Source organism: Chenopodium album, chromosome 18 (genome assembly GCF_948465745.1).
Source record: "Chenopodium album chromosome 18, dcCheAlbu1.1, whole genome shotgun sequence".
NCBI classification, from domain to species: Eukaryota; Viridiplantae; Streptophyta; class Magnoliopsida; order Caryophyllales; family Amaranthaceae; genus Chenopodium; species Chenopodium album.
Genome location: NC_137851.1, coordinates 20,873,592 through 20,945,680, shown reverse-complemented (window position 1 = coordinate 20,945,680; position 72,089 = coordinate 20,873,592). Strand labels below are relative to the sequence as shown.

The window sequence follows — 72,089 nt, the reverse complement described above, 5'->3', positions numbered from 1 at the left end:
ATTATTTGCTTGTGCATACTTAAATGTGATTTAACTAACCGTTTGGTTTGACTTGTAATTATAAATATGATTAAATAAATAACCAAGGACTAAAAGACTTTGCTTAATTAATTAGTTAATTAATTTGGCTAACAAATATGTCTAAAATCGAGTCATAGTTCCTTTGAGTCAACCCGGATTTTTATTCCCGTATACTACACAAGCGTCAACTTGTTTTGGTCATAGCCGGAGTTCTAGGAAGAACTACGAGTCTTACAACCTATGGATCTATAGCCCCGAGTTTTATCTTTAATTTGGCGTTGGTTTTGTCCCAATCAGAGTCACAGATCAAAAGTTATGACTAAAATACTACAGCCTGTCCAGTTTAATGCATATATGTGAAGTCTTAACTTAGTCTTTGCTTGAATCTAGTCACATAGTCTAGCCACATGGTCATGGCACAAGTCTTAACATGTCACCTACACTCACTAGTATTAGCACACATCTTACATAGTCACCATGACCATGTCTTAGGTTCATGCATGAGTCGGTTTTTTCCGTCATTTTGATGTTTGTTTTTGTTGACTATGTTTTTAAATATGTTCCATAATTTTAATTGGATTGATTTATGCAAAAAAGAGTTTTGTGTATGATCATCAATTTAATTTTAAGAGTTAGAATTAAATTGGGATTAATTTTATGATGAACCCTAATTTAAAAATTGAATGGAGATTTAATTTTAAATTTTAGACTGATTTAATTTAATTTTGATAAATGTTATTTTAATTAAATTAAAAACCAAAAAAAATAATTTAAAAAAGGTGGCCGACAGCCACGGTGGCTGCCGACCAGGTGGTGGTCAAAGAGAGAGGGAAGGGAGGGCAGGTGGTCTGGTGGGTGTGGAGCACATGGCGTGCAATGCCACGTGTGCTGCACATGGCGTGCTGCCATGTGCGCTGCCACGTGGATCGCTTCCCTAGCCTTCGCGTGGCTAGGATTTTTACTTGTTACTTGAAGCATTTTCCCGTCTCGCCAATTCCTAAATTTTGGCTCGACTTTTAAGATTCGGTTCCGACGCTCTAAGCTCGGAATCCGACTTCTTTGTTCACAATACTCGAGTGACTTATTAATTCCTTTCGGATTAATTCATTGCGTCGGATCGTTAATTGCTTGAGTGTGACCCGAAGGGTTCAGTCAAGATTAAGCTGTAATATTAATTACTCATTAATATTACTAATTGGAAGCGGCCTCCACCTAAGCATTCTGATCACTTGACCTCACTGAATAATTAGCTTTCTAATAATTCCTAACCCTCTATCGGAATAATAGACTTGTTCGAAGGACACCATTCCTATCAATCTCCCACTTGTCCTTCCGGACAAGTGTGCTTTTAGTGTATAGCCTTTTTCCTATGTCACTTAATGTCTATTCATGAACTATAAAGTAAGATTTATTCATCATCCTTATTACGTCTAGAAGTGTTTCTCGATATTCGAGTCCGACTGTCAATAAACAGATGATTTCTAAAATCCATCTGAGCACGGCCATGCATTTTCATAATCTCGCTCTTCGAGAGGCCTAGTAAACAACAAAGACATCTTCCCTATTTTTATTAGGGGGACATTCCCAGTCTTATAATGTAGCTTCTCTTACTGAGAGGACCTAGCCGCCCAAGTGTTGCCGTTATAATCCCCTTTTACGGCAGACGTTTGACTAACATCAAAGCAGACTAGTAATCAAACAAGAGAGCTCACAATACTCATGGTCGAGGAAATAGGTTCCAATAGCCATAATGAGAAGTATACTTATGACGATTTTTAATTCTCTTAAAGTATTGTCATAGGTCGATCCAGTATGGTTCCAAACCAATACCCGTGCAAATGATTTATGACGATCATGTCCTTGTAGCACAAGAAACGGTGCTATAAATCAAACTACACACTAATCTCAAGTGGTCATTAACCATCCATCGTTTAAATGACCTCGATTAGGGATAATTTTCGATTATAATATTCAATGTTCACTTAATAGGTGTTTCCTTATCAAGATTGGTCTTGATACCCTGTTTTGAATATTCTCATAATCGAATGGACTCATTATTTAATCCTAAACCACAATTAAATAGCAAACGGAGTGATAAAATTGCATGAAATTTAAATTACTCCAAAACCTGAATGGTTCATCTTATGATAAATGATTTTTCCGAATGTTGTAAGAGTAACACTCTTTATAAAACATTTATAGAAATCACACCCATATCTAATATGCTTGATTTCTTTCGTGCAATTGTGAATGTTGTCGTTCACTTATTGCATAGGTTTAGTTATAATTACTTTGCTAATCTTATCATCTTCATTACCGATCACTTTCATAATAAGAAGATAAAATTTGAGAGTGTCATGGATTATATGTGATTTAAGATTTATTGTCCAAGTGATGGCTCCCACTCATTTTCATGATTAGATCTTCAACTTGACAACCTATAATAATTAACGTTCAACAACGAACTTTCTATAAAACATCTTCCTTATTATTGCCTTTAAGGCAACTATATTCTCAACATATATTTTAGTAGACTTCCCGATGATGCTTTGATCAGGTTTCAATTTAAGCGGCTCACAATGATTTTGGGATACCCTAATCACTTGTGATCGTGGAAATTCACCTTAAGTTTCAGCACATTACACATGGATGCACATCCATGTTACCATTCTCAAGCCACGACGCTTCTTAACTCATGCTTATAAATGGCATCCTTGTTAAGGATCTGATCCTTGTTAAGGTTTGTGCTTGCAACATCAATACTCAAATCATATTTATTTCCATGCATCAAGAACTTATCCTCATACTTATCCAAGTACTTTGGATGTTCTTGGCCTAATCTAATGATCTATTACATAGATTCAGGTTGATTGGTACTGTATACATACTTCACATGCTCTAAACAAGCAAGTCGTGTGACGATTCCATATTTTAGCGTACATGATGGATTTAATTGTAGAATGATTCTTAACATTTTCCATCCACGTTACATTTTAGCTCATCCAGTTTCACTAAGTCTTGCTAAACTGTTTGCTATGTGATACGTTTGAAAGTCTCTACTAGATTCTTTCTTGTTTGACTTAGTATTTAGCCTGGCTCGTACTTAGTTCAAACAATTACTTAGTTTTATACATACAGGTCGAAAGCCTTTTAAAGTCCTTCAATTCATATTTAACAAGGTAAATTTCTTTACTTGTTTAAACATTTTATTAAGTCTATACAATAGATTTTAATTCCCAATATGCACTAAGTATCGTCATTAGCTTGGTCCATTGTCGAAAATACTTTCAAATCTAAGCATTTAGCATTTGATAGTTAATTTACAACAGAGTTCGTAAACTTCTTGTTGGACCTTACAATATTGACTCTTGCTCCCACTAAACTTGTTATTCATAAAAATTTCTATGTTTCTTCATAAGCCAGTCCTTTTATTAACTTTATGAGAAAACACGTTCTAATTTCTTTATGTAATGCTTCCTTCAATCCCATAATGGATTTCTCGAGCTTGCTTTCAAATCTAGCATTATTTAGATTTTCAAAACCCTTAGACTATTTTCATAGTCACTTCCAAAATCCTATTTTAGAAAGGCGGTTTTGGTATCTATTTTGCCATATTTCATATGTGAAATTTTGCTAGAATAACCACGAAAAGACTTGAGCATTCCGATTGGTGAATAGGTTTTTATTAAAATCAACTCCGTGAATTTAATTATATCCTTTTCAACCAATCTATCTATGCATGCATATACATTTCCACATTTGTTAGTTTTCTCCTTAAAAACTTATTTGCGATCAATGGATCTTTCACCCTTCATGCAAATTAATCAAGTTTTAAACATGATTTTCAAACATGGAGTCTATTTCGGATTTTATGGCCTCTAACCATTATTCGGAATTTGGATTTGTCGTACCTATCTTACAAGGCATTATTCCTTTACTATCTAATAGTAAATAGTATGCTTGTAAGCCTTAGGTTTATTTCTAACTTAATAGAAAATTTATAGGATTCAATCCAAAACTTTGGTGAATTCTATACCTATACGAGGTTATTGCATCAAACATTGAGTTTCAAGGCGCTTCCAAAGCCCTTTCATTATGTTGATCTTACTCCAACTTATCAGTAGTTTTGTGAGTAATGAATTCTCTTTTTGTAAAGTCCTTTTGAGTATTCTTGATCAATCATTCTCATGAAGCCCTTTTAAGATTCTCAATTCTAGTTTGTTGCTAAGCTCGATGGTCATCGACTTCATTTTCCTCCCACTTGTCGTTTTGGAAATGTGTTACTTTCCAAAAAAACACCACTTAGAGCAACAAACATTATGTTCTCATTTAGGTTGTGAAGGAAATTCCGGTATTCTCACTTGAATGCTTACAAAGAGACATGTATATTGTTTTTGGGAAAAAGTTCGTTGTGAAACAAACAATTAGCTCCTACTTGAGCTATCTTAGCCTTTAATGAGCCATTAAACTCCCAGTGAGCCACCAAGCTCTTACTAAGCTGGTGAGCTCCCACTAAGTCACTTAGCTCCCTCTGAGCTAGTGAGCTCCCATAGAGGCTAAGAGTTTTAGACATATACTTGAAAAGACGTTTAGAAGTTAATTCTATCCATACTGAATACGGCGTCCTTTCTTAGCTCCGACATTTTGTTTAGTGTAACATTAGTCATTTGTGCAAATCTTTAAGAACTTTATAGGAAGGGATGTGATGCATCATTGTTCGAGTCATTTTTAAATGGCATCGAGGTCTCCGTGAAGACACACTATGCTCTTTGTGGAGATATTTATGAAAATTTCAATTTCATAACTTTGTGATGGTCACGCTTGGCTCAACAAACATCGCTTGATCTAATGTAGACGTTTTGATATCTTGCCAAGTTGATTTTGTACTTCATTGAACTCTTGAGCTATTCAAAGTCAAGTTTGTTCACATTTGATGAATATAGCCATATTCTTTCAAATTTTTCTTGAAACGTTGAAGTAATTGAATAGCTTTCAGAGTCAATTGTCTATACCAAGAACAATAACTCTTTACTTTGTCGGTTTTTAACAAGTAAGACTTGCTTGTTTTAGAACGATTCCGAATCGATCAACTGTCAAGAGCCTATATAGCATTGAGTACGTTCTTGTTAATGTGACATTGCTAAAGATGTTCGGAACACAAATCATGCATATGATTTGATCTTTATGAGTTTTCATGTTAGGGAAATGTTTATTTATAATCAAGCATTCTTGACTCATGGTTTAAACAACCATGCCATTCAAATAAATTTGCAACTATTGCTCTTTACTTTGAATGTGAGTCTTTCCGTGTGTTAACGGATTGTTTGCTGATTATGGAACACAATAACCATTTATTTGTTCCGGCCTTAGCTTAAAAGATCTTTAAACAAAGCATACGACCTTACAAATGATGTAACTCTTCTTGCTTCATTCTAAGCTTGTAAGTCAATAACTTAGCTTATCTTCAATAGTTTGAGGTCACTTTCAAAGTGTAACACTCAAGCAGTATCTAATACTTGTGAAGATAATTACTTGCTAAGTTAACATGAACTCTTTAGTAGAAATGAGTTGTGCTCACTGCCATATAAAGCGAAAAGATATGTTGGTTGTCAAGCATTGACAATTTTTGAGTTTCCAACTAAATACTTCATGTTTATCAAAATTACCTAGTATTTAGAATATATGATGTCCAACCGTCCTTTCGGACTTATAATAGTCATTTATGAGAATTGTATTTCAAAAATGTCTTTCCTTTCTTTGAGAACTATTCTCAAAGATTTCCTTTACCAATCACGGAAAACAATATAGTTTGATTTGGAATTCTACAAATATAAGTGCAAAGTATAACCATTTATCAAGAAAATAACATAATAAGTTTGAAATTTAAAAGCATTCATGCAAATTTTCAATCTTATTAAGCGTCTTATCCACGCATTAAATTTTTCCCCATTTGGCGAGAATAAGGCAATTTCAAGATCCAAAGAAACAATGAGTGGTTAAGCATGCTTTGGCTTGTCTTAACACTCAATCTTCTAAGGTAAGCAACTCTTTGCTAATGGCTCCGAGCCACTCTTGGTTGGATAAATCGTCGCATCTAATGTTCTCTCAACAACTTATCCACTTTGCCATGACATGTTAGGACTCCATCACTCATAACGTTGAGTGTAACCAAAATCAACTTGCATACCCAGTATGCCTTACGTATCCTAAGGAGTAATACTGATGCCTCGCTTTGGCGTAGCCCATCACTACTCTCGTCGATAAGTGTTATTTTGGAATGGCAAGTTTTACTCAATATTTTAGGGACATAGGGTTTCTATGTTGGTTGATTTAAGTGAACTTAATTAATCATCCCAACATTCGAAATCATAAACATGCATCTAACATATGAATCACACACACACACACACACACACACACACACACACATATATATATCGAAAACATAAATAAGGATGCATTTGACAGCTAGCATTACCCCTTGAGTCTTCAAGGGACGGCTTTTGCAACTTCATAGTTTCGTCTTCCAAGAACCTCCGTCTTCAAGACATGACCATAATTATGCAAATACTATTATCTACAATTAGGACTAATCTAAATATTAAGGTACAAAAATACTCAACGGTTCGCAGACCGCATTTAGATTTAAAAAAATATATCACGGATCGCAATCCGTATTTTCTATCCTAATCGAGCCCCACTAGTTGCCATTTTTATAAAACCTGCGGGACAATATACATTCCATTAATCCATTCACTATTTGTGAATGACCCATGCATTTTACAACGATAAACAAGCAACAATACACAAACACGCGAAAACTAGTAACTAATTTAGGTCGTTAATCCAATTTACATGCCTAATTAAAACTAGTCAAAGTTGTTCAACCGATTATGTAATTTAGCGCAATTAAAATTGAAGCTCCCACTAAATTCCGCATCCATCTTAATTAATCCAATTAATTAAGTTGGTAAACCCAAAATTTTGCAAAAATAAAATTTTACCAATGCTGCTCAAAACCGAGACTTAGCCTCAAAATTTAATTAAAATAATTAAAACCAATAATTAATTAAAATTAATACGGCAAAAGAATACAAAATTGCGTAGTCCAAAATATCTAAATGCCTAGCACCAAGACTTGGAGTGCTCACTACTCGCACAACCGATTGATGCTCAATGAACGTGGGAGTGACTTGCGATGTCGCTTACGCGTTACACCGACCACATCAGCGAACTTTCACACACCAAATTATGACCCATGATGGCCATGTCGCGCAAGCTCATTGCACCACATTGCTCCGCAAGCAATGTCTACGCACACTAACCCCTATCAAGCACCAACATGTATACATACATATATAGCATGCCACGCACCACAAGGCTCGAGCACGCGCAAGCAAACCACGGGCAGCAGCCACGCACAGGCTGCACCACCTCGAGGCAGCCCCTTGGCGGCCACATGCAGGCTGCTGTGTAGCTCGGCTCGCCAAGGGATGCTTTGCCCTTGATTTCCGTGCAATATCCTCGGGTTTTTAACCTAAATTTTGCGTGACTAAATAATTAATTCCAAATTAATTTTAGAATTAATAAAATGAGCCAAAAATGAAAAATTATTACAAGTCCAACTTAAATAAAAATTAATCAAGGTGCACATAACCAAAATTATTTCCAAGAATCATTCTTTAAAAAAATTGGTTTAACTTGGTGCAATAAAATGAACAAGAGTGATAACTCACTATTAATTTAATTAATTTATTAATCATGAGATTTTGACAAAATAAAGGGGAGTTGGAATTATGAACACAAATATTCAAATAAAGATTCCAACTTTAACTTGTGAATCCTTGAAAAATTATATCTTCCAATATGAAGATAAATGAAATTTCTATCACAAGATTCAAACTTTATGATTCCAATCAACTTAAGTTCAACAAAAAATTTACGGAATTTAGCAACTCAAAGTTCCAACAACTTAAAACAATTAAAGATTGGATCTTTAGTACTTAGAAGACTCAAAGAACAAATTTTTCACACTTAATGCAATGAATTTGCAATTATGTGAAAATATAAACCAATCTTTTAAGCACCAATTACTACCAAGTAACCATGCTTAAAGAGTTTAAAATGCAGAAACATTAAGGAAAGAACCAAATACATAACCACCATAAATATGTCATTAAGATTCAAGGTTAGAAAGACTTAAAAATTTTCGTCAAAACGAAAAAATCCCTCGAAAAAGGCATTTCTAGTCTGATTTTGGCCAAAAACACAGTCCTTAAAGGGTAAAACCATTTCCAGAACACCTTTTCCACCCAAAATTCACTAATTTTTGGGCGAAAATCTGGGTTCGGGGCTGAAGTCAGCTCTAATACAGGCTTAAAAATAATAAAACCGAGCTACTAATCTAATTAGCAACATAAAACCAGAAAAATTAAGCCATAAAAACACCTTGAAAATTATGATTATAAAAATAAATGAGCAAGGCTCCGATACCGCTGTTGGGTTTTGATGAGTCCAACTCACCGCGGAAGAAAACCCGAGCCAAAACCACATTCACAATTAATATAATCACAAGACGTAATTAACTTAAACAAAGATTAATACCTTTGACGCGTGCTTCGCTCGTAACCCGAGCTCTTACTTGGGAAAGCTTTTAGTCTCGCTCACGCGAAAACCTCTAACGGAAATCCACCAGCAACTCGTCCCCGACAAGGTCCAATGCTTAGAGGTTAGCTAAGCCCGACCTAATACTTGAGTAATTATATGTGTTTAAAGGTTTTCTCAATGGAGATGTCTTTTCTAACACCTTACTCAAGTGAACAATCCTAAGGTATGCCTTGGCTATTTAAAAGGAGTGCTTCCTTGTGAAATCCACTCATCTTTCAATGTGAGACTTTTTCACAAAAAGATCCCACATAGAAAGAATGTTGAATTCAATCCTTAGTTAAATAAATCAAGGAATAACAAAGTAACAAGTGTCACATGGTTAGGTGAGGACCACTTCCTCACTTGCTCCCAAAGGCAACTCACATGCATTGCCACCCAACCTTGAGCCACCCAACCTTGAGCCCCAAGTTGGGTTCGGTTGGGTCGCCACTTTTGAGCCCGCATCCATGACCCGTCACCCGGGTCCACGCGCCGTTGCCACGTGGCACGCCGCCACCTAGTGGCTGCCACGTGCGATGCCACGTGTGCTGCCACATGGCGTGCTGCCATGTGCGCTGACACGTGGCTCGCTTCCCTAGCATTCATGTGGCTATGATTTTTACTTGTTACTTGAAGCATTTTCCCGTCTCACCAATTCCTAAATTTTGGCTCGACTTTTAAGATTCGGTTCCGACGCTCTAAGCTCGGAATCCGACTTCTTTGTTCACAATACTCGAGTGACTTATTAATTCCTTTCGGATTAATTCATTGCGTCGGATCGTTAGTTGCTTGGGTGTGACCCGAAGGGTTCAGTCAACATTAAGCTGTAATATTAATTACTCATTAATATTACTGATCGAAAGCGGCCTCCACCTAGGCATTGCGATTACTTGACCTCACTGAATAATTAGCTTTCTAATAATTCCGAACCTTCTATCGGAATAATACACTTGTTTGGAGGACACCATTCCTATCAAGTACAATGCTAAAACCTTGCCACTAGGTAGCTAATACAATAGCCTGAGGCTAATAACATTGCAAGTGGTTCTTATTGGTTTGAGTTACATTATAAAACTGAACCAAACTATATAATGCCAACATTTGGCTGAAGTTCAGTACAATTGTAATACATGGACACCTGAAATGACACTGTTGACAAATACAGAGTCAAACACAATAGCATTTTGTCATCACAAAATATAAATGTTGCTCACTTATTCTCCTTGGAGCACATATTTAAAAGCTAAGGGGATATAAAAGGCAGGAAGCCTCTTGTGCCATCTTTACCTTCTTTATATCTTTTATTGTAAGAGACTATGGCCTTCAGGAAATAATTATGGAGTCACTTTAATTCCTCGTACTTGTTTCTTGTTCTCAATGATTTTATGTATCCTATTACTACTTGTTGGATGGAAATGGTATCTAAATCTGTAGAAAATGGGGTCTAAGGCCTCACTAAGCTCATAAATTATAGATATGTGGTTCTCCTATAATCTCCATTTAAGCAAGTTGTGTTTACAGTTATTGCATGAACTAAAGAACACTTTATTTGTTGATACAAAGCTTATGGAGCAGCTATGTACCATTTAATGCATTGCAGCTTGAAGTGCATCTGAATACACTCTTTATGGGATGGGGTTTTTCACATGTTCCATACATTAGATTTACTAATTATTTACCCAATGTTACTAATTTTTTTTTTTTTTCTCTTTTTGTAGTCAGATAATGTTTGGGACTTGGTTGTCCTTGATTTTCTACAGATTGAGGGCTTGATTGTACTGCCCACTTATCCAGCAAACAACTATACCTATTCTATTTACATACCATATGGTAAATTTTGAATGCATTGTTCTCTAATGTAAATTTGTAAACAAATGCAACTTATGGGAAAAGAAACTTATTCATTGTTTTTTTCAAGGCTACTAGCTCAACAGGTAGAGCAATGTACAATAGCGTACATGGTGTAGGTTCAAGCCCCACATAGCCTACACTACATTACACTTGTTTATTGGTTATGTCGTGTATCACCATTGTTGGTGTACTATTGGTCGTTGTAACTTCTGATGGGCATAGCGTAATCATTTTAATTAGAGTCACTCTTGTACTTAGTTAGGGTCACCTTTGTCCTTCTTTAGGGTCATTTTTGCCCTTGATTAGGATTACTTTTGTCCTTAGAGTCATTTTATCCTTAATTAAGGTCACTTTTACCCTTGATTAGAGGTTTTTTTTTTTTTTTTTTTTTTTTTTTTTTTTTTTGAGGGGGCCCTTGATTAGAGTTACTTTTGTCCTTGAGTACAGGAAATATACCAAAACAAGGTCGTATATTTTGGTATACTAATCTAACAAAACCCATAGCCCCAACTACACAGCTATTCCAAGGAGTATCAAACACTACTGAAAATCTGAATGCCCAAGCTGCCCACACAATTGACAAAAACTTCAAGAAGTCAACACCAGGGATCTTAGAGTTTTGGTATTATCCATACTCCACTAAAGAGCAGTGGAAGAATCATAATAGAATTATACAACATTTTCACTTAAAAAAAAACAAGCCAAAGCAAAAATCCCAATATAGTACCAAATTGATATAAAAAATAAACAGGATACGTAGTAATTAAATTTTGAGATATAAGTTACCTTGTCTTTGTTTTTCATTGATCGAATTCATCAACAAAACTCTGCTTCATCTTCTATGGTTGTGCGATTTAGGTCGAAACTCGTTGTATGCTTCAAGTTCTCCGGATTTTCAATTAATGGTGCTTGAATTTGTATAGCAGAAAATCTTGAATTAGGTATTCACAATTTGAGAAATTAAATGTTTTCGACATTAATGATTGAAAATTGAAGGTAAGATCATCTCCTATTTTTTTCTCGCAATTCATCTTTTTATTTTCTCTCTCCTCCATTGTTGTTGTGTTCAACACTTGTGAGGAGAAGTAATTAGAATTCTGGAATTTCTGGAAACAAAACAAAAACTATTCATACGTGCAAACAACCCGATGTACAGTAAAATTAATGTACACCGGGTGTATGCAAAATTTTTTGATTAATGCAATATTTGAAAGAAATTTAGTAGTTTTTTGTTGAAAGAATGAAGTTTTAATAATGTTTGAAGGTTTGGGAAATTAGAGAAGAGAAAAGGTGGAAAGAGAAATGAGTTTGAGATACTCCTAAGGTTCAAAATATCAACCAGTTACATACTCCTAAGCCCTCAATATTCGGATGAGCTTGTGCCTAGCCTTGAACAACATCATGTACATTTCGGAGGTGCATGTCAAAGTCCTTTTAATAGGCATCCAACTTACAAATAGGAGCCCTATCTAACTGTCATACAGAGGCTATTCGATCGCGTTGCCAAACTACAGGGTCTACACTCTACAGGTATATACAGCCTTCATATGCAATCTGCAACAACATCCAAACAAGTTTCATGAGAAAAAAATATATAGTTCAACTACTCTGATGTCCTTCTCTCCAATACTTAGCAAAATCTCCTTGCAGAAGCTCTTTGAAAGATGTTAGAAAGCATCAGCATCAACATCAACAACGAGAAAAGTAGCCATGAGGGGGCTGAGGGAGCAGTCATACATTCTATCACTGATGAGAACTACTACACAAAAATTGATTTAAAAAAAAATCAGCAGGTTACAGCTAGAATCAAAGTTTTGATAACCAATTTGTTCGGTAGAGGTAAAAAAAGGAGGAAAAAAAAAAAATCAGAATCCTTTACTTGTTTCTTAAATGAATCAGGCCTATCATTTCTTGTATATAAATCATACATTATCATTGTACACAGAGCTGAAATATTCTCTATTCTCTTTTCTCTATTTTCGGTTTTATATTAATGAACAATAGCAATATGGCTCCTTACTTCTTGATAATTTACATAGAGATAACTGCATTGTGTACAAGGATTTATAGGAAACAACCTCACTACATCATCCGACTCTCTACCTCACCATAGACAAGGGTGAATCAACATATATCCGACTCTTTACTTCACCATAGACAAGGGTGAGTGTACATACATCTGACTGTCTACCTATAGACAAGGGTGAATCTACATACATCTGACTCCCTACCTTTCCATAGACAAGGGTGAATCTACATACATCCGACTCTCTACCTTACCATAGACAAGGGTGAATCTACATACATCCGACTCTCTACCTTACCATAGACAAGGGATCTTTTTAGGCATTTAGGCTTGTAATGTTGATGCAATTATATTGCGGATGATGCATAAATGCATGAGCCATGGAAATAAGAAAGTAAAATTTAAACTAAAGTTATGACCATTTATATCATAATCATATTTGTGAGAACAAAAAATCATCTGTGCTAAGTATATTGATTATTGAATAGCAGGAGAAGAAATGACATACCATTCAACATCGTCCCAACAAAGGAAAGCACCATGACCATTAGCATCAGTGAATGTGTAAACCGCGCCAGAAACTAGGTAAAGAATGTAGGCTTTGTTTTAGTATTAGTTATTACAAAGAAGAGGTATGACTTGAATATCATACAGCAACATATCTACTTGGGAAAATAAAATTCGAGCACAGTACTACAATACCTTCATAACCTCCAAATACTGGGTCCTCTGAAAGTAGGAGGGGAGTGTCTAGGTCAACAAACCTGTCTATTGATAGAGAGGATCTGCATTAATTTCTCACAAACAAACAAAACGCGATAGATTTCAGTGGAGAATGAAACTTATTTCAATTCAGTATTAATCTCAGAAGCTTTTCCAATAAAACAAAGTCATATACTTGAAAGAACCCATCCCAGCAGCAAGCTGTCCAGCGAAGCCCATGGCCAATCTAGTCTCAACCATACCGCCAATCATCAACTCTAAACTAGAATTCCCCACCAATTCAATTACTTCAAGAGCTCCAAGCACTCCTAATTTGGCAAGTTTAATGTTGATGACATCTGCCAAATTTTCTTTAATTATTTTTTGAGCATCGGCTAGACTTCGACAGCTCTCATCTGCAGCAATTGAGACCCCATATTTGTCTCTAGCCATTTGGCTAACATAACCAAGACCCTCCCAGTCATCTCTATGAACAGGTTGCTCAAAAAGAATAGGAGTGACCCCCATTTCTGCATGTAAAACACAATGGAAGGTAAACAGACATTTGATCTAAGAACCTCAAACCACATATCTAACACAACAATTGACATAATGCAAGACAGGATAAGTTTCAGTACCAAAATCAAGCAGAAGCCAACAATATACAAGTTCTCCTTCAAAATTTACCACCAGAAGATAGAGATGATGATTTACCGCGTAGTTTGTCAAGAACTTTGATTGCTTCTTTCGGAGTGTAGCCCTCATTAGCATCCAATATAAAGAGGCAATCAGGGTAAACTTTTCTTATTGCTTTCAGAACTTCTATATCTGCATCCAAATTTTTTCCTATTTTAAGTTTTAATGTATTGAAACCCTGCTTCCTGTATTGCAAAGCCAACTTGGATGCCTCGTCTGCTGAAACAATAGGAATCTGGAATATCATCAAACACTAAAGACCATTAGATCCTCTTAGAAATACAATGTTCCTTCTCTTTTTCAGTCATGACAATATGATTCTTAGTAACTTGAAAGATATAAGAATATACAAGACTAAGGACAAATGAAACAACACAGAAACTGAACTGTTATGTCAGTGATTATGGTATTTGAAACTCCACCAAAGAGCCTCCACAACGGCATGCCAATGCTCTTGGCAACTGCATCAAGTAGTGCCATCTCAACCCCTGACCTAACCTAAAATTATACCAATAAAATAGTATTAAGTATTAAGATTACATTAGATTAAAACTTCATGGCAAAAGTCGCAAAACAATTTTATGGTAAACCATATACAATGAAGGAAAAGAAGAAGAAGCTTAATCAACATGTACAGCAGAAAAAGGGCAGTTGAACGAATGAAATAGAATCTTTGTTATGAAGCAGACAAAAAAGGTATAAACGTAAATTATAACTCATCAAAAGCATATCACCTAAAGTTAGTCATAAGTTCATAACTAACATGGAGGAATAGTATAATGGATAGAAAACACCATGACTACAACATTCCAAGTACTAGTAGCTTATGCTTACGTTGTATATCAGGAGAATAACAAAGCACTCTATCTGTCTAGAATAAGTCCCTGATATTTGTAGACTTCTCTGCAGAGCTTTTCAATTCAGGTCAGGCCGTTTCAGTTTACTTTAGGTTGTTTCAGTTCAGTTCAATTCAATTTATGTTGTTTCAGTTCAGTTCACTTGTCATGGTCTTATCATTTATCAACCCCAGCTTTGGTAATTAAAATGACGTGATTTCACATTAAACAAACCTTACAAATAATCTTGGTAAGTGACAAGTTTTTCATTATTAATGCAGCAAGCCAGCGATTATAATATTGAGACATACCTGTAACAAATAACCTTGTTAAGTGACAAGTTTATGTTGACGACCAGTGACTATGCACAAAGTACAAACATCCATATAGCTCAATGCCTCTAAGGTGTTCGTGTCACTGCACTCTGTATAATGTGGCATCTACTGCAACCATTTTATTACAATTTTATGCATGCTCCTTTGTCCTTTACCTTCCAAGTCTAAAACAGAGCTTAATCAGATTCTCTCTACATATTTGGTACAACTCCAAGTTTTTTTTTTTTTTTTTCCTCTGCTAATTATTCAATCAATTTTAGTAGCAAAATACAAAATAATTTTAACTTCTTGTATGTGATTGAGTTTCTGAAATTTGTTATGGTATTTTTTAGATGGACAAAATAGGGAATACTGACCATGTGACTTCATCTACTCCTTACCTTGTACCAACTACACCAAAAGAGGGAGTATAATGATTATAATTAATTTGACCTTTTTTTTTTTTTTTTTTTTTTTTTGGGTGTTTAGAGAGCTGACGGGTGATGAGATTCGATTCCAAGATCTCTTGGAACCGGAAGGAGAGCTCTAAGCACTTGAGCTATCCCTCACTCTCTAATTAATTCGATTAATGAAACACTAGTATTTGATTAATCCTGCACAACCAAGAGCAAACAAAATAAATTGACTTACAGAAGCAAAATCATGACCAGGAAGAATCCCAGAAATCTGTTTCAAAGCCAAACTCAAAATCACAGGGGAACTTTCCTTAAGATACAAGCAAGCCTCGGCCGCCTTAGCAAGCGCTAAAGGCTGATCTTCGGCCGTCACAGAAGGAAGAATTGGAGCTTCACCCCACCCAACACACCCATTACTCAACTCAATACGAATTCCAACATTTTCAACTTTATCTAACCTTGAATTTGCAATTGTAAATGGAGCTTTTAAGGGTACATTTAATGGTCTTCCCTCTGCTTTATTCACATCCAATTCTATATTTGTGTTCATCGAATTTAGGGACTTGAAACCAGAGAGAATTAGAGGATCCATTGAAATTGTTGGGTTTTAGCAATAAAGAATAATTTTGGTCTTTTTGGAGAGGGTTTTTGTGGGAAATTGCAAATTGGAAATTGAGGGGTTATTCAATTTGGGTTAATAATAATGTAAAAGAGTAAGCATGAATGCATGATGCTAAATAATTTGTCATACCAATCTCTATTTTAACCCATTTTTTTTAAAAAAAAAAAAATATACATACACGTAAGGTGTTAATTTCGGTTAAAGAGAAAGAGCCGCCTCCCTCTTCTCTCTTTTCTCCCTTCTCTCTCCTCTCTTTAGGGTTTTAATTTTTTTGGCTGTTTAGGTTTAAAATAGTCTAATTTCTTCGAAAATTAGACTATTTTCGACCCTTTTTGTTTAATTTAATTTGCTTTTTGTTATTTGATTATCTTTGCTTTGTTTTGTTCTCTCCGTTTGTGAGAGTCTATCCCAATTTTTTTGGGTTTTTCCCAATTTTCTGGGATTTCGATTCACATTTATGGATGATAATTTTATTTTTAAGGTTATAATAATGATCGAGAAGGTGATTTGGATTCATATGGGTTTAGGGTTCGTCATCAATTATACAATCAAAACATCAGCGCAGATTGCGAAGGTCTCTATTTGGAAAGATGCAAAGACATTGAAAATCACTGCTCGCGTCAAGTTTGAAGTGCTGGAGTGTGAGCTATGTCCGATATGCAAATTAGTTATGATTTTGATTGTAAAAGTTATGTTATTTTCTCTAGATATGTAGTTTACAAATCTTTATTATTGTTGTAGATGCCGTATGGCTATTTATTAATGATAATATTGTTCTTCCTCTCAAAAAAAAAAAAAAAAAAAAAAAAAGGGTGTCAATTCGGTCAAATAGATGGAATTCAGGTTGACTCACGACGAGTTGGGTATGTTGGGGTTAAGGTTGCCCGTTTAACCCGTCTTGGTTTGGGTCGGGTTAATTTCAAGTCAAGATTTATCAAGGTAGGATTGGGTCAACTTAAGATCAGTTCATAATCAGTTTGGGTAAATTTTTATTGGGTAAATAATAGGTTTGACTGGGTTAATTACAAGTCAAATGACTTTGTGTCGAGTTGATTATGGTTCGATTAATTTCGATTTAGAATAACATAAGGTTGATTCAATATTGGGTCAATTTCAATTTATATGCTTTTTGAGTTTGGCTAAATTTGGGTCAGGTCGACCAAATTCAATACTTAAATAAGATCATTTTTATACTAGAGTAATTATGTAGTTATTACCTTAATATTGGGTCAATTCAGGTCACTCATGTGTCATTTTTCATATCGTGTCATTAACATACATTTACAGAATATTAATTTATTTTCTCATTAGATCAGTTCTTTTGTCAATTTACCTTTACGTCAAATTAAAATCGAATGTTGACTAATCATACCTACCTAACTGAAAAGATAATTAATGAACTAATGACAAATTGATAGATGATAGCCACTTATTGATTAAATTGGAAAAAAAAAATTTTAAAAATAAAAAAATTTGTATTATACATTAAAAATTGTTATGTTCACGGCTCACCCTTCCAAAAGAAAATTATTAACAATGGATGAAATTAGTTGTATGGGGAGGACTCCAGCAAGTCCAGCGATTAAGAGGCATCTTTAAGGTCACAACTCAAAGATCTTGTATGAGTCGTCTCATACCATCTCTTTGGGGGTTAGTTGTATGGGATAACTCCCACTAAGCTATCCCTAGCTCCCAGCTCGCCTTGAGGATGACACGCAATCAACTGTAGTACAACACAGCTTAACCTAGTTTGTACACCTATTTATAGTACGTCAAGTACACCAAAAAAAGATAGATTAGTTGCATTCTACTTATTCCGATCCACACTTTCCTTTACTAAAGAGACTTTCTGTCACTAAGGATCTGTTCTCATTTACTGAACTGAGCTGAACTGAACTGAATATTTTATGAGAGAAGGAAATTAGGACTGAATTGAACTGAAAATAAGCTGAAGAGAATAGGCCCTAAGACAAATACTTACTTGACCGTTGAAGAGGGGTTCCTCGAGCCACCCCCGAGGGTACATATGCATTACTATATGTGAAAGGAATGGTGTTGTAACACCCCCAAATCTCCCTCTACAGAAATTCTAGTATAATACGTATAATTATACCATAGAGTTAGACTTAGGAGTGTTACCGTCGCGTGATTACGCAAGGCTACTCAAATACTTAACTCAATAACATAACTTGCAGCGGAAAACTCAACTTTCTTTTATTAATACTTATAAAAATAGTAACATTGTTATGAGTATTCAAAATAAAGACGAGACGAACATTCCTAAACTAGGTGAAGCAAATCCCGGGACTCCCATATGCTCATTCATGACTCCACCTGAAAATAGTCAATACTGCTTACCATTACGGTAAACAGGGCGAACCAAAACAAGTAGGAAATACGGATTAGCAAAATATGCTAAGTACGATAAGTGCAAGATAATGTAAACTCAATTTTATTTGCAAACATGCTTCTAAAACCAATTCCAATAATTAAACCAATAATTCCAATCCATGATTCAAAACCAATTCCAATATTTCAAACTATACCAATAATTCAATAATAATTAATAGAACCAATTCCTTTAAATCCAATTTCTTTAAATATCCAAATTCCTTACCCAAGTGTGCACACCCCCCAAGCTAGTTTCCTTATATTACAAGGCTATTCTTGAGGAAAGACCCGGTCATACAAAGTCCAAGGCCTTATCAAACCAAATCCGCATTCATAATAGGTTAAATCAGAACTCCTTTTTATCCAATTAAATCATGCTTTCAAAATCAACCTTTTAATAAATACTTGAGAATAAAATCATATTAATAACTTTTCAAAATCAATAACTCTTCCTTTGAAAACCTTTTTATTTTATTCAACAAACTTTTCAAATCAATTCCTTTATTTAAACATGATAAGCAATTCAAAACACGATTTAAACTCAATCATTCAAAATACTTTTATTAAAATAAATATTAAAATCAATTCCTTCAAACATAATTTATTTCATAAATCATAATTCAAATCAATTTAATTCAATCATCATAAAATCATTCAAAACAAGTTATTCAAACAAATCACTTTCAAAGGTATCTAGCCACCTAAACGTACCTTGATTCCGAATATCAATCAACATTTCGCACTTTCAAAGTTCAATCACAAATACACCTTGCAAATAACATAACCATAAGGTTATCACAACATAAACTCAAATCTAATGTGCATGGACTATAAAACTCTTTCAAAATAAAATCAATTCCTTCAAACATAATTTATTTCATAAATCATAATTCAAACCAATTTAATTCAATCATCATAAAATCATTCAAAACAAGTTATTCAAACCAATCACTTTCAAAGGTATCTTGTCGCCTAAACGTACCTTGATTCCGAATATCAATCAACACTTCGCACTTTCAAAGTTCAATCACAAATACACCTTGCAAATAACATAACCATAAGGTTATCATAACATAAACTCAAATCTAATGTACATGGACTATAAAACTCTTTCAAAATAATACTTTAATATAAAAGTATATCTTTGAAATAGGTATTTGTATTTTAGAACACTAACCATGAAGAAGATAAAAGAATAGGATTAAAGAGAATTGAATTTTCGTTGGAAAGAATAGGCAGAACTTGCAGAGGCCATAACTCCTTCAATATAACTCCGAATTGGGTGATTCTTGAGCCTAACCTCAAGGATTTTTTGAGAGGAACAATCGTCTATTAACTGAGAATCAAGACATCCTGGTAATGGATGGAGACGAACCGGCAACCTACAAGCAAGCGATGACAAGCACCGACTCTGGTAAATGGTAAGAGGCCATGAGTTCTGAAATGGATTCCATGTTTGAAAATCAAGTCTGGGACTTGGTTGACTTACCCGAAGGTTACACACCTATCGAATGTAAGTGGATTTTCAAATTGAAAACCGACAAAGATGGAAATGTATTCATTTACAAAGATAGACTGGTAGCAAAAGGTTACAGGCAAATTCATGGTATTGATTACGATGAAACCTTTTCTCCAGTCGCAATGCTTAAATCCGTTCGGATCCTCCTAGCGGTTGCTACATATTACAACTATGAAATATGGTAGATGGACGTCAAAACCGCCTTCCTCAATGGAATTTTGGAAGAAACTATGTATATGACACAGCCTGAAGGTTTTGTCGACCAAAACAATAATGGGAAAGTATGTAAGCTTAAAAAGTCCATTTATGGGCTAAAGCAAGCTAGCAGAAGTTGGAATCTGCGATTCAATGAAGCCACTAGTAAGTTTGGTTTTATCAAGAATCCAGATGAATCTTGTGTTTACAAGAAGGTCAATGGGAGTGACATTGCCTTCCTAGTCTTATATGTCGATGACATATTGCTCATTGGAAACAGCATTCCGATGTTAGAGTCTGTAAAGGCCTGGCTTGGAAAATGTTTTTCAATGAAAGGCTTGGGAGAGGCTTAGTACATATTGGGCATCAAAATCTATAGGGATAGATCTAAAAGGATGATTGGATTGAGCCAGAGTACTTACATTGATAAGGTACTGGCACGATTTAGTATGCAGGAGGCCAAAAGAGGTCACTTACCCATGTCACATGGCATAACCCTGAGCAGGAAGCAGTGTCTAAAGACACCTGATGAGCGAGAAAGGATGAATTAGATTCCATATGCTTCGCTAATTAGATCAATCATGTATGCCATGACTGCGACCAAGGATAAACTCCTAGTATATGGTGTCTCAGAAGAATTAGTTGTTGAAGGTTATACCGACGCAAGCTTACAAACAGACATAGATGATTTCAAATCACAGTTTGGATATGTGTTCGGTCTAAATGGAGGAGCGTTTAGTTGGAAGAGTTCCAAGTAGAGCACAACTGCAGATTCTACAACTGAAGCCGAATACTTGGCAGCTGCTGAAGTGGTTAAGGAGGCAGTTTGGATTTGTAAGTTCGTTGATGAACTTGATGTTGTACCCTCCATCAAGGGTCCTATAGCCCTCTATTGTGACAACAATGGAGCTATTGCTCAGGCTAGAGAGACAAGGGAACATCAAAAGGTTAAACATGTCAAGCGGTGATTTCACATGATAAGAGAATGGAAATCAGAGGGTGAAATCAGAATTTGTAAAGTTGGAACGGACGACAATGTAGCTGATCCACTTACTAAACCTCTGCCTCAAGTGAAGCACAATAAGCACGTTGAGGCAATAAGAAATAATTCAAAGGACCCAAATTAGGCATAGGGAACTCAGATTGTAACTAAGATATGATCCGCTCATGCAACCTGTTAGAAGATGTAGTTAACATAATATCATCAACAGAAAGAAGAAAATATGTCATATCATCACCCTGTCGAAAAGTAAAAAGAGAGTTGTCACTTTTAACAATTAAAAAATCCAATCTGACCAAAAAATTTGCAATGTGCTGGTACTAAGCTTGAGGAGCTTGCTTCAACCCATATAGAGCCTTATGAAGTCGACAGCTCTCCAATCAACCAAACCCAGAGGTTGATGCATATAAACAGTTTCCTGCAAATCACCATGTAAAAAGGCATTTTGGACATCTAATTGATGAATCGACCACTTCTTAACCGTTGCTAAGCTGAGAACATTACGAATAGCAACCAGCTTAATTACTGGACTGAAAGTCTCATCACAATCCATACCAATTTCTTTGTGCCTTTCAAGGTCACTATTATACTTGAATTTCTATTTAAATAACCACATACAACTAACAACGTTCACCCCCGTAGTCCTAGGTACCAAATCCCAAGTCCCTGTTTTAATAAGAGCATCATATTCATTTTGCATCGCTGCATTCCAGTTAGTGTCATTAAGATCATTTTTATATGTCTTAGGGAGCGGTGATTTATGAGATGGGATGGTCATATTAGCTTGGTGATATTTGGGGTTTAGCTTAAAAATTTCATGTTGACTACGAGTCACATGATGAGAGGGGGGTGGTGGCCGAGTGGGTTGAATCGGCATCACACCACGTAAGGAGGAGGTGTGTACGTTACTTGGGCAGGTGAGGGAGGTGTGTTAGGCTAATTGGAGTTAGGAGAAGAAGGCCCAACATGATGGTGAATAAAAGGAGGCAGCCTAGTTCGCAGGTGGGCTGTGGAGGAAGAAGTTGGGCTGCACTCACCTTGCAGACTAATTTGATCCGTGGGAAAAAGAGGAGTAGCGTGAAATAAGGTAGATTGTGGGCTTGGGTTAGTGGGTGAGGTAGGGTGAGCTGCTTGCATGGGCCTATTTTGGGGTGGGCTTTGAGTCAAGGTTTGCTACCAACGAGGAGTGAGCAGTGGACTAGGGGGTCCGAATTTGAATCCTCAAGAACTGTGTAATCTGATTTTCGAAAAAAAGTAAGATTACGAAAAGGGATCGGATCTTGGGACTAATTTATGAGGAGTTGTAGCCGATAGATTAGGTCTAGACACTTGTAACCTCTACGATTCATAGGATATCCCAAAAAGACACATGGAGCGGATCTTAGGGCTAATTTATGAAGAGCTATAGCCAGTAGATTAAGGAAAACATAGACAACCAAAAACCCGAATATGGTCATATGAGGGTATTTACGAAACAAAGCATGAGACAGAATGTCGTTAGCTATGGCTTTGGTTGATAAAATATTTAGAAGATAAGTTGTCGTTTCTAATGAGTCTACCCAATAGGAAGGTGGGATCGAAGCATGAATGAGAAGAGTGTGAGAAATATTATTTATCTTGCGAATCATGCATTCGACATTCTCATTTTGTGATGAAGTGTGTGGACAAGAAAAACGGAAAATTAAACCGTTAGTGACACAAAATAGTTTAAAAGGATCATTATCAAATTCCCTACCATGGTCATTTTAAAAGGATTTAATTGGCCGTTTATATTGAGTGGCAACATAGGCTTTAAAATTCAAAAATATTAAAAAGGCTTGTGATTTGAATTTTAATGGAATAGTCCACATAAAATGAGTAAAATCATCCAATAGTACTAAATAACATTTGTGACCTTGATAGCTACGAATAGGTGAAGTCCACAAATCGACATGAATTATTTCAAAACCAGTAGAAGTAGTACTATTAGAATAATGAAATGGTATCCGAACATGTTTTTCTAATTGACAAGAAACACCAAAAAATAGAATCATGCTCCTTATTACATGAAATTAAATTTCTAGACCTAAGAAGCTTCAAATCGAATTCTTTGAAATCCAAGACAATCATGCCAAGAGGGTGAGGTGGCAGCAGTAAAGGATGTTGTAAGACAAGTGGATATGCTAGTTTTATTGATTACTAGATATAAGTCCCCCGAACTATTGCATCTCGTTATTACCTTCCACATACGTAGGTACTTCACAGAAAAACCAAAAGGATCAAATTCAATAGAAACAGAATTATTAGAGGTGAATTTACGCACAGAATTAAGATTTTTGATAATTTAAGGTGCTAAAAGAACATCATGGAGTGCTAGGGGGGTTCTGGGTAAGGCAAAGTAGTGTGACCATAACCTGTTACTAGAATGCGACTACCATTACCAACTAAAATATGATTATTGGTGCTCAAATCAAACAAGGGTATGAGAGTACCTGAATTATTGGTCATATGAGATGTTGCGCCCGAGTCCACGTACCAAGAGTTGTCTTGCGGAAGACTCATAGTTGTAAAAGAATTATCTAACCCGGTAGGAGTCATTGGCGGGCCATAAGCCGGAGTTTGATAGGCCGAGTATTGAGCTTGGTATGCTTGTGGTGCATGATGGGCTAGATATGCGGGCTTGGGTGGTGCAACATTGCCTCTTGGTTGATATTGGGTTACTTGTTGAGGATAGGGGAAAGGAGCAAGGGCCCAATATTGTTGTTGCTGCTATGGTTGGGCCCAATTAGGAGGAGCCTATTGAGGGGTCTGATTCGTGGAATTAGAAGATTTTTGCTGCTTATTGTTCTCCCGACCATGACCCCGGCCCTTTCCGTTGGAGGTGCTACTACCGTCAGAGCGACCACGACCACGACCACGCCCTCCAGTGCCTGTGCCGGCTCCATTGCCAGTGCCGGTCTGCTGTTGCTGCTGACCTTGTGGTGTAGATTGCGGTGGATTCGGGGTCGGGATTTAATTGTTGTGCCACGAAAGATTGTTGTGTTCCTTGATCGTTGGAACGTCAAGTCTCCTCAAGAAGAAGACGTGAACGGGCTATTTCAAAGGAGGGTAGTGGGTCTGTTTGCTGAATAATTGTAGCCACGTGTCGCAATCCATATTTACGAGCCCCGAAACTAGCCGAATTACCAGTTTTTGCTCAGTGACTAGTTGATCGACCGTGGCCAATTGGTCTTTCAAATTTTTCAATTGTTGATAATATGAGGAAACGTCTGGGAAATTTAATACATGAAGAGAGTTGAACTGGTTTTCGAGATATACGACTCTAGTGTTCTTGTTATCTTGGATTTTGTTTTTCAACTTATTCCACAATTGTTGAGCGATATCTCTCTTACATAGAATGGTTCTTACAAGATCAACATAGATTGTTCCATAAATTCATTGCTTGACAATGGAGTCAAGGCGTAGCCATAATGTAAATGAAATATCAATAGGTTTTGCAACGGTCGAAGTAATATGGTCCTGAACGTTAAATGCGTGACAATGGACTTCAAACAATTCCACCCAATTAGAGTATTGAACTTTTTCCCGGCTAAGAATTAAAGGAATTGTGTTCTTGATGTTGTTAACAGAGAGAGCCGGATGATACTCCGTCGATGGTGGAGGTGATGGAGGTGGAGAGTCGGAGTCCTTAGCCATGTCGCAAAGATGAACTTGTTGATAATCGAATTGTCTTGCTATTTGGTAAAACTTGTAGATTAAAGCAAATGGGAAGCGGTTCAAAACCCCAAATGAGAAGCGAATTTGAACCGCTTGGGCTTCGGGGGTTTTCTGTAGACATCTACTTTTGGCCTCCTGTCCCGACAGGAAGTGCTAGGACGATAAATAAAACCATCTTCGTGTTAGATCAATGTGAATAACACTTATGGATAACTGATTGAATCACAAGAACACAAAAATGACTAGCCTAACCCAAAAACAAATGAAATAAGATCCAATTAACTAAGTCCGATCATAATTAGGCTTAAGACCGAGGTTAAAACCTAATTATGACGGATTTAGAGGCGCCTAGATTAAAAATCAATGCTACCGCAGAGAAATCCTTGCGCATCTTAATGAGTTGCGCTGGTCTGGCGCGCGTAACTTATTTAGTTGCGCGCATCACCCAGCGCAACTGCTAGTGATGCGCTTGCGGAAGATTCAGAATTTCATAAAAATATAAAATCGAATCTTACCATAATACCGCGCGCAATATCATTAGTTGGGCTACCCAAAGAAGCGCATCTCATTCACTTGCGCAGTGCTGTCGCGCGCAACCCATTTAGATGCGCACGACACCTGCTGCGGCAGAATGCTCAAAACCCTAAACGCACCCATTCCCTATAAATAGAGGCTTAATACAAGGCTCAAACAGATAGAAATTAAATTAACCTAAAACTCTGGCAGAAACTTTGTGAACTTATGAATTGTCAAACCCTCTTGTCCTAAACACTCAACCCCTCAATACTTGTTACTATGGTGGAGGTTCCCGAACAAGAAGGATTCCATAAGTGTTCTAAACGAAGATCTAGCAAAGAGAAGTTGTAAATTCCCGAGCACTTAGATCAATCACCATTATTTTCTTGTTTAAAATAACTTTAATTAATTAATTAGTGTTTTTTTATCACTTTAAATGAACTTTTTAATTAATCAATTCCACATAGTATCTCGCGTTAAATAAAGAATAGAATTAAATAATTAATTGTTGATTAATCACTTAAGCCAAGGCGAATCTTGTTTATTTTTGTTCTTTTCACGAATATTGATTAAATAAGAATAACGACTTTTGCAATGCAATTCCTACATGATTAATGCGCGTAAATAAAATCAACTAACTTAGTTTTTAGGTATTACGTTGCATATATTGTTTGGTGATGAAACTATGGAAAAGAAAGATCTAGTAGAGGCTGTACTAGGGCTAGGATAGCGATTCCCCCTAAAGGGAACGTTACTTGGTACCCTCGCTCCCGAACTCATTTCTGGTTCATGTAGACCAATTTGGGCATGGGTAAACTTACGATTCGTGCTAAATATCCCTTGAACTCTACTTGGGAGAAAGGCATGAACGAGGTTTATGAGTTTTCCTAAAGCTCATTGGCGACTCCTACTTGTTTCTTACAAAAAAGCGTGATGATAGGATCCATTCTAATTCAAGGTCCCCCAAACAGTCAGGAATTCAAATCTTAATACACCCTAACAAGTGTAAAGTCCTAGTCTTTTAAAGGACCCTGGGCATCTAAGGAGAAGGATCCCCTACGATGGGAACACCCTCCTTACAGTGGCGACTCCGCTGGGGACTTAGAGGTTACAAGATTAATTTTCAATTATGGTCCAAGGTTTCCAACACTAGGCTGCCTACGGGTTGTAACGGGAATTAACTTGGATAATATCTAGTTAGAGAGCGAGACTTGAACGCATAATAGCTTCCTTTTTCACGAAAGTAAAAACCAAACAAGCAACATTGCATCATGCATAATCATAGCACACTATAACCTTTGGGGATTGGCTCATTGACTAGGGGTTGCCAACACTAGGCTTCTATCCCGAAATCAATAACAATCATCCCATCAATATTGCCAACAAAATGTTGGGAGGGCTATGTCATGAGTCAACATGTTGAGTGATTGATTTGTGCATCATTCCTTAAGATATGGTACCTTTGGACACCCAAGCTTACGACCTTAGAAATGCATTGTGTGAACCTTGGCTTATTGTATGCTTATATGGTTACATGACTATGTGTGACATGTTTAGGATAGCTTTTCTTTTTTCTTTTTAGTTTGGTTTAGGTTCCCAATTACAAAGTTGTCTTCGTAATTTTGAGTCGTAGTCGAAGGGTAACATAAAAAAAAAATGGGATTTTTTTAGGGTTAGGGTTTAGGGTGGAAATCGAGAATTGGGGAATCGGGGAAGGGGAGTCCGACAGGAGAGGGGTTACAGGTGTGATTGCGAATTTCGGGGATGGGGATGAAAGGCTGGTGAATTTCAGGGGTGGGGGATGAGTGGCTGGCAGTTTTCAGAGGTGATGGATTAGAGGTTGGTGGTTTTCGGGGGGGGGGGGGGGGGTGAGCGGTTGGTGGTTTTTCAGGGGTGGAGGATAAGCGGCTGACGATTTTCGGTGGTGGGGGATGGAAGTGTTTCAGGGTTATCGAGGAAGGGGAGAGGTGTGGGATGGGCGCCGACATTAAGGGGTTTGGGTGCTGGCAAGTCGACAATGAAGTGAGGTGGCGCTGGCGGAGATGAGGGGGGCTGGGGTTGGCTGGGGCACCGGTGGGTGGGGTTGGGTTTTTTTTATTTTATAAAAATAATATAATTATATAAAAAAATGTAAAAACTAACTATGGTTAATGAATTTAAATTAAAATAAGTATTATCTTTGGTAATCAAAAGCTTAGGTTTACCAAAGATAATAAGAATTTTTGTAATTCACCACTGAGAAAAGTAAAAAGTATGGTGTTACCAAAGAGAATTTCCTAAAAAAATCAAAAAAAAAAATGAGATACAAACAAAAAAAACTGCTCGAACAAAAAAATCGCATGAGCAGGTAGCGCGCGCAACTCATTCACTTGCGCGACCACCCCCTGTGCAAGAGCCAAAGATGCGTGCGCCTTCCATGCGCAATCTAGCTACTTGCAAGTGCCTGCTGTTACGAGTCCTTTTGATTCTTCAAAGAACAATTCACTCGTTCAAACAAATACCTTTATTAAATAATTGTTTAAAGGTGATGTTATCCATTCGAATGCATCTTGCGTCTTTTCTTTCTTCCTTTCTTCTTCTTTTGTCTCCTAAACAAGAGTATCGATTTACTTATCCTTTCGTACTTCTTTTAGGGCTGGTTTCCAAACTTGGGAACGAAGACTCCCAGGCGCTCGCATTCTACGTTTACCATCAAACAATTCACCCCTTTCAAACCACCTTCCCTCAACAACTAATTCTAGTCCAACAACGATGTCAACCATAGAGCAACTCTAAAAAGAGATTGCTCGTTTGAGAGAAGAAAAGGCTAAAGATGCCAAGGAGAGAAGGATTAAGAAACTTGAAAAAGCTGAAAAGAAAAATGCCGAAACTTTGGCCTTGCAACAAAAGATGGAGGAATTATCCATTAAATAAAAGTCGTTGGAGAAGCTTGTTCTACGTTCCACAATGGGGAACAAGTACTTCGACGCAGAAAAGTTTGCTCCTCCTACAGGACTTGCTTTACCAGAAAAGTTCGTAGCTACGGACTTGCCAATATTCAAGGTGACCAGTAATCCAAAAAATCATTTAATGAGTTTTACTGGCACCATGGAATTAAAGGGAGTTGATCTTAAGCTTTATGCTTTGACTTTCCCTTTATCTCTAGACCCAGCCACGAGAGTGTGGTACTATGGGCTAGATGCAAAGTTCAAGACAACATGGGAAGATGTAGTTTCGGCTTCATCACCCAATATGAGAGTAACATAGAGTTCAAATCAACTTTACGTGAACTTGAGATGCTTAAGCAAGGTGATGATGAAGGTTTCCTTGCTTTCTATGGTAGATGGCGAGAAAAGGCGGCTCACCTTGCCCAAAGGCCACCTAAACTCGAGTTAGTACAAAAGTTCATTGACAATTGTCATGAAAAGTACAACAAACATCTACGCTACCTTAGTTTAAACACTTTTCAAAAGGTCTATACTGTGGCTACTAGGATTGAATATGATCTTGCTAAAGAAAAAGCAAATAAGCCTCATCATTATCAACCTAACAACAACTACAAAAAGGGGAATGATAACATTTCATCCTCTATTGATGTATTTGTGACTTCCACGCAATATAATAGCACAAATCAAGACCATAGTAATGACCGTCGACGGAGATGGACAAGAGAAAGAAGGTTTACACAATTTCTTGTGAACTCAAAGAATTGCTAGAAAAATTAAATGAAAAAGGATTACTTGCACCAACAGGGCCAACGCCACTCACTCCTCTAGAAAAAAAAAGCTCAATGGGATGGCAATGCCTATTGTGCTTATCATAGAGGTGTTAGGCATGATACTGAACGTTGCTTTGTCCTAAAGCACAAGATTCAAGATCTAGTAGACGATGGGAGAATTCCAACGCCTAAACCCAACAACAATATATCCCCATTAGGGAAATTTCACATTGATGAGGATCATATGGGAAGTGATACGTTCAATCCTTTGAACTATATCACTCCATAGGGAATCTTCTAACCACAACACTCATAGGGTCGACTAATGAAGTGTGTGGGTTATGGGATGACGACTTTCAAGACTTATATGTCTCTAAGTAAGCCGCCGTCCCCCCTCCACCTTGTCTACAAAATGAGACCAGTGGAGCGCTTGATTGGGATCATTTCTTGGGGAAATCACAAGATTTATCAAATCTCTCCTTGGATGAACAATGACATCAAGCACAACTTATGGAGCATCTTGAAATGGAGGCACATTCAAAGCCTCTAGAAGAAAGTAGGTTCATGAGTCCTACGACTAACCTAAACAAGATAGATCATCTAACTCGTTCTGGGCGAGTTTATCAAGCACCACCAAATGGATCTTCAACCACTCAAAACCAAGATCAAAATCAGGTTCAAAATTCAGTACCACCTCCACTCGAGGTGGAAGATCCATTGGTTAAACAAGTTCGCCAATCTAAGGCGAATGTTAGCATTTGGGAACTCCTAAGTACTTCTAAAGAACATAGGAATTCTTTTATGAATGCTCTAACGGCTTTATCAGTAAGTACAGACACAACTCTCCAGGATCTCGTTAGCTTGCTTACTAGCGAGAAATCCGACAAATCAATCATTTTTACTAATGATGATTTGCCTTCAAAAGACACTACCCACAACAATGCATTATACTTAACTGTGGGGTGCAAGGGATAAAACATCCCTCTTACTTTGGTGGACAATGGGTCAGCTGTAAATGTGTACCCATTACGAACTGCAAAATACTTAGGCCTTAATCCAGAAAAAGATTTTCAATCAACAACACAAAGCATTAGGGCCTATGACAATTCAAGGAGATCGGTGTGTGGAACTGTTAAGCTACCAATTACCACAGGCCCAATACAAAAGATGGTTGAATTTCATGTCATGGACACTAAATCTACATTCAATCTTCTTCTTGGACGTCCTTGGATACATGAGCTTGAAGCGATACCATCCTCGCTTCATCAAATGATTAGGTTGAACTATCAAGGTCTTCCTATGACTATACATGCTTCTCCTCTCAAAATAGCGATAAATGATCAATCACTTCTAGAAATAAATCATGATAATGATGAAGAGGACATGTGGGGATTTGCCGCGGAGGCAATTTTCACACTAGAAATGGAGGAAAGCCTTGAAGAACCATTCAAGCTTGATCCATAATCCACCCCAATAGTAAACAACATCTTATCTAAGAGTAGTTACTTTCTTGGGATGCCCTTGGGAATAGGAATGAAGAAATCTCCTTTCCCTTCTCATTTAAAATATGTTTTTCTTGATGAGCAGGAACTATACCCTGTGATCATTAGTACTGCACTTGATGACCCACAAACTTCCCAACTTCTAGATGTTCTTCAAACCCACAAAAGGGCAATAGGGTACAGTATTGATGATCTCAAGGGTATTAGTCCTGATTTTTTTATGCATAGGATACACTTAGAGGACAACTATAAGCCATGCATTCAACCCCATAGGAGGTTGAACCCTAATATGCAAGAAGTAGTCAAGAAAGAGGTTATGAAATTACTTGATGTAGGTGTTGTCTATCCTATTTTTGACTCAAAGTGGGTAAGTCCTATTCAGGTGGTTCCTAAAAAGGGTGGGATGACTGTTATAAAAAATGATAAAAATGAATTAATTCCCACTAGAATTGTTACAGGGTGGTGTATGTGCATAGATTATCGTAGTTTAAATATCACCACTAAAAAAGATCACTTCCCTCTCCCCTTTATTGATTAAATGCTTGAGAGGTTCGCTAATCATAAGTTCTTTAGCTATTTGGATAGGTATTCGGGATTTTTCCAAATTCCAATTCACCCTGAAGATCAGGAAAAGACTACATTTACATGCCCTTATGGTACTTTTGCTTATCGTAGAATGCCCTTTGGTTTGTGTAATGCCCCTGCCACCTTTCAACGTTGCATGATGAGTGTCTTTTCTGATTTCATAGAGTCTATCATGGAAGTCTTTATGGATGATTTTAGTGTGTATGGTTCTTCATTTGATGCATGTATTATTAATCTCACTAAAATTTTGAAAAGATGTGAAGAATGCAATTTGGTCTTAAATTGGGAAAAGTGTCACTTTATGGTGACTGAGGGAGTAGTTCTTGGTCATATTGTATCTAATAAGGGTATACAGGTAGATAAAGCTAAAGTTTATGTGATTGAGCAATTACCTCTTCTAGTTAATGTTAAGGGGGTTAGAAGTTTCTTAGGTCACGTAGGGTTTTATCGTCGCTTTATCAAAGATTTTTCTAAAATTGCTAAACCTCTAACTCAGCTTTTACTCAAGGATACCCCATTTAATTTTACTGATGAGTGTCTTGAGGCTTTTAACAGGATTAAGCAGGCTTTGATATCGGCACCTATCATATGTGCTCCCAATTGGGATCTTCCTTTCGAGATCATGTGTGATGCGAGTGATTTTGCATTAGGAGCCGTGCTAGGACAGAGAAAGAACAAAGATTTGCATGCTATATATTATGCAAGTAAAACTTTTGATGAAGCCCAAGTCAACTATGCCACTATGGAGAAGGAGTTTCTTGCTGTGATTTATGCTTTAGAAAAATTTAGATCATATCTAGTTGGTTTTAAAGTTATTGTTTTTACTGACCATGCATCTTTGAAATATTTGATAGCCAAGGCGGAATCAAAACCTAGTCTCCTCCGTTGGGTTTTCTTTCTCCAAGACTTTGATGTGGAAATTAAGGATGAGAAGGGTGCAGAGAACGTTGTGGCAGACCACTTATCACGAATCAGGTATGATGAGGGTAAGGATTCTCTTCCTATAGATGGTTCTTTCCCTGATGACCACATGTATGCAGTCGTAGAGCAACATCATTGGTATGCCGATTTTGCAAATTATTTGGTGGGCGGTACTCTACCTCCTGACTTGTCCTACCAACAAAAAAAAAATTCCTTTATGATGTTAAACATTATTTTTGGGATGATCCTTTTTTGTTTCGTGAGTGTGCAGATGGATTATTTCGCAGGTGTGTTCCCGAATGGGAAGTTGACGGTGTTCTTACTAGATTCCACAACTAACCTTATGGAGGACATCATGGTCTCACCAAAACGGTGGCTAAGATCAATGAGTCAGGATTCTACTGGCCTACCATGTTCAAGGATGCTAACTCTTTTGTGCAGGCTTGTGACTCTTGCCAGAGGACTGGCAACATCTAGCGGCGGCATGAGATGCCTCAAACTGGTATATTGGAAGTTCAAATTTTGATGTTTAGGGTGTTGATTACATGGGACCTTTTCCTTCTTCATGAGGGAATCGATATATACTTGTCGCCGTTGATTATGTATCCAAGTGGGTTGAAGCCATTGCCACACCTACCAATGTTGCCAAGGTGGTCCATAAGCTTTTAAAGAAAACCATCTTTCCCAGATTTGGATTACCTAGAGCGATAATCAGTGATGGAGGATCTTACTTTCATGAGTGTAAGTTAGATACCCTTCTCGAGAAGTATGGTGTATACTATAGGACAGGTTTAGCCTACCATCCCCAAACTAGTATCCAAGTTGAAGTTTCTAACCGTGAGATCAAGGCCATTCTAGAGAAGGTGGTAGCAAAATCTAGGAAAGATTGGAGTGATGAGTTGGATGACACCCTTTGGGCATATAGATTCGCATTTAAGACCCCAATTGGTACTACTCCCTTTAGACTTGTGTATGGTAAAGCATGTCATCTCCCGGTGGAATTAGAGTACAAGGCATATTGGGCTATTAAAGAGCTCAATTTGGATGCTAAGCTAGAGGGAGAAAAGAGGCTCCTACAACTTAATCAGTTAGATGAGTTTAGGTTGATGGCCTATGATAGTGCACGCGTGTACAAGGAGAAGACTAAGAGATGGCACGACAAGATGATCCTTCCAAGAGAGTTCAAAGAGGGTGACAAGTTTTTTTTGTTCAACTCTAGACTTAAAATTTTCCCAAGGAAATTGAGGTCAAGGTAGTCGGGTTCTTTTACTGTGAAAAGGGTAAATAAATTCGGTTCTGTAGAATTATACGATGATCATGGTAGTGAATTCAAGGTAAATGGTCAAAGACTTAAGCTATACCATGAAGAGGTTACGATTGGTAGTTGAATTACTTCACCTAATCGATTCTGCTCCATCTTGATAAATATATGGTAAGAAGGTCGTGCGGGACCTAGATAAACCAACACTTTGCGGGAGGCAACCCGTGTTTTTTTGCTTTTTAGTGTACTTTTCTTTCTTTCTTTCTTATGTGAGAGGAGAGAGGAGGGAAATTAATGTGTTTAAGAGTTTTTGTACAGGATTGGAGAAAAAGAGTTAGTCAAATTTGGAGCAAAAAGAAGAAAAATCGAACTCCTAATGCTGTAGCGCGCCCGACCGGGCGCAAGAAGAAGCTTAGAAAATTAGGAAATTTCGCCCGACCAGGCGAAGGCGCGCCCGACCAGACGCGAGAGTTGACGTGTATAGACATTTTATTCGCCCGACCAGGCGAAGCTCCGCCCAATCGAGCGCGAGACAAAGGCTCAAAATCATATTCAAATCATTTGATCGGGCGAAGCGGCGCCTGACCGGGCACGAGAAGGCCGGAATTCCCATTTTCGCTCGCGCCCGGGCTTACCCGAACCCCTTCTTCTTCTTCTTTCTTTTTCTTTCTTCTTTCTTTCCTCCTTATTTCTCTTTCCTCCATTCTTACTCTCTCTAAAAACTTAAATTTTCTCTACCTTCTCTCTAAGATCTCCTCTCCATTTCTCACCCAAATCCAAAATTTTTTACATATTATTTCTCCTCTCCTCACCCTCTACAATTCTATACCATTTTTTTCAATTTTGAACAAATTTTTCCAAAACCCAAACTCAAAAATGGCATTCAAGAGAGCAAGAACTCAAGGGGGGCATGGTTCAAGCTCGGGTCAAGCGTATGATCCGGAGTTACAACTCAAGTAATGGCCGACGATCCGGATTACCTCACATACCCAACGGGAATGGCTCATCAAGCTCTATGAGCGCGAGTTAATTCCTTCTCGGTGGTTACACCAGCCTTCTCTTGAGTCTGTAGGTTTATATGAACATGTTAGGCGATTCATGAATGATATAGGTATGAGAAAATTTGTTGATATGCGCTATCCTACATACCGTGAAATAACATGTGAATTCTTGTCTTCTTTGAATGTTGTTAACTCTAAAAATGGTCCTAATTTGCATTTTAGGCTGAATAATAGAAATATTAGTTTAACTTATATTGAATTTTGCAAATTATTTGATTTGGAATCTGAACTCCCCACCACTTGGCATGAGGAATATAAAATGGAGGATATTTATCGTATTCTAACTAGTTTACCCGCCCCAATTTCCCAACATGTTAGTGCCTGACCTATTCACCATCCCATCCTTAAAATCTTTCAAAGATTTTCGGGCGCTTGTTTTCTAGGTTGGTATGAACCGCACAACGCATAAACCAATGAAATAGCTATCATAGGACACTATGTGTTTGGGTTTGGTAAATTGAACATAGGTAGGTATATCATCAACCATTTGAGTAGACATGCCACCGCTAGTACCACCACTAGGACCTCTATCCGATTGAGTAGACATGTCACCGCTAGTACCACCACTAGGACCCCTATCCGATTAGGAGACCTTATCACTAGGATAGCAGTTAAGAAGGCCGAATTTAGTGAAACTAGGGCTGAGGGTTTTACTAACTGTGGGGGGGGATACTCTTATGACCACTACGTATTTGCAGAGTTTGGATTGGAGAGAGCTAGATTGTCAGCAAATCCCCCATTGGTGTATTAGGATAGGAATGGACCCATTGCATATCATTCCCCTACCTAACCCCGAGTTGACCGCATTTCCTCCTGGGCAAAAGAAATACACCTACGACCTTTTAGTTGCCCATGCTCAGGGGCTAGCACCACCACCACCCTATGTGCCACAGCCTGAGCATATGGCACCACCATCACCGCCTCACATACCACATCATGTACCTCCACCACCCCCTAGGCATGATCCCGAGACCATTTGGGGCATGCAGAGTATAGGACAGGCCATAGGTTGTATTAAGGGGTCCTATGGGGAGCTTAGGAGGATGGTTAGATCCATAGACCTAGGGTACCTTGAGAGGAACCAGGGTAGAGCCTTATATCCTATGTTTGATGACTATGCTCGTCGAGGTGCCATTCCCGACGATGCACTTTACCCCAATTGGTTTCAGCCACCACCTCAAGGATACATAGATCCCACCTCCCACGGCATTTACACTAATTATTCGGCCTTTCATGGATATGGTCAAGACATTCCTTTTGGGGGGCCACCGGGGGGGGGGGGGGTGGGACTTTTAACCCTAACTATTTTAGTGGTATCTCTTCTGGTGGTGCAGGTGGTAGCGGCGGAGGTTTTGGACCGGTGGATGAGGATGAGGATTAGCCATGCTTGGGGGAGATTTTTGGATTTAGGTATCTTTTTCTTCTTTCTCTTTTATTTTTGGTGTGTTTAGTTTTGTTGCTTTCGAGTATAGATTTTATTGCTCTGAAAAAACTAAAAATACAAAAAAAATTAGAAAAAAAAAATAATACAAAAATACGATCCAATGAATGATAAATCATGCTTCCCTGTGCCCCATACATATGAAAAGTGTTTTTATTCTTGGTATATGATGATGAGTACTGTGGATAGGTTAGCTATGATATGATGTTTGATTGCTTGGATGCCTTAACATGAGTCAATTTTGCCCAATTACTTGTGAATATAGTGCTTGACTAGTTGATTTGATAAGGAATGTGTGTTAGTTCCTAGTATGTCAATGAATTTGAGTATTGGTTTGCAACTTTGAGTAGTGTTTGTATGACTCATTATTATGCACATCGTGGAGGACGAATTTAGATACATTTGTTCCCTTCTTGCTACCCATGTTGTTGCCTTGACCTTTTTGTTGATTATTAGCCACATTACAAACCAATTTTGCCCTATTGGTTACTAGTCCCAAGTTTGACTTGGGGGAGCTATTAGTGAGTGAGGTGAGGGAGTTTGTAGTGTGCTTATTATTTGCACAATGTGGGGTGGTATTGAGAAGTTATTTGTTCTTGATTGTGGTTTTTTTTTTTTTTTTTTTTTTTTTTTTTTTTTTGATGATTATGAAAGTTGAATTTTTTGTGAAAAAAAATAAAGCATACATGATAATGAAAAAAAAGAGAAGTTCAAGAAAAAAAACAAATAAAAAAAAAAGTGAACTTCAAAGAAAAAGAAAAAAGAGCAAAAAGGAAAAAAATTGTTTGATATTCAAATGTTCTAAGTAAAGGTTAAAAAGGAAAAAAAAATGAGTTTCAATAAGAAAAAAATCAAGTTGAAAAGTTCATGTTTGTTTATTCACTCAAGTTGTATAATATTATATTTTTATGAGTGAAATTGTAAGTATTGAGAATGTTTGATATGATTTGATTATTTGTTTGGTGAATTTTTGGTGGAGTTGAGTTATGTTGAGATTGGTTGGTCATTATTATTTTTGACCTTGATTTTATTAGGATTATGGCTCCCTTAAGCATCGCTTTACTCTCACATTTTCCCAAATTTATCCTACCTTTAACCCTAAGCCTTACATTACAAGCTTTAAAGACCTTTCGACCTTTATGCATAGAGTTGTGTGAATGTGAAATTAGTTGCTTATCAATGCAAAGAATGATTTGATATATTTCGAGTCGACTATTTAGGTTGAGTGCTAGTCTTTCAAACACACGAGTGTTGTGATTTGGGAGGGCATTGTTCACATAAAGGGGTTGGGATGGTGAGCGATCAGATACATTTTATATTCGCCACATAAATGAGAGTTGAGTGCGTGAGCATTAGTCTTGAATTCTATATACTCTTGTGGTTTGCTCTATTTGACAATTGCTAGGGAGGATAAGTGATTGGATGGATTTGATTGGTTGGTTTTGATGCATACTTGTTGAATTTGCCTTGAATTGGTTATGTTTGTTTTTGATCGATTTGAGGTGAAGTATGTTTTATTTGTTCATTGATGAGCTCTTTGCTTTGGGACAAGCAAAGGTTTGATTTGGGGGAGTTTGATATGTCTATTTTATATAGTGATTTACCCCCGTCCCTCGGTCATAATTAGGATTATTTTTGGCTCGTTAGAGCCATTTTTATTACTAATGTGTGCTTTCTAGTGTTTTCGTAGTTTTGGTAGCGTTTTGTAGGAAATTGCATACTTGAAGCACTTTCCCGGGATTATATGGAGCTACTACGAGCATTGGAGGAGCACGACCATCTTTCATAGCCCAAGACTGGTTAGAGTCATCAAACCGGTGATTAAGGGCTCAACATAGGAGAAGCCGAGGCATCAGACTGAGTATTCAAGCCCCAAAGAGGAGATTAGAGTTTGGGCCGAGTCAAAGACCCAAAACAAGAGTCCAAAGGTTGCCCAAGAGCCACCGCCCGATCGGGTGAGCCCTCGCCCTGAGGCGCGCCCAACCGGGTGGGGCGGGGAACAACAAGAATTGCTTAGCCCGATCTCGCGCCCGACCGGGCGCGAGAGATGTTCAATAAGAAGAATTTGATGAGTGACATTTATGGCACTCATTTGATCTCTTTTTGGATGAATTTCATTTCATTTTATTACTCTTTTCTTTAGTTTTCCTTAGTTTTATTCTTAATTTCTTCATTTTATGCTTTTCATGGTTAGTTTCTCTATTTTGTGCATTTTCTAGTTTACTTGTTATTTTTCCCTTTTACTTGCTTTTTATCCTTTATTTGTAGGTTGTGATTGATTGTCCAAGGATTCCCGAGCTTCCTCTCCATGGTCTTTCATTGTTTTTCATGCCTAGTGCTTGTGCATAGAGTTTCAAGTCAAAGGGGGATCCAAGGAGCATGCTTCAAGGCCTTGTATATGCTCTTTTCATGGCTTATATTCTTCAAGAATTCCAAGAAAGTTGTTGCCTACCTTGTCCTCCATCACCATCATCTAGGATGTGTGCACCACATGAGCTAGGACGAAGAAGAAGAGGAGGTTGCCAGATATGTGCGGGCGCACTCGGGGAGTGTGCGGCCGCACATATGTCGTGTGCGGCCGCACATGGGGTGTGTGCGGGCGCACCTTTCTGGGTGTGTCCCGTGCGCACTTCTCTCTCTCCTCCAAGCGCCCGCACCTGCGTGGGTCTATTCTTGGGCGTCAAAACCGACCTTCTCCTTTGTATATATAGTTATTTCCTTCTATTTTTGTAGTAGGAAGTTTCATAATAGAATTAGATCATATTCTTAGCTTAGTTGAGAGCTTCTCTCTCTAGATTTAGGGGTTAGTTTTAGGAGTAGATTTTAGAGAGAGAAAGTGAAGAATTTCAATGGTGATTGAGAGATTGAAGATTAAATGGTGACAATTGTATTGGAGATCTACTCTATTATCAATGAGCATTTCTAAACTCTATCTCATTTATTGTTTTGTTTAGTATTCATGTTTAGATTGTTTGATTTTGATTAGATCTTGATGATTTGATGATTGATGTTTGATTAGAGTAATTGTTCTTCTTTGATTGTTCTTCTTTGATTGTTGATTGTTGATTTCTTTGGTTATTAGTTGGATTGATGATGTTGCTAGAGTAGTTGTTTGGTTAGGGATTTGGTGAAGCTTATATTATGTAATGGATTGATGTAGATTTGGGATTTTGATGGAGTTGATGATGTGATTAAATTGGTTAATTGATTATGTGCATGTGTGTGTTTGATTTAGGCTTGATCACCCTAGTTATTCACACTAGATTGCATTGTAAGTTCACATTGATACGGACCATTGATTTGTGGCTTGCATTTACACGATTGAGGTGTCTTGTGATGTTTCCTAGCTAGAGTTTATCGTAGTTGACGCTAGTTAGACCTCTAGGAGAATAGCTTGATATGCTCTTTTGGTTGCATAATTGATCTTCCCTCACATTGCTTGACTTAGTCAACTTCCTAAACCAATTTGCATTGTTCATTGCTATTATAAGTGAATCCTAATCCCTAGCATTTTACTTGTTTGGTTTCTTTGTCTTAGTAGTTGTTAGTGTCCTCTTTTACCCTTTGTCTTCGACCTAGCTTAGGCACATAATTGGAAGCACTTAGACATTACCGTTCCTTTGGGTTCGACCCTTGACTTACCTCTATACTTGTATTTAGGTTTGTTGAGTGTTTATAAATTTTGTTTGGCTTAGGAGGATTAGTCCAACGACCTAATTTTCCCACGTCACTTTGATGCAATTATCTCTCTTTCATTAGTTTAATTTTCTCTTAATCTTAAACTTCTCTCTTGTTTCTCTCTCTACATTTCTTGGTTTAATTCAATTCATTATTTCCGTTAACTTTGGTAACAATTTCTTTCGTTTTTATTTCAGTAATTTATTTGCTTTTGTTCATCATGTTTTGCTTAATTGCTTTGATTAGTTTAGATTTAATTATGTGTGTGTAGATTATTTTCTAGGGTTATGGGGATCCATAAATAATATGAAGGGGTAATTTATTATTGTTAATTGTCAATACTTGATTAATTTTCTATTGATTGATTTAATGCTATGCAATTAGATTAGGCCTGGTTTAATTGTATGAGTTTTGCAATATTGATTCGAGATTCGACAGATGAGAATTGATGTTTAAGCTTAGTTCCAATAGGCAAGTTAATTTATAAATGGTTAAGTCAAGATTCGAAAGATGCGATTTAATACCGGTAGATTAATTCTGTGATTGTAATACGTAGCGAAGCCCTTTATGATCTGATTAATTAATGCATTGATGATTGATTATTGTGTTTTACCCTGAAATATTATTTATTGGTGAACCTATACCCTAGGCTTTTATTATTTGATTTTCTCCTAAAACTTTAATCATCGTAGTTTAGTTCTTTTCATAACAATAAATTTGTTACTTAATAATTTAGATTATTTAATTTAATTAGGAATAAATTGACTCGTTTCCCTGTGGTTCGACCCTACTTCCCTATCTGCTTTAGTTAGAGGATTTAGGAATTACTTTTGATAAGGTGATACGACTTTATCCTGTCAACTAATTGGAATTATCAATATATAACAAATCTTTTTTTTATTCGGTCAAATTGAACTTAGGATGTATGTAAAAATTAAAATTTTCTATCTTATCATTTACCTTGATATATATTATCAATTTAGATACTACTAAAAACGAATCTAAGAGGACACTTGTCAATGTGTTATTAAAAAAATTCCCGCCAAAATTACTTTTTAAAAAAAATATTATTACATTAAAAAAAAGGATTGCATTTAGATTATGACTTTTATTTTATATAAAATGTAAAGTAAACTTCCTAAAATATCGACTTGCACATTATAACTATCACATATTTAAATATTTTCTCTCTCATGTTTTTATTGTTTTAATACGAGCTGTATTGCATTTTAATACAAACTGTATTTCGTACGGTTTAATACTGATCAATCGATTTAGTTTTTTAATATCTAATTATATTTTCATTATAATTAGTCAATATCCGTGCATTGCACGGGGTTTCACCTAGTTTACTTTTAAATTTCAAACTTAAAAATTAACTTCAAATTATTTATATTTTAATGAAAATTGACAAAAAAATAAATAAAAATAAATAAATAAATAATTTGGGCGAAATTTCTTTTTTATGTGGTGTTGACGTGTGTAATCTATGATTATTTCTGGAGAATACTTTAGTATTATATATAGATATAGATTATTAACTAAACATGTCCTTGTTCTTATATACTATAAGTTTAATTACTATATAAATGTAATTAATTGAACCTTTGCACAATCTTTATAATCTTATATAAATTTATAATGATAAGCATTTTATACATACTTTCTCACAAGTATGAATTAGTCAACTAACGGGAAGTTGTATAATCGTAATTTTAAATGTCCTAATATAGTTATATAAATTAAATTATAAAAAATTATCCAGATCATGCTAGTTGTTGATGTAGTGTCATATATACAAATATTAAACTAATCATATAACTTATATATAAAGTTAAATTTTTTAGGCAGGTCACGAGACAACGACATTTGACATTCCAACTTTTCGCCAAGTGTCGCGTCATCTGGGATGAATTTGGATAGATTTCGTAGGATAAAAAAGTTAGTTTAAAGTTCTATTTTCAATTAATTTGGGATAAAATTTTAGCATAAAATTGTTAATTTAGAGTTTTATTTTTGATATAAAATACTAATATTTCATATGTACAAAGTAAATTTTAATTTATTAAAAAAAATATTAGATTATAATTCTCAATAATTATCATCTAAATTTATTTTTTATATTATAATATTTTTTAGAGTGAAGGAATTAGTTCAAAACATACAACATTCATTTGTATATAATATATTCCAAACGATTCAAACAGTATACTTTACAATCTAATATGATTTTTTTAACTGTATGTAGACCTGTCAATCGGGTCAGATCATGAGTCATTTCAGATCGGGTTAACCCAACGTGCTTAGAACAATTTTTTTTTACTATTTTTTGTGTATTATTAGTCATTACATGTCTACTACATCGTTTAAATCGTCCCAAAAGCACATGAATTTCTAACTAATTTTAAATTAATAATGATATTTTAAAATTTGAAATATAGATTAAAAAATTAATCTTAAAAATCAACAAACAAACCAAACATCGTACGGGCACAAAACTAGTGAATAATAAAAGTGATCAACATAACATAAAATCAATGATAATCCATACATAATTCAATAACTCAATTATGATTGTGACATGATTTCTAAACTGATCATACAAATAGCCAAAAAAATGATGTGATAATGTTAATACAAAATACCGTATAAATTTGCATAGTATAAAGTATGATAAAGTAAGATGATAACAATCAATAACTAAAAATGAACTGATGTGTTTAAATCTCGAATAGATATGAAACCAAACCTACTTCAATCTAATAAAACTTGTTTAGACTCGGTTTAACCCGACCAAAATTAATCCAAATCAAATAGACCCACTTTTTTTCCATCGATCCAAATCGACCCGCCAATAACATGAACCCGACGATTTGACCAGCTACTTGATAAACTAGACTCGTATAATTCCTGACCCGATTATAAACGAGCTGACAAGAACTCAAGCCCGTAGTATCCCAGGCAAACCCGCTCCCAAAATGACTCGTTTCAAACCAACCCGCCGAGTATGACCCCAACAACTTATGGCCCAAACTATTTGCAACTTTTTTTTTTTTTTTTTTTGACAAGAACTATTTGCAACTTTAACCAAATAAAATCCGCACAAAAATAAACCAAAATTGATTCAACTCGATGATAATCAGAATGGAACTGAACCACGCTGCAATGATGAACCCGTTTTAAACCGAAACCATTTCATTCAGAATCGAATCCGAATTGACAGTGCTAGCTTACGTATGTTTCTTCAAATCTTTCATAAAACCGAGTAATGGCCGGGAATTGCTGTTGGCGGCGATCAATGCAGCATTCCTGTGTTCGTGCTTTCAGAAAGCATTTCTCCATCAGTTCACTTACTAGCACAAGAATTGTAACACCGCCAACATCCAAAAACTTCAATACCCAAAGCAACTTACAGAATTTAAATCAACTTCAATTCTCAGAAGAAGATATAATCAAATGGAATACCCAGATAACCAATTATATGAGAAGAGGCCATTTCGAATCAGCTCTCGAACTCTTCCATTCAATGCCAAGTAGAACTGTTGTTTCTTGGAATTCAATGATATCTGGTTATTTGTCTAATCGCAGATTTCGGGATGCCCACCAGATGTTTGATGAAATGCCAATGAGAGACTTGTTTTCTTGGAATTTGATGTTGAATGGATATGTCCTGCACCAGAATCTTGCTTCTGCTAGATGTTTTTTCGAGAAAATGCCTGTAAGAGATATCGTGTCTTGGAATACAATGCTGTCGGGGTATGCCCGAGGTGGGTTTGTGGATGAGGCTAGGGAATTGTTTGCTAGGATGCCAAGAAAGAATTCTATATCATGGAATGGAATGATTGCAGCATATGTGCAGAATGGGAGAGTTAATGAGGCTGCTGCGTTGTTCGAGTCAAGAGGAGGGTGGGAATTGGTGTCATGGAATTGCTTGATGGGCGGGTATGTGAAGGCCAATAGGCTGATTGAAGCCAGAGAAATTTTTGATAGGATGCCTGACAGAGATGAGGTTTCATGGAACACTATGATATCAGCTTATGCTCAGAATGGGCAGCTATCTGAGGCCCACAATTTGTTTATGAAGTGTCCAAGCAGGGATGCATTTACATGGACAGCAATGGTTTCTGGTTATATACAAAAGGGTATGTTGGATGAAGCTCGGACAGTATTTGATCAGATGCCAGAGAAGGGTGTAGTATCATGGAATTCTATAATTGCAGGTTATATGCATAATAACAGCATAGATGTTGCCAGGGAACTCTTTGAGGCAATGCCTACTCGTAGTATAAGTTCTTGGAATACAATGATTAGTGGCTATGCGCAAAGGGGTGATATTCAAGAAGCTAGGAATTTGTTCAATATGATGCAAGAGAGGGATTCTATCTCATGGTCAGCGATGATTGCGGGTTATGCTCAAAGTAGTCATAGCGAGGAGGCTTTACTTCTATTTGCAAAGATGCATAGAAATGGAGAGAGGTCAAACAGATCGGTGTATACCTGCGTTTTGAGCACATGTGCTGATACTGGTGTTTTAGAATTAGGTATGCAAATGCATGGGCAAGTCACTAAAATAGGTTATGAAAGTGCAACCTATGTAGGAAATGCATTAGTTGCTATGTATTGCAAGTGTGGAAGCATTCATAAAGCGAACTGTGTCTTTAAGGGCATACTTGAAAAGGATACTGTTTCATGGAATACTATGATTGCTGGCTATGCAAGACATGGGTTTGGCCTACAAGCTCTGGCAGTATTTGAGTCAATGACTAAATGTGGGACTAGAGCCGATGATACAACCTTGGTATTTACACAAATCTATTTGTTTATGTACATAAGATGTCTATTTCAGACCCTTTATTTTATGTGTTAAACCATTACACTATATGCATTCACATTTGTACAGTACTAGGACTCTGAGCATTATTTGAATCACATGATATTTGCTTTGAATTACATGGATTTTTTTCTTTTCTTCTAGTTAGGAGGATCACTTGATCAGTGGGGGTGATAGTAGACAGAATCTTCTGGTTGAATCATGATACAGAAACTTGTACAAGTTAGGATGATGATTAAAACAGAATTGGTGAAATTTGGGGAAAAAAAAAATAATATTATGCCGTCTAATGGCTATTCACAACTTGGCCTGTGTGATGTTACCCCTTTTTATATGTCCGTCCTTGATGTTAAACAAGAAGTAATATTTGTTACTATTGACACTGCAATTATTCTTGTTTCACATTTTCCATATTGGCATACCCAACTTCATACAGAGCATGGTCAAGCATTCCCAAAATGAAGCTTCTTTGTGTTATACATTCCTTTTTCAGTCACACAGTCAATTTTGTGTCAAGCATAAAGTTGAATGTCTCTACATCATAGTTATTTATAGATTCATATCTAAGCTAGAGGAATGCCTCCATACTGTCCATAGCTAATTTGGTAACTGCTAATTATAGATATTGACATCTGGCACCTAATGCCCATTCCTATGTCTATATCTGATGGGGCTTATGTCACAGTCTCTGACCTGTCTCCTTCATAACAGTTTTGTGCAGCTCCTTAACATGCATGGTCATCTCATTTAGGTCTGGTCTTTACTCCATGATTTCTTGTCTTCAGCCCAAAACACAAAAAAAAAAAAAGAAAAAAAAAGAAAAAGAGCTGTATGATTCATTGTCATAAGAAATGCAACATTTTTTTTTTGTTTGAATGGTAAGAAATGCAACATTTTAATTTAATAATTAATAACCAAAATATAAAGAATAAAGAAAATTTGACTCCAAAGTAGCATATAGTATCCAAACATGGACGCTTCTGTGTTGTTGTCTTAGCTTTTATTGCAATGTTTATTGGACGGTTAATTCCGTCTTCTACACCCAAAAGGAGTATGCCAATTGCTATTCCATTCACAATTTTAGGTTTGGAGCATTTAGAGAATAAGAGAATTATGGATTTGTGATTGAGCTAGTTAGATTGGGGTTGAAATGGTAGGTAACTTGAAGTGATAATATTCTCAATTGTGTCCCTGAATTATTTTTTTCCTTCATCTACGTGTGATATTTCCAGGATTTCCATAAGTATATGGATTTCTCGTTCCCTTGCTATTTCTCTATTTTTCTCAAAATTTTTAGTAGCTGTCTGTAATTGGATTGAAATCTTATTATAAGAAAGGGAAGAAGTAAAAATATCTTTACTTGGCATTGTATTTTTGTTTACGCTTTGGTTTCTACTAGCTTCCTTTGTTCTTGAAACTATTATCAGTGGTTTCTAGCTGCACCATTATTTCCCAGAAGATGTCTTCCCCATCTATATTGTGCCAGTAAATCTGAGCCTAATATGTTTGAAGACTGCTTACAGCTAATGTTTTGCAAATACAGAACCAAATTAATTGCATGTACAAATAGATTCATTAATACCTGTGACAAAGGAGTAAAACTGGAAACTACTTCCTCTTGTTCATTTTTCTTTTTCACTTTTAGATACCCTTGTTTATAAAATGTCTTGCTTATTGGATTGATTGGCCTTTCAGGTGGCTGTGCTGTCGGCCTGTGCTCATGCTGGTTTAGTTGACAGAGCCAAACAATATTTCTATGCTATGTACTCTGATTATGGCGTAGTACCAAGCCCACGACACTATACATGTATGATTGATCTTCTAGGCCGAGCAGGAAATTTAGATGAAGCACAGAACTTGGTTAGGAACATGCCATTTTCACCAGATGCTGCAACGTGGGGTGCCTTGCTTGGTGCAGCTAAGGTTCATGGGAATATTGAGCTTGCAGAAAAGGCTGCTGAGAATATCTTTGCAATGGAGCCTGGTAACTCGGGAATGTATGTGCTTCTTTCAAATTTATATGCGATTTCAGGCAGATGGTATGATGTTCGACAAATGAGACTGAACATGAGGGACAAAGGGGTTAAAAAGGTGCCTGGGTATAGTTGGCTTGAAGTGCAAAACAAGATCCATACATTTGCAGCTGGCGATACTTGCCACCCAGAAAAAGACAGGATTTATTCATTCTTAGAAGAGTTGGAATCAAGAATGAAGCAAGATGGTTATGTGTCATCCATAAAGTTGGTGTTACACGATGTTGATGAGGAGGAAAAAGAGCACATGCTCAAGTATCATAGTGAAAGACTAGCTGTTGCTTATGGGATTTTGACTCTACCGAAACATAAACCTATACGTGTTATGAAAAACTTGAGAATTTGTGAAGATTGCCATACAGCTATTAAGCACATTTCGAAGCTTGAAGGAAGGCTTATTATAGTAAGGGATTCTAATCGGTTTCACCATTTCAAGCAAGGAGAATGTTCGTGTGGGGATTACTGGTGAGAATGAAGAGATTAAAATCGAAAATAGTAAAAGATGCAACTGCTTTCCATCATCTGGCATAATTTCATATTAGCTGTGGCTTTTGGAATTAATTGTGTGCCTTTTGTTGACGAACAGCTAAGTAGTATTGAACAAGATTACTCTTTGGACAGTAAGGTCAATCTTGGGTATGTTACTGAAACTGGGTAGTCTTGTCTGCAGAAATTTTCAGCTATGACTCCAGATTAAGTTTGGTATTTGGTCTGAGACAGAAGCTGTATTATATGTAGCTGCCTGAAGCAATTAATGTGATTTTGATTGAGAGAAATGAGAAAGTTTTTAAGCAACAATGTAAGTCAACTGAGCAAGTGTTCAGAAAAAATCAAGTAAATAACAATCAAGTTGCTTGCAAGAATTCTACTAATATGAGGTATCTCATATGTAATTTCTTTCATTTTGATGAACTGGTGCTTGTTAATTTCGGAGCATGTCAGATTACCGATGTTTGGAGCTGCGACAATATGAAGAGCTTGTTTTTCAATGTATATAAGTTGGTCAAGTAGACCCTCCAGTGATACTGCAAACGAAGTGGTGAAAATGATGTTCCTATGATGAAGCAATTCTTGTTATGTTAGAAATTATGAGAAATCTCTGTTCTCTGTTATGCAGTTAAGTTTGGTGGTAAGTGTCAGATCTGTTCATACTTAGCTCTCTTATTCAATCAAATAGATGCAGGAAAGAATTCTGATCTGAAACCTACATACCTGTTGCAATCAGATGCAATGGTGCGCTGAGGTCATGTACAGTGATGCTATTTCAAGGTCCTTAGTTGTTGAGAACTCTGGGATTGTACAGAAAGTGGACCAAAAGGAAGCAACTATTAAGCATAAATTAGTGATATTTCTTGGTGCTATTTTCATCTACCTCTTCCTCGAAGTAGGGGTATGTATAAAAATTGATGCATCACAAAGTTTTGATGATACACTTCAAATTTGTATTTCATCACATAGTTTTGATGATAAACTTCAAATTTGTATTTCACTTTTGGTGTTAGTAAATCAAAATTTTATTTGCAAAATATTGTCATAACCAGTTGTGTTGGACAAAATGTTGTTTGGACTTTATATATGATGCCTTAAAGATGCAAGAGAATGAGATGACTAAAGGGTATGATTGGAAAATGCCTTGGATGTGTATAATTCTGGCATGTGCCTGCTAATATTTGATAGCCTGCCTTTTCCTTGTTTACAAAGAATGCTTTTTGGTTCTCATGCTGGGGATGAAAGGTGTTTAGGCAAATCTCAACAAGGACATATGAGAATCTGCTAGGTTTGAGGGGTAACAACAATCATACTACCAAAAGCGCATAAAATAGCAATATAGCAATAATAAAGCAATAGGTAAGCAATGAAACTACAATAAACAAACAGAATGAACTCTACTATGAAAAGAGTAAGTTTAGAGATACAATACTGAATAAGGATTAGCCTCCTTCTTCAGTAGGGACGAAGCTCCGTAGATGAATGCAGAGTAATTCTATTATATTCAGAGTATATGTGCGTACATGAGTGCTAAAAATGTCTAATTACACTTATTTATACCTAGGGATCTCTAGGGTTTACAAATATTTTCAGAATATATTCAAAACGAAGAAGATCTTCTTGATTTATCTTCTTCCCTGTTCTGTAGGTGTATTTTTGGCAAGTATCCTCTTGATTGATACGTATGATGGTGCTTTCCTTGTTTACTCCAATCAAGTCGTTTTGCCTATTTTTGCTGAACCATTGATCTTGGACTGATGCCCTAGATGTTATGGATCGTATTACAATACGGGCCCAACAATTGCCCCTAATTTTTATTTCCAAGTATTTGGAAGTGAAAATTACCTAAAGAAAATTCTAGAAAATATTTTGAAATTCAGAAATTGCTCCAACGGTTAGCAACATAGAAAGTGGTGGCGGTTTTAAAGCAAGTTCCTCGATAACTGTGAAGGGCGGTTTTATTTCCGTCTTTGGTATTTATTGGGTGTGCAGGCTGTTGTCTAATCACTTCAATTGCTTTGCCCCTAATTTCAATTTCATCAGGTATTTTCTCTCTCCTCTCTGTTTGCTCTGTTTTACTTTGTATTTTTCTTTTCTCTTGTTTTTGCGATGGATGATCATGTGAGAGTGGTGTTTGCTGGGGTGGAGGAGGGTGTGAAAAAGCCGAACTTGGTGGCGCAGAATGTCTTTCCTGTCAAGGATACCTATCCTTCCACTGTTACGAAGGAGGAAGTCCAGAACATCGCTGCACTTGCACGTTTTCCTGATGGGGTTGTGGTGAAAATTCCGTCAGCCAGGGAGAGGGCTGACTGGATTGCCCCTGGTTGGGTGTGTTTCTTTGAGTACCCTTTTGTAATTGGGCATACGTTTCCTTTTTCTGCTCTTGTTCGTCAATTTCTTTCTAGAGTTAGGGTTTCGCCTTGTCAATTATTGCCCCAAACTTGGAGGGTATTGAGAATTCTGGATTTGCTGAGTGTGAAATTGGGTATGGAACTTGATGTGAGGGATTTGTGTTACCCTTACACTATCAGGACCAGTGGTAAAGGTCGGGTTGGTCTTCGCCTGAAGGATGGTGTTGGTCCTTTGGTGACTGATTTGGAGAAGGCGTTTGACAAGAAGTGGTATCACAAGTTATTCTTTGTGAGGATTGATTCGTTGGGTGATGATTGTGATTTTTTGATTGACACTGTTGAGGCCGAAGGTATTTTGTTTTCTTATTCTTTTATGTTCTTCTCTCCTTCTTTGTTGATTTGGGCTTATTTGCCTGTTGGTTGCAGTGAGTAAATTGAAGCAACGCTCTCAGTCTCCATCTTTGATAGACAAGTTATACGAGTTGAGTGCAGACGAGAGGTCTTTCATCAAACTGACGCAGCCTGAAGTAGTTATTCAAATTAAGTCTTTGGACGAGTCTGATTCTGAATAAAAAGTTGCTCCAGCCATGTCTCAAGGTTTGTTTTCTTTCTCCCTTGTGAGTTTCGATGTTTTGTTGCGCTTATGCTTTTGTGAATGCGTGGTTGGTTTTTAGTCTGTGTGTTTTTGTTTTTGAATTGGCTGTTTCCTTGTTGAACATATTTGCGCGTACTTGTTGGTCTTGGTTGTTTGTTATTAGCGTCCTTGCTGTATATATTTGATGTGATCCTTGTTGTACAATTTTTGAATTGACTGTATTCCTTGTAGATACATCAAGGTCACTGAGGTCTCATGATCTTCTTAGCTCATCTTCCATCTTGGGCCGTCTTAAGTCTCGTTCGTCCCCCCAGACTTCTGAAGCTGTTCCCATCAAGATGGTTGCTCCTAGGGGTGCTGCACCTCCGCCTCCGCCTCGTGCTGGTCTTAAGAGGAAGTTGGAGATACCCATTGATGTTGACGCTGCTGAGTTTTCCTTTGATTCTCTTGCTCCACATGTGGATACCTTGTTGTTTCCTTCCTTCAAGGATCGCCAGTCTTCAATGACTTTTGCTGATCTTTCACAAGAAGCGGCTGTACAGTCCTTCCAGGTATAGTGTACTTCCAAATTTTTTTTGCATAAAACCGACCTTATTGAAATATGCTTCTTACGCTTCATCTTTGCTGTGCAGAGCCTCCAGTCCTGCCTTGGTGTTTTAGGCAAGGTGTCAGAATTTTCTCGGGTGTATGAGGCTATGAAGAAGGAGCGTGATGCTCTGTTTGACAAATACAAGGCTGCTATTGAGGCTTTGAAGTCTGAATGGGCTAAGCATCGGGACTGTATTTCTGAGCGGGACGGGTTGAAGAGTACCCTGAAGGAAGCTGATAATGAGGCCATTGATGCTGCTACGTACTATTATGGGAAGGCACGTCTTGAGATGATGGAGGAGTTTCAGCAAGGAAAGCATGAGGCTTGGGATTATGATGGTGACAAGGCTTCTTTTGAGAAGGCGTTTCCTGAAGGGACTGCTGCTCGTGGTTCCCTACTGCTGAGCTTTGCTGATGAGGAAGTGAACTCTCCTCACAATGAAGAAGTGAAGGATGCCCCAGAGGTGATGAAGCCTGTAGCTGAAGAAGCGGCCCCTGCTGACAACACGGGAGAAAATTAGTTTAGCTGGTGTTGTGTCACCTTTCTTTTTAATCAAAAATGTACTACATTGGATGCTGTTTCTGTTTACTGCCTTAGTGCAGTCTGGATAATTTGTTTTTATTTTGTGCTACGCTTCCGTAGCTGGATGCTTTGTTTAATTTTGTTGCAATGCAACTAAGTATTTCTGTCTTTCTTGCTGTGTGATTGTCGTTTCTGCATAGTGTGGTGTGTTTGCAGTTGTATCACGAATTTATTACAGTTGTATTACAGTTGTATAGTAATGGTGTTACTTACGTGTGTTTGTAAGTTTTGTGAGGGTAGTAGGTCTGTTCTTTTCAGGAATGCCTTGCCTTTGTTCTATAGTGAAAGGACTTGTCGCATCCTTGTTCAGTAATGTCGGTCGTGTTCCTTGCAAAACAGAAGAAGGTGAGGGGTGGCCGTGGGTTTCCCCAACGGCCCTCCGATGCCAAAGTCAGTAATCGTAATGATCATAAAGTAAATTGACAAAAGATAAAGATAGATGAGTACCTTTCGTGCTGAATCTGGCTGTTGGAGATTTTTGTGTTTTTGTGTTTTCTGATTTTTTTGTATTTTTGCTTGTTTTCCTGTTTTTTTTGTGTTTTCTTGAAATACAAAATAGAAATAACAATTGCGTACCTTCTTCAGAAATGATATAATTTTAAATGTGCTGCGTTCCAGCTTCGCTGCACTTCTTTCCCTTCTGCATTCCTGAGCCTGTATGCTCCATTACCTACTACCTTGGTGATTTCATAGGGTCCTTCCCAGTTGGGTGCTAGCTTTCCTGCATTAACTTCCTTGGTGTTTTCGTATACCTTTCTGAGGACCCAGTCTCCTAGCTTGAAGGCTTTGACTTTAACGTTCTTGTTGAAGGATCTTGCTACTTCCTGTTGGTATGCTGCCATTCTCATTTGTGCGTCTTCCCTTAGCTCCTCTACTGTGTCTAAATTGTGAATTAGTTCTGCTTGGTTTCTTTCTTCTGTCATCAGTCCGTACCTTGCTGTAGGCACTTTTACCTCTGTCGGTATTACTGCTTCACATCCGTACACCAGTGAGAAAAGGGGTATGACCTGTAGCGCCTTTAGGAGTTGTTCTGTCTGCCCACAATATGTTGGGTAGTTCGTCTGCCCATTTCCCTTTGGCTCCCTCCAGCCTTTTCTTCATGTTGCCTATAAGGACTTTGTTACTTGATTCTGCTTGTCCATTCGCTTGTGGGTATCTTGGTGTAGATGTGATAAGGGAGATGTTCCATTCCTTACAGAACTTGGTGGTTTTGTTGCTGATGAATTGAGACCCGTTGTCTGTAATGATCTCCGCTGGTACCCCGAATCTACTTAGAATGTTCCTCTTTATAAATGAAATGACGTGCTTATCCTTGATCTCCTTGTACGCTTCTGCTTCAATCCATTTGGAAAAGTAGTCTGTCATTGCTAAGAAGTACACTCTCTGCCTTGATGACGGTGGTAATTTTACTATATCCATTCCCCACTTCATAAATGGCCACGATGTCAATGTTGGGTGTAACTCTTCTGATGGCTTGTGTGTCAAGGGCGCATGTTTTTGGCATGCTAAGCATTTCTTGGCGAACTCAACTGCGTCCTTTCTCATACTGGGCCAGTAGTATCCCATTCTGAGTGTCCTGTTGGCTAAATTTCTTCCTCCGGAGTGATTTCCGCATTCTCCACTGTGTAAGGATTGTAAGACTTGTTGAGCTTCTTTTCTTTCCAGGCATCTTAAGAACGGTCCTGCTGCAGACTTCTTGAAGAGTACATTGCTGATTAGGCAGTACTTGGAGGCTTTCTGAGCGAATGCTTGAGCTGTTACTTTCCCTGTTGGTTTCGTGTTGCCCAGGAGGTATTCCTTCAGGGGTGTTATCCAACTGTTGTCTTCTTCTTCTGTAGGGCCTGTTTGAATTTCGTAGACACTCATGGTTGATTCCTTCTCTATGGCTGGTGAGAGTACATGTACTAGAGGGATCGCCCCAAATTCTTCTGGATTGATGTTTGATCCCAAATTTGCCAATGCATCTGCTTTGGTGTTTAGGTTCCGGGGTACTTGTTCTATCTTGAACTCCTTGAATTCCTTGATGAGCTTCTTTGTGACTTCTAGGTAGGTAATCATTCTGGTGTCCTTCGCTGCATACTGCCCGTTGATTTGGTTTACCATGAGTAAAGAGTCAGAGATTACTTCTAGGTGTTGTATCTTCATATCTCTTGCAACGGTTAGTCCTGTAATGAGCGCTTCATATTCGGCTTCATTATTGGTAGCCTTGAAGTTGCACCTTATTGCCTGTGCTATCTTGTCTCCTTGGGGTGATGTCAGTACTACTCCTAAGCCCACTCCTCGTATGTTTGCTGCACCATCTGTATGGAGTGTCCATTTTTGTGCAGCCTTTGGTTCCTGTAAGGCTAGTACTTCCTTTTGTGCTTCTTCTTCAAGTGTAGGGCTGAAGTCTGCCACGAAGTCTGCTAAAGCTTGAGATTTGACTGTCGTCCTGGGTTCGTACTGTATGTCGTACCTGCTTAGATGTAGGGCCCATTTTTCCATCCTTCCTGACATTTCTGGTTTTCTCATGATAGCTCTGATGGGGTAGTTGGTCCGTACTTGTATGGGATGACTCTCGAAGTATGGACGTAGCTTTACTGAAGCAGTGAACAAGGCTAAAATGATTTTCTCCAGTGAGGCGTATCGTGTTTCCGCACTGAGCAGGGTCTTGCTGACATAGTAGATTGGAAATTGTTCCTTTTCTTCTTCTCTTGTGAGGATTGCGCTGACCGTCCCTTCAGACACTGCAAGGTACAGCTGGAGTGGTTCCCCTTCTTTAGGTTTGGAGAGAATCAACGGGTTGGCTAGGTATTCTTTCAGCTTCTGGAATGCTTCATCATGTTCTTGTTCCCATTTAAACTCCTTGTTCTTTTTCAGTACCTCGTAGAAGGCTCTGTTCTTTTCTGAAGACTTTGAGATGAACCTGTTCAATGCCGCGATTTTCCCTGTTAAGCTCTGTACATCCTTCTTGGATTTTGGTCGTTCTAGATCTAGGATAGCTTTGACCTGTTCTGGACTGGCTTCTATTCCTCTTTGCGTAACCATGTATCCCAAGAATTTTCCTGACTGTACTCCAAACGTGCACTTTGTAGGGTTCAGCTTCATGCCATATTGTTTCAGGATGACGAATGCTTCTCTGAGGTTTCTGACATGATCTTCTGCCTTCTTGGATTTAACTACCATATCATCTATGTAGACTTCTATCGTGTTCCCAATTTGTTTTTCAAACATCTTGTTTACCAACCTTTGGTATGTTGCTCCTGCGTTCTTCAATCCGAAAGGCATCACCTTGTAGCAATATATTCCTTGACTGGTAATGAAGGCTGTCTTTTCCTGGTCGTCCTTGTGCATGAGGATCTGGTTGTAACCACTGTAGGCGTCCATAAAGGATAACAGTTCGTGTCCTGCTGTGGCGTCTACCATGGCATCAATGTGAGGTAAAGGGAATGGGTCTTTCGGGCAAGCCTTGTTGATGTCTGTGAAATCTATGCAAATCCGCTATTTCCCATTCTTCTTTCTTACTACCACCACGTTGGCAAGCCACTCTGGGTACCTTACTTCTCTGATTTTTCCAGTCTTCAGTAGGTTTTGAATTTCTTCGTTAATGATCTTGTTCCTTTCTGGCGCGAATTTTCTTCTTTTTTGCTTCACTGGTGTATGCATTGGGTCTACGTTTAGCTTGTGAGTGATAACTTCTGGGGGAATGCCTTTCATGTCTTCGTGGGTCCAAGCAAACACATCTTTCTCTTCTTCTAGAAAGTCGTGAATTTGTTGTCTGATTTCCGCTTTAAGCTCTGACCCTATTCTGACTTTCTGATCTGGATGTAAGGGGTTCAGATGGACTTCAGTAGCTTCTTGCTCTTCTGATATACTCAACTTCTCTTGGCCCAGCTGATCCTCTGATTGCTATGCTGAACTCTTTTCCGCAGATGTTGCTTTCAGTGCTATCTTGTAGCATTCTTTGGCTTCCCTAGGATCTCCTCTGATTTCTTGAATTCCCCATCTAGTAGGAAACTTGATGACCTGATGGTACGTAGAAGGGATGGCTTTCATTTCGTGTATCCAAGGTCTTCCCAAAATCATATTGTATGAGGACAGGGTATCGATTACTAAAAATTTGACTTGTAGGTTGATCCCTTTTGCATATGTTGCCAATGTAATCTCTCCACTTGTCTTCTTGGTTTCCCCACTGAATCCCACTAGCATTGTTGACTTGTTAACAATATTCTTCTCATCTATGTTCATGTGCTTCAGGGTATCCAGCATGATGATGTTTGTAGAACTTCCATTGTCAACTAGGATTCGCTTAATCATGCAATTTCCAACTGGGAGTGAGATTACTAGGCCGTCATGATGACCTTCTACTGCGTCGCTTTCTTCAAACATGATAGGGATGCCTATCTTTGATTTTTCCCTCTTGTCTGATTGCTCTTTGTTACTTTCCTTTGCGTGCCGCTTCGCTGCTGAATATGTTAGGCCGCATACTTCTGACCCTCCTGATATGAAACAGATGGTTTTGACAATTGGAGGTGGGGGTGGAGGACCTCCTTGCTTGGACTCTTTATCCTTCCCTGAAGCTTTAGATTTGTCTGACAAGAGTTCTTTGAGGTAGCCCTTCTTTAATAGGTATGCAACTTCCTTTCTGAGCGCGACACATTCGTCAGTAGTGTGACCAATATCTGAATGGAAATCATACCATCTGGATGGATCCTTCTTCTCCCCAGGCCTATCACTCCTTCTAGGCCACTGAACAGTATCTCCCATCTTGTTCAAGGTCCTTATTACTCCTGCAGGATTGACATTGAAGCAATACTCGTGCAACTTTGGTGGGAGCTCAGGATCTTCTCTCCAATCAGAAAACTCTCCTTCGACAGCGTTGACTGATCCTTCATCAAAGCGGGAACGCTGATACGGCTTGAATCGATTATCTCTCCTGGGGAAGTTGTTGTTCCTTCTTGACGGGCGATCTTCATCCTTTCTGAGCTCTGGAGTCTTTCTTGCATATGCATCCTCTTCGAATCTGACTTGAGCCATTGCCTTAGCTTGTACATCTTCAAAGGTTGTGCATGGATATTTGGTCAATTCCTTGTAGAGCTCACTGTGATCCAGCAATCCTCTTCTGAACGCTTCAATGGTTGTAGGAGCATCACACTTGTGTATTCCAATCTTTTCCCTGTTGAACCTATTAAGGTAATCTCTCAAGGATTCACCGTGTCTTTGCACAATACGATACAAATCCGATGACTGCTTTTCTATTTTCCTGCTGCTGGCGAACTGGATCTTGAATAGGTTTACCATTCCTGCAAAAGATCGAATTGTCCCATTATCTAAATTAATGAACCAAGTTAAGGCTGGACCTGATAATGTGGCTCCAAAGCCTTTGCACATGATGGCCTCCCTGATGTCTCTAGGGATTGAGCTGGTCATCATCTTCTGCTTGTAAAGGGATACATGCTCATCAGGGTCTGTTGTTCCATCGTACATGGCCATGCTGGGTGTGCTGAACCTCTTTGGCACTTCTACCATGGCGATCTCTTCTGAGAAAGGAGACTCTATATAGCCATCTGATGCTTCTTCCTCCATGGGCTTTGGCATTCCAGGGATCTTGGCGATCTTGGCTTCTATTGCCTTGAGGTACTCTTTGACTATCTTCTCTATCTTTCCCTCCTCAGATCCTTCTTGTCTATTCTGCTTAGGGGTTCCTGCATTCAAAGAGTCCAGATCTAGGGTTGTTTCCCTAGTGTTAGATCCTTTTTCCCCGTTAGGGGTATGAAAGACACCTGACATATCGAGCTGCATGGCTATACTTTCAGTGTTTTTTCTGGTATTAATGGTTTTGGAAGCGACTGACTGTATTTGGCTACGGAGGGCTTCATTTTGCTTGGTGAGACTGGTAAGCTTGGCTTCAGTTTGGACTTTTTGGGCCAACAATGTTTCAATTTGGCTTTTTTGTTGGTCTAAGGTTTGATGGAATGCGATCATTCCCTCATTGATTTCGGCCATGGTAAAGGGTACTTGGTGCCCAGACATGGTGTTTGTATTGGTTTTTTGGCGAATTGGTAGGTTAATCGATTATCAGCCCCACGGTGGGCGCCAAATTGTTTAGGCAAATCTCAACAAGGACATATGAGAATCTGCTAGGTTTGAGGGGTAACAACAATCATACTACCAAAAGCGCATAAAATAGCAATAAAGCAATAATAAAGCAATAGGTAAGCAATGAAACTACAATAAACAAACAGAATGAACTCTACTATGAAAAGAGTAAGTTTAGAGATACAATACTGAATAAGGACTAGCCTCCTTCTTCAGTAGGGACGAAGCTCCGTAGATGAATGCAGAGTAATTATATTATATTCAGAGTATATGTGCGTACATGAGTGCTAAAAATGTCTAATTACACTTATTTATACCTAGGGATCTCTAGGGTTTACAAATATTTTCAGAATATATTCAAAACGAAGAAGATCTTCTTGATTTATCTTCTTCCCTGTTCTGTAGGTGTATTTTTGGCAAGTATCCTCTTGATTGATACGTATGATGGTGCTTTCCTTGTTTACTCCAATCAAGCCGTTTTGCCTATTTTTGCTGAACCATTGATCTTGGACTGATGCCCTAGATGTTATGGATCGTATTAGAATACGGGCCCAACAAAAGGCACTATAATTTAACTGATTGGATTACTTTTCTCCCCTTTTGTAACATAAATCTGTTAATGCGAAGAATTTTCTATGGAAATGGAACTGGTGTACCTGAGTACATTACTAAAAATTTCAAGCAAGCTTTCACGGTTTATCTGACCTGTCCAGACCCATGGGAGATTGGGGGTAACGCTAATGGATTGAATAGGGGGATAGGGATACACTGTATGAATGACAGTACTGTACTGCTGGTGAAGAGGAAAAAATAAGGTTGAAAAGAATGGCGTCTTGCAGCTTTGTACCAGTGGATGCTTGGTCTGGAACTTGCTTTACTTTTGGCTCATTTCCAGCATGGCAGCAAGCAGTGACAATTGTCTGGCAGTGGAATGATTAGCAATTATATGAGGATGGAAAAAGGGGTGGGGGTGGGAGGGGGAATGATGGACCGTTACCCGGTATAGGCTACCCTGCCCAATACCAAGTGACGTCATATTTTTTTTTTAATATATTTTATTTAGGGTAAATAACAGTACTTAATGACTTAATTACAGTATTTGATAAATTAATAACAGTACCTTAATAAAAAATAACAGTTTTTAATAATACACTGATTTTTACTATAATTCAATCTGAAAATTACTTAAATGACTTTTAACGGTACTAGTTATCAGAACTCTACTACTTATACATCAAAATAAATTATTTTAACTGTTTAAAAGCCCACCATGCTTCGCAATAATAGTTATTTAACTAGAGTGTTTTGACCAATATCTGAACTTAGTCGATAACGGAACATCCGGCGTTCTGAGCTTCCGGCTTTACCAAGGTAGCTAACCCCAACCATGTCTTCCTTAGATCAGGCTCAGCACAGATCTAATTCGTTTCCTACCTTAGACCGTAATCTCTAATTAGACAATTCTTACTGTGTTTATGATGGAACTTTTTAAACAGAAAGATAACTCATTTGATACATAAGGTTCAAGGGGATAACGTTCCCTTCTTGAACGAAACTTTTATTTAATTTGAAAAGATTACAACACTCATATATTACAACAAACACACAAATTGAAAGCTTAAACAGACATAAGCTGAACTAGAGTTTTCTCTACTTTAAGAGAGATAGAGAACTAATCTGTCTCTTAAGGTGAGTATTTTTCTCTAGAGGACTTTCTAATACTTTCAGAGCAATTCTCTAGCTAACTCTTCCAACTCTGCCTTCACTTCTTTGCCTAATGCCCTTTATATTGGGGAAGGCTCACAAAGGTCACCGACACATTCTATACCTTACAGAAAACCCTGACTCAGCAAGTAAATATCGTTCACTGCTTTTCTAAAGATTCTTTAAAACAAATAAAACGTCCTACAACAGTAAAAGTAGAATACATAATTGCTGGTGTGGGCTCAGGACTCCATCATATCTTGTAGACTACCCTTGTTGTCCTTACTTTCTTCATAATGGACATACATTGGGTCGTCTTCTTCTATACCTAGATCCATCACACATTTAGTAGCATAGGATTCATCCCATGTGACAAAGATCTCCAATAAGTGCTCTTTTCCCTCTAAGGATAAATATCTCCCAGCTTCAACTTGTTCGAGATAATCATACACTGATTCACCATGTAATACTCCTTCTTCTAAATAATTTCTTAACCATTCTGGTGCTACTATAGTAGTATTTCCCACATGTATTATGACTGGTGGTTCTTCTTTTAAGGCTATGAACTGGTTAAGATGCTGAGTAATGTAGAAAAATCCATAAGCTCTTGCTTCTGTAGGATCTTTTACTCGTCTCTGCTGGATACAGATTGGATATTTGAGTTTACGATGAACGTCTTCAAACATGATCAGGAAATGTGGAGAGTTAATTTTTTCCTTCAACCATTTCAATGTTTGCATTTGCACTTGGACTTGTGCAACTCTTCCTTTATATCTTGTTGCTTTATAAATCCTTCTAAAAACATACTTCTGGAATTTCGTGAGCTTCTCAAGGAACGTAGTATTATTATCAGGAAATGGTACAATACTATGAACTATCCCATAATCCCAAGCTCTGTAGTGCTCCGCTACATAAGGTGCCCTCCATTCCTGTGATTGTGGATGAATTGACACAGTACCCTGATGAGTGTCATTTATGGCACTCATAAGGTAGTCTTTTAGGTTATTTCTTTCCCTTTTTCATGCTTTCTTCTCTTAGTTTTGGTCCTTTTTCCTTTAGTTTCTCCTTTTTCCTCTTTTCTTTATGATCCTCGTGTTTTTATCGTGTTTTCCTTTATTTTGCTCTTTTTCCCTTTTATTTCCTTCCTTTGTTTACTTGTGTAGGTATTGTGAGATTCACCTTGGCAAAGGATGCAATTCGGGACCTCAATGATCAAGCAAGGAAGAAGCATTTGGCTAGAGAGGGCATAGAGAGGCCTTGGAGAGGCCTCGGAGAGGTCTCCAAGATATTTCCAGCAGGCCGCGGGCGCGGGCCCAAAATGCTCAAAAATGTCAAAATGAGGCAGGAACTTGCCGCGGTTGCCCCGAGGGCTTCACGCGGGCGCGGGAAAAATGGAGAGGCCTCTCCACTCAGAGAGACCGCGGCCCCTGATCAGCCTTTGGGAGCAGGGGATCGTCCCGCGGGCGCGGGCCATCTTCCCGCGGGCGCGGGTCCCTGATGTAGCGGGCGCGGGTGCTGCCCAGATAGCCCGCGGAGGGTTCCGTACCCATTTCTCCGCGGGCGCGGGTCTATCGGGAGAGGGCGCGGGAGCTGCCGTTTTCTTCTTAGCTTATATATAGAATTGTATTTCCTTTTTGAATCCAACTTTTTGATAATATTTCATTAGCTTAGTTTTAGAGAGAGAATCTAGAGAGAAGTTAGAGAGAAGTTCTTGGTTTTGGATTTGTAACTCAACATTTGATCAATCAAGTTTGGACTTCTTCATTTTCAATCATCAATATTAGTGAGAATCTCTTCCTTCTTTCATCTCTTACTTACTTGCTATTTGATTTTTGCTTGATGCTTGTTTTTTCTTGGATTTGAGTTTGATATTATTGAATACTTTGATTTCTATTAGATTTTGATATAGAATGATGATCAATGCAATTTCTAGTTATTTGTTTTTGAATTCCACCATGATTAGTGAGTAGATTAGTTGCTAGGGAAAGGGGGAAGCATGTTTGATTAATGGAATTGCTAGTTGATGCTCTTTGATTGGTTGATTTGTTGCAATTAAATTGGTTGACATAGTTTTGCATGAGATTGATTAGATTAGGATTGATCACCCTATAAGATTAATCTAGATTGTATTGCAACTCTTAATGACATGACCAATTGATTTGAAGGTTGCTCTAATTGATTGAGTTTGCTTGTGATTCTTCTTGGTTTGCCTTTCATAGTGATCACTAGATTGGCCTATAGGAGATAGCATTTGAACTCTCTTGATTGCTACTATTGTTTGTCCATTGCAATACTTGAATTAATTGATTGAGCTTTAAACTAGCATTATCATTGATCTTGCATGTGGAACCCATACCCCTAGTGTTTAGACCCTTGATTACTTGTTAAATTTGATCTAGTTCACTTTAGTACCAACCATAATCACATTTTCGACTCCGAGGTAGCTTGACTTAGACTTTAGTTTTCATCATTGCATTCCCTTGGGATCGACCCTTAACTTGCCCTATATTCATATAAGGTTGGTTAGGTGTTTACAAATTTAGTTTGACTTGGGGGAGGATTAGTTCAACGACATAGTTTTCCCCATGTCATACCCACTCTGCAATTGGTGTTGAATATTATTCTACTTCCCTATAGATCATAGACATCATACATCTTATATGACCTTGATACAACTAGATCATACCAGAACCTAAAATTATTATCTTTTATTTTATTTAGTATTATATCCTGAATATCAGGAACGAGCCTCAAGATAATGACCATCACTTCGTACATTAGGAACCTTCGAACTACTACATGACAACTTTTAATTAAACCATATCGAGATCTTCTTTTTGATGAAACAATCATGGCCTCCATCAAGGCCCAAGTGGAGGGTGAAACCCGCTCCATTGCTTTATCAGTTTCTTCAATAAGAGTTTTTCTCTCTGCCTCCATCTTTTCTAGTTGATGGGCAGGAGGTTTTTTTGATGTCTTGTGCTTCTTCGTCATTAGCTAATTCTCTGGTTAGACTATCGGCTAAAGAATTCTTTGATCCCTGTATATGTTCAACAACAAAAGAATATTGGTCAAGCCATAATTGCCAACGCAGGAGTCTCCCTTGCGCTTGCATATTAGACAAATTCTTTTTAACAAAACCGAGTATGCCTTTGCAATCTGTTCTTATTAAGAACTGTTTAGGGGCTAAGAAAATTAAGAACTTCTCGATCCCTCTAATGACTGCAAGGATTTCCTTTTGCATTGTGGGATAATTTAACTCAGCTTTATTAAAGCTTCCATTGCTATATCTGCAAAGTCTTTCTCCTTCTTTGATTTTTAACACAGCACTCCCGTGCTCATTACTAGCATCTGTTTCAAGGATTAAATCATCTTCACTAGTAGATAGTGTTAGTACAGGAAGATCTTTACACATAGCTTTTAAATTTTGAACAATTTTGGAATCACTTTCCTTCCGGTTCCAAGTTATTTCTTTCTTGAGTTTTTCCTGTAATGGTTTTCTTAATAGAGCAAGATTTTCTATGAAATCAGAAGCATAGGTTAAACATCCTAGAAATCTTTCTAGTTGTTTTCTATCTTCAATTTTATCTGGAAATTTTTCAATCTTTTCTAAAATATGTTTTTGCAGTATTATTTGTCCTGCTTTAATTTCTAATCCAAGAAACACAATTTCTTGTTTAGCATAAACACATTTATCTTTTCCAAGGATTATACCATGCTCTGCACATTTTTGAGTTACAGCTTTAAGATCATTCTTATGTTGTTCTAAATCTTTTGAGAATATTAGGATATCATCTATATAGACCAAACAACAATGATTAAGTTCTCTATAAATATTATCCATTCTTCTCTGAAATATTTGTGGAGCATTTTTTAATCCAAAAGGCATTACTAGCCATTCACAATGCCCTTGAGGGGCACTAAATGCAGTTAAAGGAATGCTTTCTTCTTCCATTTTAATTTGCCAGTAGCCACTCTTACAATCCATTTTAGAAAACCATGTGGCTCCTTGTATTCTATTAAATAACACAATTTTATTAGGAATGTAATAGCCATCAAAAACAGTATTGTCATTTAGCTGTTTATAATTAATGACCGTTCTAGCTTTACCTCTTTTTTCTTCTGCATGATTTCTTACCATGAATGCTAGACTATTATGAGGACTTTTGCTATTCCTAATCAACTTTTTATTAAGCAATTCTTTTATTTGTTCATCAAACTCTTGAATATCTTGGTAGGTATAGACCATTTGTCTTACTCTAATAATCTTATTCGGATTTGTTAGAGTTATCTTAGCAAATGCCTTATCCTTTTTCCAATGTTCTAAAGGATTTGTTGAATATAATTTTTCACATAATTTTTCTTGCTGCTTATTTATCTGATCTATTAATGATGAATAATACTCAGAAATTCTAAGTGCAACCTCTCGTTGTGTAGGAGTAACCCTATCACCACGCTGGCTACGCGTAAATTCCATAGTCTGATGAGTATAAGCCTTTGTGATTTTCTGTATAGGAATAGAATGACCATTAAAGATTATTTGATCAATAGTTTGAGTGCATGGAGAGTATAATCTTTGAAAATTATTTCCTATTATCATATCATGACTAGGTTGATCAGTTGCCCATAAAATAGGAATAACACATTGAACTCCTCCAATTTCTATTGGTAATTCTTCAATTATTTCAGTATGCATCATGACACTATTATTATCAATTCTAACTTGCATATGATTTTTAGCCTTTTTCAACAAAAATTCTGGAAATAAAATCCTCTTTCCAAAACATGTAGAACAACCACTTTCAATATGTGCACATAATTTATATTTATTATAATCCTCAATGCATATATCAATTGGAATATAAATGCTATTAGGATTAGTAATAGATATTTCATTATAAGCTTCCATTTGCATATTAACTTCATCTTCATATAATGGTTCACTCACGGTTTTGGTTTTATATCCAATTACCTTTCTAATAGGATTATTTGGATCTTCATTAGAACATGACCCCATATCAATGCTATTCCTTGTTGGTTGTTTTAAGGCTTTTTTACTTTCATATTTTCATTTAGTTTCTTTAGTAGAACTAATATTTCTTCTTCATCCTCTTCTGTCTTTTCATCACCTTGTTTTTTCATTCTTATTATTGTTGAATTTTGTCTACTTAGACTTGGTGTTCTAAGACTCAGATTTCTCTGTATCTTAGGTTTTGTATTCATTCCAATATGAAGTAATCCTGATTCATCAATTAGCATCTAACTTGATCTATTACTAACTGTAGGGTTCATAAAGAATTCCTCCCAAGTTTTTTCAATTTCAATTTCATTAGAATTTACTTTTATAGGTGTAATTTTCTTCTTAGGACCTCCTCGTTGCTCATATTTTTGAGCATCGACTATTTGTTACTTAAAAGATGAGTCTATAGTGTTTACCAACTTATAAACCACCTTCCATCTTAATTGTATGGGTCGTGTTCCTTTATGCATTTTTACTCCTTTTGTTAATAGCTTGATAGCTAAAAACTTTGACGCAAAGGAATCCTCTAAGCTCACATAATATCTAGGTTCACATATATAGCTTACCGTTCCTTGACTTAAATTACATGTGATACCACTGATTATTTGATCATAAAATTCTTTATGTCTAATATCATAGATAAAAGTTAAGCATTTAACATCCTTGTCAAATCTTGTAAAGGAGTTATGTATACTTGTACTGCACCAATACAAATATAGCTATAATTTCCTTTTTCTTTATGTTTTTTTAATACTTTTCCAGTTTATGATATTAATTTCGGCTGCTTTTTGTTCACAATCTTCGATTACTATGCTTCCTTCCATTTCTTCGCATACATATTTAGTTCTATTTTAAAGAAAGAAGTTTTAAATATATTATCCTTAGTAATCTGGGGAATATAGAATTCAAGACTAGTGCTCACGCACTCAACTTTCATTTATGTGGAGGATATAAAATGTATTCAATCGCTCTCCATCCCAAACCCTTTATGTGAACAATGCCCTCTCAACTCACAGCACTCGTGTGTTTGAAAGACATGCACTCAACCTAATTAGTCGACTCGAAATATATCAAATCATTCTTTGCATTGATAAACAACTAATTTCACATTCACACAACTCTATGCATAAAGGGCGAAAGGTCTTTAAAGCTTGTAATGTAAGGCTTAGGTAAAGGGTAGGAAACATTTGGGAAAATGTGAGAGTAAAGCCATGCTTAAGGGAGCCACAATCATAATAAAACCAAGGTCAGAATTAAATAATGACCAACCATCTCAAATCATAATTAAACTCCTTGGATAAGACTTTGAGACAAGAGGTCAAAAAAAAAACATAAAGTCAATGTACAAAATTGAGTCATAGTTAGAAAAACACAGTTTGCATAGCACGCCAAGCTGTAGTCGTGCAGGCTTTCTGTGGCCAGGCGCTGACTTTTGTCGCCAGGCGACAGGTCTTGTCGCTTGGCGCTAATACCTTTTTCCCCGAATCCTCTCGGGATTCGAATTGTACCAAATTTGTGCATAAATATCCCCCAAATCTGCCGATTTTGGTATATTTCGAACAATTAAAAAAAAATAGTTATAGTTTTAACTCTCATCAAGCAATCATGTCTAAGAGTTTTAGTGATTTTACTTGTGAGTGGTGCGGTCTTTGACTGCTAAGGAGAGAAAAGAGCTTGACTTTTTTCACTTGGGAGGTATTTATGGTATTATGGGGGTAGACATAGATATAGATTTTATTCATACCGCCTTAGAATATTGGGATCCAGACACCCACTGCTTTAGACTAGGCTATGATGAAATTATTCCTTTACCGGAAGAATTTGGTGCCATTCTAGGCTTCCCCTCTTTAGATCTTGCGGTAATTCCTAATGTGAGTGAATATTATTATAAAGACTTTGAGCGTTTCTTTAATCTTAAGGACAGGGATCTAACAAATATCGTAGAGGGGAATGTAGTTAATTTGAAAGAATTTGCACGCCATTATTTTGATAGACCGCATTCCGAATCTTTTCATGTTTATAGGAGGAGAGCTTTTCCCTTTTGCATGTTTTGCCAATATCTCCTCACTAGTGGTAATATACGTGAGGGTCAAGCAATTTTAGTATCTGTCATGGAAAAAAATGAATCAGGGAGGAATCCAATGCCTTTAATCGTTGGAGAACTATTCTTAGTTTAGATGAATCAAAGAAAAATCCAAAAGCACCTCTTCAAGGTTCTCCAATTTTATTACAGGTAGAAAAACAATATTTTTAATTACAGAAATCAAAAATATATATTTTTGTATAGTAATACTAATTATTTGCATTGAATTTTTGCAGATGTGGCTAATGGAGAGGCTAGAATTAATTAGTCCTCCTGATAATATTGACAAGGTGAAAGAAAATAATTAGTATTATCAGGAGGACTAATTAATTCTAGCTTCTGCATTGCTATGTAAGGCGAAAGAAACGCTTTTTCATAAAGATGGGTCGCCGGGAGTAGAGCAAAATATTTGCCTCTCGTGATTTTTCCATCAAGTGGGTCATTCCTTGGTGGAGAATTGAGAAGATGGTTGGTGTCAACAAACAACCCTTTTGCTGTCTTCCTAGCTTATCAAAGTTGACCTTTTATTACCCCTGCAGGGTAAAAAGACAGTATGGCGGCCTTGCTCAAACCATTCGTTCTGGTGATCTTCGTCGCCCTTATGAATTTCCTGTTTCACAAGACATGGAGAGGTTTGATAATTATTGGAGTGCCAAGCCTTTATGGGAAGTTGTTACCCAAAAGGTTCCTCCTTCTTTATCTAAAGATGTGAAGCAATGGATACGTGGTAGATCTAAAAAGGACCAAAATAAAGTTCAAGATATGACCAATGTGAAGAATCCTCTTGGAGACAAGAAAGCTCATGTTAAGAACGCTTAGGTGAAAAGGTTGAATTCAAGACTCCTGTTATGCCTAAGAAGAAAAATACTGCTAAGAGCAAAGAGAAAAGAAAAGCCGACTCTGTAGAAAAGAAAGTGTGGGTAGAAAAGAAACATGGAGTGATGGCTAAAGGGGAAACTATCGACACCAAGATTGAATGCAGATCCTCTAAGGGATGTTTGCTGGCAAAAGTGATGGATGGCAAAGAAAATGCTGACAAAAATTGGAAGAGGGCTAGGAAAGAAAAGACAGATTAGAGCATTGCTTTACTTTCAATTTATTAGACATTTTTAATTTTCAAGTTAAATTATTTTTAACCTTTAGTTAAATTCCATTAATAATGTAATTTTTACTTTATTTTATTAATGCAATTTTTAGCTTTTTAAATTAATTCAACATTTATATTTAATTTCTATTAAAGCAATGAAAACACTTTTATAATTTTCTGAAAATTATTCGAGTACGGAAGTCGAAAATTTCCGAAATACACCGAATTTTCCCCAGATTATTGCAGAAAAATTGGCGTCGCAGGTTTAAGTCTGTCGCCAGACGCTACTTTTTGTCGCCTGGCGCTACATCTTGTCGCCAGACGCTACAGTTGTCGGCCAACGCTAATATCTGTCATCAGGCAACTTCATTGAGTTTACTTTCCAACGCAATGCGTAAGGAAGGTAATTCTAGCTCTACAAGTTGTACGACATCCATGTAACCTTGTAATTGATGTGCGATAACCCCAAAGAGCAAAGTGGAGTTTGTCAGGCCAATCCTTGTAATTTTCTATCATCTTCTCAATGATAGTCTTTAAATTTTAATTAGCTGTCTCGACTGGACCATTTTCTTGAGGTCTGTATGGGGAGGAATGATGATGTTGAATGCCATACTTTTGTAGTAATTCTTCACATTCTGCTTGAAAGTGAGTTCCATTATCACTTATCATTTCATGTGAGACTCCATATCGACAAATAATGTTTCTTCGATAAAGAGTGCTACATGCTTTGCAGTGAGCTTTACGTATGATGCTGCTTCGACCCATTTAGTGAAGTAGTCAATTGCTACTAAGATGTATTCATGACCTCCTATTCCTGGAGGAGTAATTTTTCCAATGATATCTATTCCCCATGTTGAGAATGGCCATGGTGATGTATAAGTGTAGAGAAGAGATGGAGGAACATCTTGTAAGTTAGCGTATATTTGGCATTTAGGGCATCTTTTGACATATTGATGACAGTCCCTATTCATGGTAGTCCAATTTTATCCTTTACGCATTATCTTTTGGACTAGCATTTTGCTATTTACGTGTGTTCCACATACTCCTTCATGGACTATTCTCATAGATCTTTGGGCTTCCTTTTTGCCTACACATAGCAGAGCTCGACCCTTAGGTACCATTTTGTGTAACTCGTCGTTTATGAGTACATATTGAGAAGTCAAAAGTCTTAAGGCTCGTTTTGCTCTTTTGTCCGCATAAAGTTGATATTCTCCTTTTGTGACGTAGTTGAGGATGTCTGTATACCAAGGTTCTTCTTCTTCTTCTTCTTATTGGATCACTTCATCATCCTCTATAGCTTGAATATAAGCCGGTTTATGCCTTTTTTCTATCATTAAAGGCATTTGCTCGATTTCCATAGGAATCCTAACCATTGAGTCTAGTCTTGCCAAGGCATTGGCAAATTGATTTTCTTCTCTAGGTATATATGTGTACTCTACCTTTTCTAGTTGATTCGTGAGGGTTTCCAAGTACGTTTGGTAAGGGGCCAAGTTTTCCATCTTTTGGAAATTTGGTTGATGATCAATGAAGAATCTCCGAATATTCGAAGTTTCCTTACTCCCAATGCCAATGCTGTTTCGAGGCCTACCACACATAATCTAGCTTTATGGAGATTGGAATATGTTCTTCTTTAGGTGATACTAATAATACCCCTACGCCACATCCCTTTTGGTTTGAGGCTCCGTCGAAGTATAGAGTCCAAGTATCATCTTCTGTGACCATCAAATCTTCGTCAGGAAAGTCATTCTCATGTATTGGTGTTGAATCTTCTATTGGGAAGTCTGCTAAGAAGTTCGAGACCATGGATCCTTTAATAGCCTTTTGAGGCATGAGTCTTACATCAAATTGGGCTAAGTTGACTATCTATCTTGATATTCGCCCATTTAGTGTAGATTTCTCGAAAATATACTTAAGTGGGTCCATTCGAGATACTACGAAGACTGTGTGAACGAGCATGTAATGTCTTAACTTGGTTGTGGCCCACACTAATGCGAGGCACAATTTCTCAAGTGGTGTATAGCGTATTTCATACTCGAGCATCTTTTTACTCAGATAGTAGATGGCATTCTCTTTTCCTTCTACTTCTTATGCGAGCATAGCCCCCATTGTCTCCTTGGAGACTGTTAAGTACAACCTAAGAGGGATCCCTGGGAATGCTGGTGCTAACACAGGAGGGTTAGCGAGATAGGCTTTGATCTTTTCAAAGGCTTTTTGGCACTTTTCATCCCATATTATTGGCACATTCTTCTTGAGTTTCTTGAACATTGGTTCACATATTGTTGTTAATTTAGAAATGAACCTACTTATGTATTTCAACCGGCCAATGAATCCCCGAATTTGTTTTTCGGTTTTGGGCGGTGGCATTGACATGATTGCCTTGATCTTGGTTGGGTCTATGTTTATTCCTCTAGAGCTAATGACGTATCCCAAGAGTTTTCCTGAGGTGACTCCAAAAGCACACTTAGATAGGTTCAGCCTCATGTTGTATTTTCTTAGCCTTTCAAAGAAATCCGTAAGGCTACCAAATGTCCTAGGAGATCCTTTGATTTTACAATCATGTCATCTACATAGACTTCAACTTCCTTGTGCATCATGTCATGGAGTAAGGCAGTCACTGCTCGTTGGTAAGTGGCACCCGCATTTTTCAACCCGAATGGCATCACTGTGTAACAGTAAGTGCCCCAAGGTGTTATGAATGTCGTCTTCTCCATGTCTTCTGCCATGAGAATCTGGTCATACCCTGCATATCCGTCCATAAACGAGAGAAGTGCGTGATTCGCTGTATTATCTACTAGAATATCAATGTGTGGTAAAGGGAAGTCGTCCTTTGGACTTGCCTTATTTAGATCTCGATAGTCGACACACATTCTTACCCTTCCATCCTTTTTTGGAACTAGGACCACATTTGTGACCCATTCGGGGTATTTGGACACCCTGATAAAACCTGCAGTTATCTGTTTTTGTACTTCTTCTTTTATTTTTAGAGCTACGTCGGGTTTCATTCGACGTAACTTTTGTTTTACAGGTTTCATTCCTGGAATTAATGGTATTGTGTGTTGAGCTATTTCTCTATTTATTCCTGGCATATCTTCATATGACCAAGCGAATACATCAATAAATTCTTTTAGTAGATTAATTAAATTGGTTCTTTCTTCTTTACTAAGTGTTAGTCTGATTTTAAATTCTCTTTTAATGGTTGGATCTTTTGAGATATCAACCGTTTCAGTATCTTCAATTACCGGTGTTCTATTTTCAAGTGTTTCCATTGCTTTAATTATTTCTTTATCATTTTCATTGTTAGTTAAGCAATGCTGTCATCTTGGGTTAAAGAGTGACACGAGGAGTAAGAAAATGAAGTCATATTATTAAACTCGGAAACCATTACATTAAATAAAGATATGCCCGATGGGTCTTGACTACTGACTATTCTAGGAGAGGGTGCTAAAACAGAAGAATTGGGGGAAGGTGCTATAGCTAGAGACTTAGAACACTCGACAGGGGAAGACTCTGACTCGGACTCTGACTTAGACGATTCTTCGAACATTGGTCTTTGTCCTGTTTTTATGGAGATCTTTCTTCCACTTAGAGTAGTCACCTTCACGGTCTTTCACCATCCTTGAACTAGCTCTTCTGCTGGAGTGATAAGCTTAGAAGGACCAAAGTTATCACTTTGTAGTACCGTTTGAATGAGCAAGGAGTTACCTTCAATATATGTTGGCTCATTCTTCTCGTGCCCAAAGAGAAGTCCCATGACATTAAAGTCAAAGCATGGAGGTGCTTTCTCCTTATGGATAGGAGTTGGGATATCATCCAGAAAGTTGAAATCCAAGAAGATTTCGAACCCAGGTTGTTTTATCCCATTCTTGACAAAGGGTTCAGGAAATTCATAGCATGGATAATCCTCTCCTTCTCTCATGAATTGTCCATTTAGGGTGAGAGGATAATGATCCATTAGGATTGCTTTCTTTTGGGTACGAGTGTTCCTACTTGCATTTTCTTTTTCCTCGGGCTCGCTTAAGGTCTTCTAGAGTCGGTTCAAAACCAAGTCCAAAAGTGTCCAATTTAGGGAGGCCAGGTAGTCCCATTTGCTTCGCTATCTCTTTTTTCTTTCCAAGAGTCATTCTAGGAAAGTGTCCTTGTTTTCTGAGGATGGCATTTACTATCATATTGGAGTGGAGGTCATAGTGAAGAGGGTCCTTTCATCTTCCTCGATTAAGGAGACCTCTTCATTAAAGCCGCACAAATCTTCATTATCTTCATTGTGCTCCACATTTATGATCGGATTCTCGATGACTTTGATTCTCATTGGTGAAACATCGATCGTAATAAGGATTCCTCCAACTATAGCCTTCACTTGTTGATGAAGGGATGAAGGGACGACCTTTAGGTCATGAAGCCAAGGGCGTCCCAACAATAAGTTGAAGGATGCTTTAATGTCTACCACTTGAAAAGTAGTAGCATGTTCAATGACTCCTGCTGTTACATTCATGGTGATGGTTCCAAGAGCTTGGCGGCGAGTGTTGTCATAGGCTCTTATTCCCTATGTAGATGGGGACAAGTCTTCATCTCTTATTCCCAACATTCTCGCAGTTCGGAGTGGACAGACATTAATTGCTGATCCATTATCTACAAGAGTCATTGAGACATTCATTCTCTTGTAGATTACTATGAGATTTAAGGCTTTGTCATGTTTGTCACCTTCTGGAGGTAGATCCTTGTCAAAAAAGGTGATCAAATTGATGGGATTAGGAAGATCACTCGTGAGAAAGTTAGCCAACCCCTTAGGAGTGGTTTAGGAATCTATTCCTATTTTATCTAAACCATTCATCACTGCCATCCTGTGTTGATGGGATATGGCTAAAAGTTTCCATACATTCATTTCGACCTTAGTCTTTTTCTGTTGCCTGACAACATCGTTGTCTTTTGTGATGGGTATGGGAACTTGCTGAGTAGTAGGAATAGGTTGTTGTGTGGTAATGGGAGGTTGCATTCTCCCTGATCTTGTGAGAACGTCTATGGGTGAATCTTCTTCATCCCAAATATCGTCCACTGGA

General features: G+C 37.5%; 3 protein-coding genes across 3 annotated transcripts; 1 reads left to right on the top strand and 2 right to left on the bottom strand.

Moving 5' to 3' along the window:
• Positions 1 to 11,782: 11,782 nt before the first annotated feature.
• Positions 11,783 to 16,225, bottom strand: LOC145590604 (L-Ala-D/L-amino acid epimerase-like). The gene is made up of 7 exons (XM_081647029.1): positions 15,744 to 16,225; positions 14,330 to 14,440; positions 13,961 to 14,177; positions 13,443 to 13,776; positions 13,247 to 13,308; positions 13,053 to 13,125; positions 11,783 to 12,072 (listed from the first exon to the last, which is right to left on the bottom strand). Coding segments are annotated over exons 1-7 (1,155 nt in total). The 5' UTR covers positions 16,101 to 16,225; the 3' UTR covers positions 11,783 to 12,071.
• A 26,462-nt stretch (positions 16,226 to 42,687) lies between these two features.
• LOC145590603 (uncharacterized) lies at positions 42,688 to 47,889 on the top strand. The gene is made up of 2 exons (XM_081647028.1): positions 42,688 to 44,391; positions 46,120 to 47,889. The coding sequence occupies exons 1-2, from the start codon at positions 42,862 to 42,864 to the stop codon at positions 46,924 to 46,926; spliced, it is 2,337 nt and encodes a 778-aa protein (XP_081503154.1). The 5' UTR covers positions 42,688 to 42,861; the 3' UTR covers positions 46,927 to 47,889.
• A 7,062-nt stretch (positions 47,890 to 54,951) lies between these two features.
• On the bottom strand, positions 54,952 to 56,343 carry LOC145591978 (uncharacterized). The gene has a single exon (XM_081648454.1). It carries the CDS (start codon positions 56,341 to 56,343, stop codon positions 54,952 to 54,954), a length of 1,392 nt encoding a protein of 463 aa, XP_081504580.1.
• Positions 56,344 to 72,089: the final 15,746 nt, after the last annotated feature.

Coding starts and splice junctions, on each gene's coding strand:
- LOC145590604 (XM_081647029.1), bottom strand. CDS start 16,100: ATGGATCCTCTAATTCTCTCTGGTTTCAAGTCCCTAAATTCGATGAAC. Junction 14,178..14,329: donor CCATAATCACTGACATAACA/GTTCAGTTTCTG, acceptor ATGATATTCCAG/ATTCCTATTGTTTCAGCAGA. Junction 13,777..13,960: donor AGTTCTTGACAAACTACGCG/GTAAATCATCAT, acceptor TTTTACATGCAG/AAATGGGGGTCACTCCTATT.
- LOC145590603 (XM_081647028.1), top strand. CDS start 42,862: ATGGCCGGGAATTGCTGTTGGCGGCGATCAATGCAGCATTCCTGTGTT. Junction 44,392..46,119: donor GAGCCGATGATACAACCTTG/GTATTTACACAA, acceptor TTGGCCTTTCAG/GTGGCTGTGCTGTCGGCCTG.
- LOC145591978 (XM_081648454.1), bottom strand. CDS start 56,343: ATGGTAAACCTATTCAAGATCCAGTTCGCCAGCAGCAGGAAAATAGAA.